Source organism: Homalodisca vitripennis, chromosome 2 (genome assembly GCF_021130785.1).
Source record: "Homalodisca vitripennis isolate AUS2020 chromosome 2, UT_GWSS_2.1, whole genome shotgun sequence".
NCBI classification, from domain to species: domain Eukaryota; kingdom Metazoa; phylum Arthropoda; class Insecta; order Hemiptera; family Cicadellidae; genus Homalodisca; species Homalodisca vitripennis.
In genome coordinates, this window is record NC_060208.1 from 12,885,625 (window position 1) to 12,957,713 (window position 72,089).

Genomic DNA, 72,089 nt, shown 5'->3' on the forward strand with positions numbered 1-72,089 from the left:
TTTCACTTCGCATTCACAACTTCTTTAAGGAATTCTATCTGTAATGCTCAAAGGTTATCAGTTTTAATAAATCTACATGTAAATGTTATTGGTTATAATTTTTATAATAAATTCTTATATATCAGTATTACGTTGTAATTGCGATCAATACACTGTAATCTATACTAGTTGATATATGCCTGAGGATAACTTTGAACAAACATAGTCTACATGACAATCCCAAGTCAAACCTCGATCTAGGTGTATTCCAAGGAATTTATGTTATTGAATATTATTTAGATACATAACAAGTATTCGAATACCAAAACCATATTACAAAAGCGAATATATAAAAGTAAAAATATACCACTACGAAAAAATACTATCTTTTTTACAAAAACAAATCTCAAAATCTTATCTCAAATCTCTTAATTTTAACTTTTTTTGCTAAATCTGGCCAAAATACAAGTATTTAATTAACCTAGAAATGTATTAATTACTTTATTTACATAATATTACTACTTAAGCATTTTGTACATAATAACTTAAACGTTAAACAATAATCGTTATTTCAAACTAGGGTTATTAGGTTTCAATAATGTGTGTGAATATCAAACTGATTATTTTTTATTAGTAAAGCACATTATTTTTAAAAGTTAATTAGTGAACGACTAAAAAAACCTAACTATGCATTTAACCTAACTATGATTGTAATCTAACTATCCATTTTGGCAGCAACAAACAATTTTTTGAGTACTCGTATACAGTGTATCTAAGTGAGGTTAAGTTTAATTATATTAAGGCATGTTTGCGTGATGACCTTGAGTGAAGTTTTTATCTCTACCTATTTGTCTGATAGGGTTACAACTCAGGGAAAAAACAAGGTACATAATATTGCACTTAAGCAATTTGTGAATAATAACTTAAACGTTAAACAATACTCGTTCATTTAAACAATAATCATTATTTAGAATAACGGTTATTAGCTTTCAATAATGTGTATGAATATAAAACTGATTACCTATTCCTTAGTTAAGCACATTTTAAAAGTATACAATTATTTAGTGAACTAAAGAAACCATTGTAATATAACTATAAATTTGTGTCAGCAATATTAATTTCTTAAGTAAAATATACCTAAGTAAGGTTTAAGTTTAATTATATTAAGGCATGTTTGCGTGATGACCTTGAGTGAAGTTTTTATCTCTACCTATTTGTCTGATAGGGTTACAACTCAGGGAAAAAACAAGGTACATAATATTGCACTTAAGCAATTTGTGAATAATAACTTAAACGTTAAACAATACTCGTTCATTTAAACAATAATCATTATTTAGAATAACGGTTATTAGCTTTCAATAATGTGTATGAATATAAAACTGATTACCTATTCCTTAGTTAAGCACATTTTAAAAGTATAAAATTATTTAGTGAACTAAAGAAACCATTGTAATATAACTATAAATTTGTGTCAGCAATATTAATTTCTTAAGTAAAATATACCTAAGTAAGGTTAAGTTTAATTATATTAAGGCATGTTTGCGTGATGACCTTGAGTGAAGTTTTTATCTCTACCTGTTTGTCTGATAGCGCTACAACTCAGGGAAACAACAAGAGGTCACGTGACGTTAATAAAACTTCCCCGAGCCCTCTGCGTCCTTCGAGTCCAACACAGAACCGAGGGATTCGAATATTGCATTGTAGTACTTTAGAGATGAACAGTTGGTTGATAATATAAACAAAAAGCTTTTGTTAGTAAATAAAAAAAAATTGTTTTCTTATTTCTTTGGTATAAAAGAACATTAAACGTATGAAGGAATTTATAAAGCTATCATAGTTCGCGTCTTACAAGGCTAGTTCTAATATGATCTGTTAGGAAAGTTATGCACCATTTAATGCATTTAATTGTTTCTAATGGCCACATGCCACATGACATAAATTCCAAAATTCTTTGTGCCAACTAGTTAAATATCCATGCTTTGTTACGTGATCAAAACAAAACTTGTTTCACTTAGCACTAAAACAACACATTTACAATATCATTTATTTTTAGGACGAGGCCATACAAAATCAAAGGTTTCATCGTCAGGTGACTCTAGAAACAAATACTTTCATTATTTTTATTTATTTCAATTAATACTACAATACCATAAAATGCAAATTTAAAGACTTAGAAATATTTTAGACAAGTATGACAAATTACATATGACTATAGTTTATTTTTTATTAAATTGGGATGAAAGAATAATGGAATTTTTAATAGGTCCTACTTCAGTATTTATAAGTTGTATTACTAGATGTAGTACATTAGTTTTGTTACTTTTTTTATTAATTTTAGATTTTTATGTAATACTAAATGTTCTGATTCAATGCAGTGCTTGGCTACAGAAGATTATTCAACTCTTCCGTATTTTATGTGTGATAAATTCTCTTTTAATATTTGTTTTATTGTTCTTCTTGTGTGTCCAGTTTAAATTTTGTCACAGTCATCGCATCTAATTTAATAAATTACTGATTTATTATTTTTTTTAATTTTGTGTTTGGGTTTCCTAAGATATTCTGTTTCTTGTTATGTGAGTAACGGTTTTAATTGTAAGTTTTTGAAAAGTTTGGTGTATTTGATTCGATAAAGTGTTGTACGTTGTGCAAATAAATTGTTGTTTGCCTTCTATTACTGTGTATTTAGTATTTGTAAGATTTTTGCCTTAAAACTTCCTGTAAGCGAATTTTTGTGCAAATATGGACGGTTAGGAGAGCTTACTCGAAAGTAGACCACTCACAGCATCCGTGGGGAAAACACGAGCTACTTAATACCACCCCAGTAACTGGACTTGTAGTCCGGACTATGGTATAGTTAAAGAGGGATGATGTTCTGTAGCAATATTATTATAAGTCAAGCGACAACCTTTCCCCCATAACTGACTTGCAGCTAAAGGTATTGGAGAAAGCTGTCCAAAGCTTAAAATACTCCCTCATCTGTCATACTGCACTAGTTCCAGACTTTCTTTCTATAACTTATTCTGATTGGGCTTGTTTTAAAATGTTACACATTAGAGTAACGGTAATTTACTTAACATATATAATGGTAACATATAAGTTAAGAGGTAACTTAATACCAAAAAGCACTCCTCTCCCCCACCCAAAGCTATTCCAGATGATGTGACTGCGATTAATAGTATTTTCTCTTTTTTCAGGTTTGAGTTTGAGTTATTAACTTTTATATATAAATATATGTATAATTATTAACAGGAACTCTTCTTTAAAACTAATTGTGAGTTTTAATAATTTTAGGTTAAAGTATGCTCTTACATTTACATCCAAATAAACATCTACCATTAGGTACCAGGAATCAAATCATATTGGGATATTTTGTTCCAATAAGCCCTAATACAGTCTTAGGCTTTTAGGGTAAATATATATTTTACCATCCCGTAAAATATCGGTATTTTGTTTTGTATGTTTAAATTTAAAAAAGATTTTTAAATCTATTAAAAGTGGTCATTTTGTTAATAGTTATTGATTTTGAAAATATAATCCTTAAATACTATATGTGAAAATTTTCAGTTTCCTAGTTAGTGCGTGGCTTAAGAAATATTGTGAAGAATAGTAGGTTACCTCTTTCGTCAAAATGCACATCGAATTAGTTTAATATTGTAAGTTTAACTTAGTGGCTGAACTTCCAAAAAGGATTTCATATTACAGATCTAGAGACTATAAAGAATGTTTACGCCAAGTTTCATGGTCCAAAATGTTATAGTTTTTTGTCAAATGAATCAGTCAGTCAGTGGTCTTACATATATCAATTACAAACCAGTTTTACTTCTATATCAACATTTTTGACTTAAGGATTTTTGTACGCACCACTTTTAATATGTTCACCAATAATTTACCAACATTACCTTTATCAACTAACTAAAATATTATGTGAATAAAATTAAAGTTCATTCAACATAATTTCATTATTGTTGTAAATTTTAGACTGCTGCTTCTTCCTCAAAAGTTTTAATATAACCAGAGAGTGTAAAACACCACTCAATTTTTATAAGACTGTATTTATTTTCCAAATTTTTTTCAAAGTAGCCTTAAAATTGTCATCCCTTGTCCCATTGTCTTACAGTAGATACCTTGAAGATATTTTCACAGAAATGTATGTATATAAATGAGGACGTTCTACAAACTCTATTTATCGTAATTGCTATGTCCTACCACCTTTATGAATGAGTTTATTCAAAAAGACTTTTTGTTATACATTATAGTCTTACAAATCAGTAAGAAGAGAGTTAGTAAATATAGACTATATATTACTGAGATATATGTACTAACTAAATTAATCATATTTATAAGATTAATAGACTTTAGTATCCACACAAAAGAAAATACTCCGTGTATTAAACGTGTTAGTTGGTTGGGGAACTTTAAGGTCTGAATTGTTCTTTTCTTCCACTCATTTATATAATATGTTGCAAATAATTATTTTTGTAAATCATTTACAAAATAAAAGTGTAAATAATAAATTGTGTTATTATTAATAAAGACGCTTCGTAAAATACTATTAAACTGTATAACTACCAATTGCAACAGACTAGTACACAGTATTTACTGCACTACTGAAGCTTTCTTTAGTATCCCACTGTAGCCTGTGCTAGTGTGATGTGTGATTGTGATCCTCGTACTTGTGATTTCTACTCGGGACTTGCATCCTGTGCAGTGGCAACGCCTGGACTGGACTCCAAGCAGCTTTTGGATGTGTTTGAACCCTTTTCTTCCCCTTATTTACTTCTGCTCTTTATTTTTGTATGTACTCGTATTTTTACATCCACAACCTGACGAAGAGGATAGCTTTCAACCCTCGAAACGTTGTGTCATACTTTTTATAACCTGTATTGACAAAAAATGTCCGAAATCCTATTATACTATCTTATGCTGTTAAGTATTAAATGGTTCGTACATATATTATTCAAAACAAAGCCACAACTCAATTTAACTCTCATTTAATTCTTGTATTTAAAACAAGAAATACATTTTTTATGATTTCCTATGTATGAATACTCACTGAGCAGAGTTGGAGGTTTTGTAAAAAAGTGTATTTCCATTAAAAAACCTGTCCCTCGGGTTTTTAAACCTGTGTTTGAAGAAGCTTTTGCTTGAAAGCTTAAACTAATTTAGAGACATCCTGTGTTCTGAAGCTAAATCTCACTTCAAAAGGATGTCACTTGAGGACGGAACTACATCTCTTTTGTTGCAACGGAAAAGTTATATTTTGTTTTCTCATTTTGACAGTTCCTTAAGCCAAAATAATACGCTAATAAAATTAAACACCTGCGGTATTGATTTGGATGAATTTCCTATACAAAAAAACTTTTGGTTCTTGGAAGTCCTTTAGGTTTTTCAAGATTTAAAAGTCAGTGATCGCAAATATTGATTGTGTTGAAAGATTCGCTTACCGTGTAATTTAGGAGATTGGGTGGACATACGATCGGTAGCAAAATAAAATTAGAGGTTTCATGATTCTGTAACTGAAACATGATATAATATTCCTAACTATGATCTGCAATAAAAAAGTCTGATTTTATAAACTCTGTAAAGAAATTATTTTATCAACGTTAAGAGCCGGCTGTAACGTAACAACGTTGCAACAAGTTAACCCTAGTTATTCTTAGAACACTTTGATTTTGCTGATGCCCATATAATAGTTTTACAGAATTGGTCTCAATGCGAATTAATTGTAATTAATATTAGTTAAAATATCCTTAGGAAGTACAATTCCAACCAATGATCCTCTCTACTGATTTCTTCCTCAGAATAGGCCAGTCAACCCTGGAACTAAGCACACCGTATGTGGGTCACCAGCTGCCGGTATACGAGCTCACTTTAAAGGGTTGTAAACGTCCCACATAACTCAAGGGATAACGGAAACCCTCTCAGAGTTACAAGTGTTTCCACATTTGCAGCTATTTTCTGAATAATTCATTTCCGCCTTTGAGTGGTAAGTGATACAAATTGTATTACTTCTACGTCGCGAGGAGGTATTTGTACATTTATCCGGTTTTAATAAATTCGCCAAATGTGTTACAAGATTATTTCAGAAAAATATTTTCTTATGTCGACCTATTTGTAAAATTTTATGCTCAGCTGTCATAATTTGCATGCAAAAATCCTTTTAGCAACATTAAAATTTAATTTAACTAGTTTAAGTATTGTGATATTTGTGAATCGTTATATGAATTGCTAAGACTTATGTACCTGAAAATGATAAATATTTTCATGGTATACGTTATATAGTGATGTAACAGTAACAGTATCATTGTAACAGTTAATAGCGTAAACTAATTTCAAAAAAACTTTATATATGGAAGCATTTCGCTCGGAAATTATATCACTCCACTGCTGACACCGAATTATTATACATATAAGAAGAGGGGAAGGGAATGAAAAAATTTACTGATGAAAATGTAGAAAAATGATGTATTTCACAGTTTAATTAAATCCTTTATTTAAAAAAGTTGTTATAGGAAAGAGAAGGAAGGATGTGTCGGTAATGTGTTGTCCAACTGCAGTGTATGTGATCATCTGTGTTCATGATTCAGATACTGCAAATAAAGCCGTAAAATAACGAAAAGTATTTCATTGTAAATGACGTGGAGGGGATTAATAGAGAACAATTAAAGGTGTAAAGAATATAGAAATATATTGTCGAGTCACAGCAGTGTTGGCTCTGCGTCCAGTCCAGCATTTGCGAAGGACTTTCTTGTAAAACTAATGACTGAAGCCTTTTTGTAGCAGAAAATCGTCAGGAACGTGTTAGTCGAGATTTCCAACTGAATGAGTCAAATAAGCTCGTGAAATAGACTCACGGAACAGATAACTGCGGCAAAGGACAGGCATGAAGCGTTACTTGAGGAAGGATACATCGAGATCGGCGGACTTACCGTTCCTCTTAATGAAGACGTCATTACTCTGGTAAAGGACATTGGTACTACCTCTGGAGTATCAGCGAGACAGACGTCTCTTCTGTCTATTCGGTGCCTTCATTCCAGAGCAACGGAACTCCATCACTGGTGGTAGAAGAATATCGACACGGTGCAATATCCTCAGGAAGTACGGGGAGAAGAAAGGACCTGTGACGTCAGTAAAAGCGTGTTGTCAGCAGCGGATGTTCATCTCCGGAAATTGAGGTATATTTGGCCAATTTAAAAATAACTAAGAAGATATTGGGTATTCTTACACCGGTTCCCAGAACAGGACGTCCTTTGTGCTAAGAAGCTAAGGGAAATTTATAAAACCCGTTATGATGACCTTATAATTCTCATAAGACTATCTCCTGTCTCCTAACAAGGGTTTAATTCAAGTTAGTTTAAGTTTAATTCGAATTAAAATTTATGACTTACAAGAATTGTGTGATTCTTTGTTCCTCTCTATATGCTTTTTATTTAAATTTATTAACTAGATTAACACGTCTCTGTACGCCTAATAATGAAGAGTAGGGTCATGTTTATTTGATAAAGATATAATATTAGACTACATGTTATTGGAGTGAAACAATAAGACATTTTGGTGGTACAAAAGGATTGAGCTTATCCCAGATTTCAGGTTACAACTTGTTTGTTCGTCATGGTCTATGACAAATTATTACAGAATTATTTCGAGAATTATATTATTGAATTAAATAATATAATAAATGTTATTAAAATAAGTATTATTATAATACTACAATATTTTTATCACATTTTAATTTTATAACTTTTCTGAACTAAGTGACAAATAAATATTGCTAACATTATTACAGTTCGCTGGATTGGTGGGTAATTTTATTCAAGAGGTTTTAAATTGAAACTGTTGAAGCAAAATATGTAACTCCAAAAAGTAATTGTAGGGCAATTCTGTATTCTTCTGGTTAAAGCTCATTTTTGTTTGTTGGACTTAGTAAGTTGTCTGAAATGTTTGTTACATTTATCACGATATCGTTTTACTATCCTTATTAGTTTTAAAATGCTAACTAAAATGTTTAATGCTTAATTTTTTCAATCAGCCGTTACTGAAATGAGTTTAAATGTTATTTAGTGAGCATATGGAATTAAAGTGAAATTCAATATACTTTAAATCAATTCTCAATAATTGTTTACAAGGACTAAATAAGTGAAAGAATTTACGAGACAATATTTAGTCATTCCTGTTAGAACGTTCAGATTCTTCCTGGAACTTTGCATAGGTCGGAATGTAAAAGGCGATTCCCAGAACCATTCACGGAAATATTTTAGAAATATTCCGAACGCCGAGATCTGGGCGCAGTCGCCCGCCGTGTGGGGTGGGATGTGATGGGCTGGGGAGGGTGGGGAGGGTGTGCGCCCTCAGTTAGGCGGAGTACAGCAGACTGAGTGGTGCCCGGACAACGGGGCGCGTGATATACCAGTATGTACCACATAAATAAGTGAAGTGCAACCGAGCATCATGTTCTGGGTATGGAAGAAGTCCCGCCTCACGGACACAGCTGTCGCCTTCTTCAACTCTATCAATAACAACCATACTGGAGCCTCCGCAGGTACGAACACAACGTTCTCATTAAAAATATCTTTTCCGTAATTGGTATAGGGGGTTTCTAATGAGATAATTGTTCAAACCTTTAAAAATGTCTCATTCAGTCAAATTTAGCAAAAATTAAATACCAGTTCATTATTTGCTGAAGAAACGTTAAAAAGATCATTGTATGATCTTGATAGTTTTATGTTAAATTAAATAGGTATCACGGTATGTAACTACAGCGAGTTTAATTTCCAAGGCATTATTCAAAAAACAGTCGGTAACCCCTGAGCGTAGATCGTCCTTCATTTCGCTTGCGGGTTCTAAGTAAAGTTGTATCGTTTTCACAACTATTATTCTGACAATTAGATTACTCATTTTGAAAATAATATAATTAATTGCATTAATCCACAAAAATAAATATGATCCATATAACCACGTCTATTTTACAGTATAAATTAACTTAAAAACATCGCTGACTAGTTTTATACACTAATAACATTTCTTAGGCTGAAATTTTTGTAATAAATTCTTCTACTTAAATCAAGCTGGTAATCACCTCGTGGCTAAGAGACACGAATACAATCTACTCTTGAAATATAGTATTTAAATGGGTAGTTCATTCTGTAAATTCCAGTAAATTCATTCTGGTGTCATTGGCATAAAGGCCACAGGATCTCATTAGTGTAATGATGCTGAAATCTGGTGTAATTATAGCATGATTACACTCAGTAATGGCTAATCATTATACTTTCATATCATTACCTTTCATTATCATTTCGGCTTGTTAGGTTTACAGCCTAATGACATCTGGGTATTGCACCATTAATTACGTTACGTATCAAACCTGTTGTGGCTTTTTCCCGCCCACAAACCATTTACACGTATAAATGTCACATAGACGAGCTCGTTATTTTTCTCTCTTGCTCTGGTTAAAACTCATTCCGTTTCAAACTGGAACTAGAAACCGTTTGAACCATCCAATAGACTTCTTCGTGCTGCTGAAAATTTGTATCGGTTAAAATGTGTTTAGGTAGTAGTTCGTGATGAATCATCTGGGCAAAGTTCATAGCAGTAAAATAACTTACACACTTCCAATTTCCGACCGTTCTACCTCTGGGAGGGGGAATAGGTTGACTTCTTGGTTGAACCTATTGATATATTACTATATTGTTTTACAATCTACACCACTCACTCCCCACAGAACTACTTTTTTCAAGTAAGGTACTTGACTTTGCGTGTAGGGTTAAATACGCAAACCAGAATTAATTGACTGTGAACATTGTTACGTAGGTCAAACCGGAAGAACGCTTAAACCCCGTTTTAAAGAGCACATTTTAGCCCTTATTAAAACTTACAGACAGTCTAAATTCACGGAGCATCTGAATAATTAAATAATTATTCTAAATAATTTCCAATGGCGCAGTGTAGCGGGCACAACGGTTAATACAAGATAACCGGATTCAGTCAACGCTTGGTTGGTGACCGCTGAGCGATCCTGTCCTTGCAAGCAGCCCGCCTGTCCGGCCATTAGTGGTGGTTCGGAAGTCACCTTTAAGCCGTTGGTCCTTAGGTTAAGTGTTAGAGAGGGCTTCTTAGCCCTGACTTGGCCTGGTAAAATAAGACATCTTTACTTAACTTTTACTTTAATTATAACCATTCTTATACAATAAAGCAGATAATATGAAAGTATTACATCATTGCCACAAAGGAAAAAGATTAAATACTTTACAGGACACACACACACACACACACACACACACACACACACACACACACATTATAAAGATCATTGCACAAGTAAGAACAGTATTTAAAATTAAAGAATTTGCGATAGGAACCATCCCATTTTTAAGAGAACCTCAATAATAGGAATACAAACAATGCGGTCGACTCGAGCGAGATATATCAGATAACGAAGAAATCGAATTGAACATGTACGAGAACAAACCAACCTGTCCGTGCACGACGCTCAACTCTGCCGTACAGTCAAGGATTTATCCATAGTTCAACCATTTTTATTTTGGCGACCCGCCCAGGCAAATTTTTTATTAATTGATTTTATATCATCAGTTTGCGCGTGTGTGTAGGCCCACGCAGTTTTTTTTACTTATTTGGATGGGCTTTTGAAAATGCCGTATAAGTATAAGTATAAATTGGATTTCTTAAGCTGTGAGTACACAATATAAGTAATATTTAGCGATATATGGATGTTCGCTAGGATGTAATAGATATAATGAGTTTTTATTCCCTGTGTACATTCTCAAAATAATATTTCTAATGAAAAGAAAACAGTAGATATTTATATAAATTATTTAGTAGTTTTATACAACATACATATATTCAACAAAGTGTTTGTTTTTAGTTTACCATTTAATGTTTTGTCATTGACTGCTTTAAATATTTTAATTTTACGTTTTTTCAACTTTATCCGTTTCTTTATTTATAGCTTTCCTTATTAATATACGTCACTGATAGTAAAGAAATAGCACTGAGTCGTCCCATACCAAAACTCGCCTTCTTCAAACCAACATATTTGTATATTAACACGTTTAATATTTTGTACAGTGAAAAGGTGAACCCAACTAACCTCTCAAAATTAAGTTTAAATACGCATTTATTTTATTCATACATGAAACTCCAATGTACTGATACTTCGTCCTTCAATGGTGATAGAAGTGAGGTCCTCGTCCTCAACAACCTCATCATTCTTCAAAGGTTCGCTTATCTTGTCTGGCAAAAACCTTATTAACATGTACGTTCTTTAACATTTCATCTCTCTTCATAACTGACCTAGGATCGTTCTTGACAGACTGGTACCATACTTTACCTCTGATCATATTATGATTAATTTATTCTTATCTAGATTTTGCGGGCTGCCTTCCTCTTCCAGCCTTTTCCATTTTCTGCAGAGGATACAATTATTCATCACAAAACGTCTATAAAATAAAGAAACACTATCTTTTGATAATTGAAATCTGAAGAGTAAAAAACGAATAGTTAATACTTGTACTGTGACTGTGACACTCGCAATGGCTGCCGGCAGGTTACACACATGACGTAGCTGCTGAGGTGTGCTTGGTTTTGCTTGATACTGGATTTTGTGTGCTCCTTTTAACAGGTAAAGGTCAGAGACAGCATGATAAATATGGGGGTTAACTCAAGAAGTCCAGTATTGGTCTACAGTTATCTCTGTTCAAGGAAATAATGCATAAGACGAGTTTTGTCATCGGGGATCTCATGTTTAAATACACCTGGAATCATTTTTCTCTGGGGATTTCCTGGAAATCCCTCACCGTAAATCTTGGTGAATTTTTAATGAGCCTTGCCCCGATACATTTACTGAATTTATATGGGTGGAAAATACATTTACGAATGGGTGACCCATTCGTAACAGCTTTCATAACCACTTCTCGTCCATGTAATTTACGTTTTATGGACATCCTTGACACAACTACGAGCTCTAATTTCGTACAGACATTCCCAAGTTTATCTGTATTTAGCCTAACTTCTTTCTTAATGGGTTCCTGAACCATTGCTCTATAAAACACAGCCACACACTGGTTTTACTACATAACCTCTAATCTCCCATTTTTCAATCAATTAGTGAAAGTTAGTTCCCTTCAGACATTGTTCATCTATTCGTTTTAATATTCCGTTTATCACTAATAGTGTATCATCCGGCGTTTCTCAGACAAACTTAAGAGGCACTAATAAAGAGAAATTGATGAAAAGCTTAGAACCACTAATATCAGTATGAGCTTCTACTATGACTCGGTTAAGTTTCGAAATTTGTGCAGTCTAATCTAAAGAATACGACATTAGAATTCAACTATTACAACGCATGTGCTCAAGAGTATTCTGAACAAAACCTTCAGTAGAATTGATAGTGCCTATATTATCACTCGGAATGTATGTTTATTTTTATGTTATAATATGTTTTTAAAAAGGTTAAACTTCTTTAGCTGATTTAATAATAAGGGTTTATTGTGGTATTTAGTTGGAACTCAATATATACTGACAAAGCGCTTCTGCGTAAGCTTCCTTTGTTCTTGTTCCTGGTATAAGTTCAATGCCTTACTGTTCTTAGATGCTCTTTCTAGTGGTTTTTACATGACGAGTTTGGCGGTATCTGTTTTACCAACACCAACAAACTGTAGGATACATGCTTTATTAAAAATATGTATTTTCTTTCTACATAATGTAGTTTTTTATCGCTTTATACAATAACTGCAATTATTAATCGTACTTAATATCTTGATGTGACATCCCGTATCTGCCATTTTTATAACTTTAATTACATAAAAATGTATAAAATATTAAGTTGCTTTAAATAAATACGGCTTTACATAATAATAGTTACGTGTTTCTTATGTTGAAGTCATTAACCACAAGTTTGGAGAACATTATTTAGAATCAAAGATGCCTAAAACATAGAAAAACATTATTTTGATTTTTAAAGGTTGGAATAACCACACAGGTATTTCAAATGTATGTATAAAACAAAACAGTGTTTAGAGTAATTCAATTAAATAAATAACACTGTTGGCGAAAATTTGCTGGGAAGGCCAATTAAAATGTAAAAAAGGTGGCAGCTCCTTGAAATAAATACATACAGTTATTATTGGTTTAATGATAGTAATTATTTTAGTACAATAAAGAATTAAATATTAATTTAAATTACTATTAATATCCACATGTACCTTTGTATATGTACATTTTGAAGCAGAATTAAAGGTAGTTAATTATTGCTTATTGTGTATAAAAATTAAATCTCTCTACCATAATTGTAAATTATTTTAAAATATCGATAGTAGTGTTGTTATAATTTACTTTGCAGTGTTTACATTTATAGTTATAATACACAGTCATAGCCATGTGGTTAAAACAAAATCTATCATAAATCTTTACGTCTGTGCTATTAAAGCCATACTTGAGTATGAATGCTGTACACAATGTAAAGCCCAATATTACTCTGACATTATTTAATTTTCCATGACATTACAACAGCTATTTGAGTAATTTGATCCTCTCAATATGTAACAGATTCCAGAAATACAAATAAATTACACTTTTACTAAAATATTGAGAAGAAAAATTGCTTACTATGGGTAAATTTTTATTAACAAATAAAATGTACATTTATACATTTTTTCTTTTTTGCTTAATATTTACAAAATATAAACTCAGGAGATTGTTTGCCACCTTCGGATATTAACGAAAATATGAATATACTGTTTAAGTAATTTTGATAATTCCACATAACAGGGCCTACACTCGTTATTCGATTGCTATTATCGAACAACTCGATATACTATCTAACTTCGATATGTGAAAATCGTACACAATAAGAGTTATAATAAATTACCGTAACAAGATGAATCTCGTACAATACAATTTAAAAGCATAAATTTAACAATAACGTCACAAAACAATAAAGCAAACTATGGCCAAGACTTAGATATCAAAGGAACCTTACAATATTTATAACTTGCTCAGCTTGAATGGTTTATGCTTGGTATGGTGAGTAACCGCTTTTGTAAAACGGAGGAAAAAATTCTCCCCATGTGTTACCAAGAGCCAAACTCACATTTTTGAAGCCACTTAAACAAATCTTGTCACTTGTGAGAAATATTTTCTTCATATTCATCGCCATTTTCAAAATATTACTTACTTATTGTTGTTTATTATTTACATAAAAATTACTATAACTCATAAGTTAAAATCATATGCTGAGTTAAATAAATTTTAATATCGAATTATACCTTCGGATAAAAAAATCTAAACTTTCGATAATAGCAATCGAGTAACGAGTGTAGGCCGCTTATTAAAGTCTACCCCACACGTTATTATCTTTTGTAAACATACATGAAACGTAATCGCCTAGTACAGTAGCTCTCGACATTAAGAGCAAGCTGGGAGGCGTCAATTTATTAGAGTAGTAAGAAAGTATTAGGAAACACGGATTGCAAGCGAAACGTGCAATGCTTATGTCTCAGTTTGTGCATTGTTTAATTCTTGGTGTTTGCTTGCTTTGTTAGTAGTGTGCTGCAGTTTGTTAGAAAAGTAAGCATAAAAAGTGAGACAGAAATGTGATATGATGTTTTAGTAGATTTAAAAATGACAAAATTACTACAAGACTGTATAATCATGATTATGTAAAATAAGGATTCATTTTCATTTACAAAAACTGTAGTTATTTACCTCAGTGCGTTATTTGCAATTTTGTTTTAAGTAATTCTGCCATTCGGCTTAGACGTTTGAAACCCTACCCTACTAGTTGTTTTCGAATGGAAAACGAGAAAGCTGTTGAAGATACGTCTACCGCTGAAACTCATCGACGAATTCAAAGACCCTGAATCGCGGCATTTGATATAACTAAAAAACTTCATTGGACAGTATTTAGAAGATGATTGGACAGAGAGTTGGCAATTTAAGTTGGCAAGAAATCAATTTACACTCGATATGGATGTACGTCCTGACCGCATTCAGGAATAGGCAATCGACATAAAAATGTGGTTTTCAAGCATTACTGGAATTTTATAATATGGATGTTGAAGATTTTTAGTTCAGTTATCTTCCTGCTTACTCTTACGTTGCTTTGCAATTTGTAAATTTGTTAGTGTAATTTTCATCCACACACACTCTGCGAGTCTGGATTTTTAACATTGGTTTATCTAAAGTCCAAATATCGAGTAAGACTGGGCCTCAACGTTACCTGTTTCCTTATTCACAGTACAACTAGATATTTACAAAAGTATAAAAAAAGGAGAGAGTATAAACTTTTAACTTCTCGTTAAGTTAAGTTTACAGCGTAATTAAATAAATTTGTAGATTTTATATATTAAAAAACAAACAAAAAACAGTTGTGTGGTTCACTGATTATTAACACCCTTGCTAGTGGTATTAAGTTTAGGTTATTGAAAAACATATATTTGAGGCAATATCACAGGTTTTGTCACATAAGTATCCAATGTTAAATTTTTATACGCCCAAGTCTAACCTATAGGCTACCCTAACTGCAAATTGAAAGTTTACTGATGTACTGACCACATGAGTTGATTATGGTAGAGGGGAGGCGTCAGTGTAGTAAGAGATGCAGAAAACCTAAAAGGTTGAGAACCTCTGACCAAAGTATAATTTTATTAAAACACTTTCAATAGAGAACACTGTTTGTTTTATGTAATGTTTTTAGCAAGATCTATAAAACACAGTGATAATGAAACAGTTTTAAATTTAAATTTACTCAAATTGTATCGAACTACAGCTTTGAACTGCTTCCACCAAACATAAATAGGTAGCCATTATCGCTAAAGTAGGACAGTTTGCGATATTTTGGAATTTACTTTGTGAGAAGTTACCAATGATGAGGTAATTAGTGAAAGTTAGGGAAATTACAGTTGTATTGATGTAACCCATACCTGCATCTACTTACTCATATACAATATTCTAACTGTAGTATTATTTAAGTTTAAAAAACAGTGTTCTTGGAGCATTGAAATCTATAATACGTAAATATATGATAAATAAACTTTTGTTTGCGCTAGCTATCACTACTTGATAAGATAGCTAGTATTATTCCATCATAATATTGTAAATACATTAACAGCATTCTTGGAATAAAAATTATTCTTATTCTTATTCTTATATGACAAAATTTATATACGAACTAAATAATAAATTTAACTTCTCTATAAAATTACATAAAATATATTTAATTAAATAACTCCAAACGAATTCAGTTTTAGACCAACGTTGAGGAACCATAAGTAGAAATCGCTAATTTTCGTATTAAACACATTTACGATGTAATACATTGGTGACCGCTGAGCGATCCTGCCCTTGCAACCAACTCGCCTGTCCTGCCATTGGTGGTGGTTCGGAAGTCACCTTTAAGCCGTTGGTCCCTATGTTGTGTAGGAGAGGGCTTCTTTAACTTTAACTTTGCCTGGTAAAGTACTTTAATTTGCTCGTTTAGTTACAGCAAATATATCATACCATATTGGTAAAGAAAATGAATTTCTAGTTCTTTAAATGTAGCCATTTAAAAATTTCTTCGTTTAGTAAAATTAACAAAAAAGGCAATCGGTTTCAATTCGTCACTGGTACCATCAATGTTACACGTTAGATAATAGTAATTTTTATAATTATATTTATCATAGTACGATGATCGACATTTATTCGTGTAAATACAAAGTACCGAGAACTGAGGGGCAAGTTGCGTATTTAACTTGCGTATAAACTTTCTTAAACTCTCCAACTGGCCGATTATATTAACTTCTGTAATACCGAGACCATACTGGACGATTTTAAAGAGGTTTTCAAAAATGTTATAACACGTACATGCTTTATGCAAAGCTAAATTTGAATATATATATAAATGTATTTACATATAAATATACATGTACAAGAAAGTAGCACATTAACTAACAATTCAATGGTTTTTTGTTAGGACAGTAGAAAATATTGCAGACGATCAAAAGTTTAATACATTTCGACTCGTTCTATTTTGCGTCTTGTTGCTTTAAAAAAATATGTACATATAAATATTGAAAACTTAATTTGACCCAAAAGTGTTAACTTCTGTCTGTTTAAATGCACTTTCTAAGATATTTCAAGTTTCATAATTATTATAGTTTTTACTTTTTCCCGAGGAAGAAAATATATCTTAAGACTGAAAAGTTACTGTGATGAAAAAGAGTAAGTCCCGGCAGTTTAAATGAACTTATTATCTATTTTACTAACGGTCCCATAGTTCACGTTCCCATCAAAACAATATAGCCTATATGTTGGTTTTTAAGATCTACAACTTTTTATCTACCTCCGGTATAAGATATTTCAAGAAACATACTTAGAGTTTGCTCTTTAGTCCAAATGAAGCAAATATATCGTACGAATAAAATGTTACTGCTGTCAGTTCCGGGCGATTAAATTCTCTCTCGTTTTCGTGTTTTAAGGAATTGCCTGAATTTATGTTGTTGCACTGACAAAAAATAAATAATAATTTTAGATTTGGGAACCAATTATAATAAAAAGAAGTTCTACTAAAAGAAGTTCTAGGTATAAAATCATCTACTTCCGTTACTTGTCTTCTGCTTCCGGTTTAAGGGGAAGAGAGTGCCATCCCTTAAGCTGCAGTAAAGTGCAATACACAATGCCAAGGGAGCCAACTATTTTCGTACCTCACATGCAAACATTCACAGCTTTGATCATTAAGGAGGGTTTATAACAGCGTTTAAACAGTACTTCTTACACATTAGCTGGTTCATTCGTCACTGATGCAATATAAAGTAAAAATTTGATAGAAACTCGGTCTTTACATTGTGCATTACTCTACGGATTAAGGACTGTATTTCTAATATTTTATTAAATTTAAATTTTAAAAATTTGCTATCCCTCTTTGATAAACTGTAGCTGAAAGTGTCAACAGCTGTTAAGTGTTCACTCAGGATTACGTTTCGTAAATATTTTAATTATTTTTTCCGAATTCTTAATTATTCTCGGGAAACATTCTCTCATTATAAACCTTTCCTCGGACTTTACCAAGAATTAGCCGAATTGGACCAGCCATTCCCGAGATTAGTGCTTAGCAACATATTTTGCGATTCAATTTTATATATTATATAAAAACGCAGTAATTCAACAAGGCTGTATAAAGTTAAAATAGAAAAAACATAAACAATAAATAGAGAGTTTCAGATTTAAATTGTTTTTACTCATGGAGGAGCACTCCTTGAACAGCATGGAAACCAGGAAAGTTGAATGAAAGATTAGTATAAAATCGCATAAGTTATTGAATTATTTTCTTATCTAAAAAATACATTATAGATTAATTAATTAGATATAATTTGACAAAAGGATTGAGTTTTTCATAAAAAATAAATAATCAAAATCAGTTGTAGATATTGTATTCAACTTAATAATTTATGTTTTATTCGTTTCTTACGGTGTAATTGTATTAATATATAGTTAACGTAATTACAAATTTAATTTTCTTCCTCTTACTACATAAACAGTTTATACATATTTTTTAGTAAGAGCAAAATTATGAAAAAGTAAACTGAAATGGATTCTTTGAATTCGAAATACATATTGTACAAATAAAATCTACAAAAGTGTTAAAAGGTGTATTACTGTTTACTTTTATCAAATCCTTTGCGAGGCTACATTTATAATTAGAGAATTAATTTTCTGCTTCCCCACATATAAGAAATTTATGAATAGATCAATGCTATTAAATTATAAATATCTGGAGCAATATGTAAAAGATGAATTACCAAACGAATAATTCTTAGACAAGAGATAGTAAAACTAAGAATTAATTATTTAAGTAGTATTTAACTTACATAATTTAAAGATTAATAGAATCAAAATTTTATATTTTCCGAACCACATCACTCTGAACTGCTTGGATCGTAGCGGCGACAGAGCCCCTTCGCATGCGACCTGCACTTTTAGAAGGAATCCCGATATCATGAAGATCTCCATCAACAAATATCTTCAGGTGTACGTCTACGTCACCAGAACCAACATTCTCTGATTGGTGTTTGTTATAACTCATCAATATGATTTCCGGTTGTTAAGGTATCCTTTAATCTTAATTTTTTGTAAGACCATGCACGTGGATGTTTACCAACAGGAAGATGATAGTCCAGGTTGAAGATATCCGATGATTATTGGAAGATCATGATCAGATTAGTAAGTGGAATATGAGATAGTGGATATTTATCCATAGACGGTCAAATCAGGAGTTCAAAAAAGGTGGTGAATTGAAGTAACAGAATGTCAAAATAATTGTAGATTCAAAATCGTATATAATTTAAAACAGTATTTCCAATATTTTGACATCAAATTGGGCTCCACCAGTAAAAACTCTTATCAGTGGGGTCACATTGTAACTAGTACGTATAACATTTCTTAAAGGTACTTTTGTTAGAAAAAGATAGCAGTTTCCATAGCAATTACAATAGTATTGGGTGCCACTATGTGGGCATTCACAAGAATGGGCTACCTCTGCATGAATAGGAACAAGTACAAGGAAACGCAAGACTTTATATATATATATATATATATATATATTATATATATATATATATATATATATGAAATTATTTGTACTATATTTTTAGTACACCTTTATACTACTCGAGGGTAGTGGAGAAGTTTCATTTCTGTCTATCTGTATGTCTGCACGAAATCTCGAAAACGAACTGATCTTCCCTACCTTGAATACACTTAAATTATGCGTGGATATTCATTTCTGGATGAGGAACACTGAATTCAATGATAGCGCATGGAACGTTCACATTGCAATTGTGGCAATCATGTGGCAAAGAAAGAAGAGCTGAAAAAATAAATGTGTAAAAAGACTTGGTACACTCCTAACATATTTTAACCCGTGATATATAACCCTATGTGGCCAGCATAGCAAGATTATTTTATGGTGACACGGTTTACAGAATTGTATCATTCAGATACTGATATGAAACCCGGGTTATAATGAAGAAATTCGTAAATATATATTATTCGTAAAAAATATTTGATCGGTACACTTAAACTTGCCATGAAACTTTATTTCTTTATAGTTTATATTCCGTGCAATTTTTTGTCGTTTTATATGTCAAATACAAATAGGCGATACATTTTATATTATGCCTTAAATGCATATGATGATTGTTACGTGACACATGTGTTGGTTTTAATTTTAAGCCATTTCTAAGCCACAGATCCCAAGTTGTCCAGATATCAAATAAATCATCCAAACCAATAGACCTTACATATGGAGTCCCCCAGGGGTCTATCCTCAGTCCTGTGCTTTTCCTGCTTTATGTCAACGAAATAGAATCATCGCTTCTGCATGGAAGAACAGTGCAGTTTGCAGATGATACGACTCTTTTTTCAATGCAAGATCAAGCGAAGTTTTGGAACAACAGGCTTTTGTTGATATCAACAACTGTGTCCAATACTTCAACAGCCTCAACCTCACAATATAATCTTCAAAAACCAACGTTTTAAATTTTTCTTTGCGCACTGCGGGCAACCAGTGCGGACCTGCCATCTTGATGGCTGACTCCGCACTGGACGAAGTCTACTCTTCAAAATTCCTTGGAATGTACCTTGATCGAGGACTGACATGGAATGTGCACATTGATCATGTTTGTGCCAAAATCTGCTCAGGCATCTTTGTTCTGAGGTCTTTAGCAAAATACTGCCCGAGTCAGGTACTGATTACGGCGTATTATGGCTTGATATACCCCCACCTGGCCTATGGAGTGATCCTTTGGGGAGCTTGCGCTAACACTCAATTCCAAAGAGTTTTCAGACTCCAAAAAAAAGCAATTCGAATCATCGCTAAAATCAAATTCAGAGAGTCGTGCAGGCAAGTTTTCAAGAAATTGCAGCTGTTGACTCTGCCATGTCTCTACATATTGGAAACAACTATGTTTTGTGTGAATAAATGTACCTTAACCAGAGGACAAGACATACACATGTATGAGACACGTGGCAGAGCAAACTACCGAACTGGTAGACACAGAACGGTGGTTTATGAACGCCTGCCTTCACAAGCGGGTGTTCAATTCCTCAACAGATTGCCCAATCCAATCAAAGATGCTCCAACGCCAAAGGCGTTTAAGACTCGCCTAAAACGCTTCTTGGTGTCTCAAGCATTTTATAATGCAGGTGAGTTTTTGGCTTTCAACTGGGAGGCCGCCCAATTTGAAGAATGACACCGCTGTTCGAAGTGGGTTGCATTGGCGATGAATGAAAGAGGTGTGACTTTAAACATTGTATGTCTGTATGTGTATTATAGTATGAATGACCGAAATTTTAGGATATTATTATTAATTGACGTTTGCCATACGATGTATTATTGTCTCAGCAATAAAACAGATTTGATTTGATTTGGTTTACTCCTACCTTGTAATAGTATACTAAATAAGGTAAAGCAATACATCGTAGAGTTATTCTATCAATAAATAATAGTATTGATGGTGTGCAGAGATTGATAAAATAATAATTTTTAGGAAATACTTTCTGAGTCGGATTCCATAAAACATTAAGTATTAAGAAAGTTATACAAAAAGGATGGGTGTGTAATGATATTTTGTAACAACATGGAAATGAGAAAGTATGCTATGTAAAGATAATGTTGTAATTGCCTGTCAGATAAGGTTGTAATGTTGTAAATTTATATTGTTCAAGTATTCTATTAATATATAATTGTTAAATATTGATATTAACAGAGCTTAATAGGCCTAATCTGATTTTTCTGAAGGAACACATAATCAGACGCGGATCTGTTAGATTTTAGCTAATTAACCTTGTACTACATACAACTCATGTCAGATGTTGATAGGTCTAATTTGAGTTGTCAGAACGAACACACGATCAGACGCGGATCTGTTAGCTTTCAACTAATTATCCTTGTATTACATACAACTTATGTCAGATGTTGATAGGTCTAATCTGAGTTGTCAGAATGAACACATAATCAGACGCGGATCGGTTAGCGTTCAACTAATTATCCTTGTACTACATACAACTCATGTCAGATGTTGATAGGTCTAATCTGAGTTGTCAGATCGAACACATAATCAGACGCGGATCCGTTAGCTTTCAACTAATTATCCTTGTACTACATACAACTCATGTCAGATGTTGATAGGTCTAATCTGAGTTGTCAGAAGGAAAACATAATCAGACGCGGATCTGTTAGCTTTCAACTAATTATCCTTGTACTACATACAACTCATGTCAGATGTTGATAGGTCTAATCTGAGTTGTCAGAAGGAACACATAATCAGACGCGGATCGGTTAGCGTTCAACTAATTATCCTTGTACTACATACAACTCATGTCAGATGTTGATAGGTCTAATCTGAGTTGTCAGAAGGAACACATAATCAGACGCGGATCTGTTAGCTTTTAGCTAATTAACCTGATAATACAACCGATGTCAGATTTTGTGAAGGTATGATTGAACACGGCAACGCAATGTGTTCGCTTTATTTATACATACATATTAAATTTATGTGTATTGTATAGTAAAGTGTTATCATTTCCTTAAACACATTAAACGTGTATTTGCTCAAATTAAAGTACATTTTATAAAACAGGACATTTAAAGTAGGAGTTTAATGTTCCGAATTATTTAATAACCGGTTCATAGTCAGTAAGGTGAGTGTATGTGCCAACGTAAAAAATATTTTTTTTATTTCTTTCGCTTCTTATTACTCTAATTTTATAGTAATTATAAATATTATATAATTTAGCTGTTAGAATATCTGTGTATATATACATTTACAAATCTATCATAAAGTAGCTATTTTTAGTGTGTATATTTAAAAAAAAATCCTGCATTAAAAATGAAAGTCCATTATAGAGGGCAATATATTTTATACAAATATAAATTTCACACTTACAGGAAATAAGAATGCATTAATGAACGCATTAATTCATGTGTTCAACTCCCAAATATACTAATACAAAATTAGTAAGATAAAATTTGGGATTGCCGGACGCCGAGCGGTCTAAACGTTGGACTTTGGGTCCGAGTTAGAGATAGCGCAGATTCGATTCTTCTCTATGACCGAAGCACTTTTTTTAGTACCATCGACCTTGTACTGTATCGACTCTCCACCTTATTCTGTTTGATAAGATCTTCGCGCAGCCAAATGGTCCATGAGGACGGACGGACAGAATAAGGCTTAAAATGGGATTGGCCTCTCCTTTTTATTAAAAAAAAAAATCACAATATAATCCATTATAATTTCCTTTAATACCTTCGGAAATGTAATATATTAATACATATACAACTATTTTCTCCAGTGTCATACTATCTCTACTTTACCCCAAACATTCCTTAAAACTATTGTTAAAATTGGAGTACTTTATAACAATAACTAAAAGTACGTGTTATACTAGCACTAAGCAGTTTTTCTATCACAACTTTTTTATATCTTCCTATAGGCTCCTATTTTAAAAATAACGAAATACAATGTATTTTTAAATACTTAATAAATAATATTTATAATAACTTGTTTTATGATTTTAAGTTGTAATCGACCTTGAAGTTGTAAGTCGAGTTAAATGTAATATTGATGAATTAACGTAAATTGCTTTATTGACTCAAATATTTCAGATGTTTGATTCTGTTAGCCTTTAATGTAGCATTCAGATATGTGCTTATGCAGAAATGTATCACCAACTCCTTCACCTCTATGACCTTGCCAATCTAGAGAGATTTCGTTTAATCTCATGGTTATTTTTACTTTACTGTTATACAGATTTGTAACGAATATAAAGAAAGGAAAATAAATAACCACAAGAATACCAACAGCCAAGGACTCAACAACAATTACAAAACCAAATTAATTAGTACTAAACCAAATCAAAGTACATAATTTGAAGAAACAATGCAATAAACAAATTTATTTCATTATTGACGAAGGATGTTTGAAGGAGTATCAGGTTTGCATCGTTAGTGGGACAGCAACAGAAGATGAAGATTGGAATCTGGCTTCCTCTTCAAGTGCCAATAAACCATAAAGGTAACGCAAGGAAGCGGAAGAATCCAAATCCAAATTATATTTGAAGATATTGTATCCAAACAGTGTACTGAAGCTACGAATAAACTAAAGAACAGGCTGCTCTACAAAAACTGAACCATTTATCCATGAACCATATAAGACCTCGGATTGATTGGATCAAATACCAACTCCCCAGCCACCCAATCGCACACAAAATACCGAAGGTAGAACTAAAAACTAAATTATATTGAAAGATAGTGTATCCAATCAGTGTAGTCAAGTGCGTGATAAAACAAAAGAGCAGACTACTCTACAAAAACTGAACCATATAACTGAGCTCAGATTGATTGGAGCAAACACCAACTCCCCAGCCACCCAGTCGCACACAACACACACGGTGGTGTTGGATATTGTGCTTTTGTCACAGCAACAGAAGACGAAGATTGGAATCAGTCTTCCACTTCGTGTGCTAATAAACAATAAAGGTAATGCAAGCAAACAGAAGAACCTAAAACCAAATTAAATTTTAAAATACTCTATCAAAACAGTGTAGTCAAGTTGCAATACACAATCTGAACCATACACATTAGAGCTCGGATTGATTGGAGCAAATACCAACTCCCAAGCCACCCAGTCGCACACAACACACACGGTGGTGTTGGGATGTTGCTATGCTATTGTCACTTCACAGAATGGTACATCCTCACACATCTGTAAAATGGAAATACTGAGGGAAAATCAATATGTACACGTCATCTGTAATGAGCAGAAGACAGAATGGGGATGATTTTACAGAATTGGATAAAGACATCTCTCTTTTCAGCCCACGTCTTTGTTCTGAATGTTTAAGTCGTAAATTATGTTGGAAATGTTTAGCATAAATTTCTTCCAATTATTAAATTTTTTAATTTAATAGTTTTCTTGTGACCTATCTTCTCCAAAGGGCTGATTTACCGGTTGATCAGCTGTTTTTGTGTTATTTTATGTATCTCTTTGTACACTACACAGTAATTTTGTTCATAATTTTAAATGTCTTTGCATCATAAGCATTATGGCGGATAAAGATATGTAATTGTCTCTATTTGTGTTAAAGTAGCGGGCTAAAATGTACAGAAAATAGCGATTTGTTGTGAACCCGTACCGAAATAAATTGTTTTCGATACAATGACTTAGGCTTTCAAATGATACCAATCAAATGGTTCTAATTTTCAAAAGCATTAATGCAATACAATTTCACCTTATCTTACTGTATTTAAAAAAATAATATGCTCTCCAAGGGAATATTTCCAAAATTCCTCAAGAAAATTGGGTGGTACCCATATTTAAGTCAGGTGATCTTGAGGAGGTAATGAACTATAGGCCAATAGCTATAAAGAACACTTTAGTAAAAGTGTTTGATTACATCATACTATATATTGTCTCTTTTACTTTAAAAATATTCGGTCTCAAAACCAACATTGTTTTTGTTCAGGACGATCATCAGCTACTGATTTACTAGTTTACCAGGGATATACTACATGTTTTTTTTTTGAATCCTTCGATAGGGTTGGCCATAATCAGTTCATAGCCAAACTTCTATCTAATGGAATCCTTGGGTCTCTCCTTCTTTGCTTTAAGAGTTATCTTTCCAACCGACAACTTCTTGATAAATTTGCTGCATCAATTTTTTTTAGCTATTAGTGTCACCTCAGGCGTACCTCAAGTCTCACATTTAGGACCCCTCCTTTTTTAAATATTTATTAATGATATTATTGTGGCCATATTAAATGCATGGGTATTCCTGTTGGCCGATGATATTAAGCTTTTCAATGAGATCTCTATACTCGGAACTGCAGTCGTCTTCAGCATAAAAGTTTCAGAGCTAAACAATGGCGTGAGGAAAACGCTATGTATGACCTTGAAGAGCAATAAATGTTGCCTTAGATCTCTCTATCATTTTTGATATTTTTTTGATTTTTTTCACCACGCACAAGGCTCTATGGCCCATGTGGGACTAATTTCATTTATATTATGTGTACTGTGCTTGTTTGCAAATTTTGAAATAAAATTGATTTTGATTTGATTTGATTTGATAGCCTATTTTCTATTTAATTTCCGTGGAGGGTAACCACATTATTCGATACTCTGAATTTCGTTATCTAGGTATTGTCTTTGATACCTCTCACAGTCCATAGAGGCACATTGAGGATGTTTATTCCAGAGCCAACGGGAAACTCAGCTTCCTTATTAGACTTCCTGTAAATGCATTCAACATACATACTGCTGGTCAATGGCTGGTCTCCTCACTGTAAATGTGTATGTGTTTTGTTGGAATGAGAATTGGTTTTCCCTATCTTGAAGTGACATTTGAAGACTCGTTAATTGACTTGGACTTAGGTCCTTATACAATAGAAGATGACCAGAACACCACATTTCTGTCCAAGCTTTTAAAACGTTTTATTGACTCTTCTCATCCCCTCAGTCGGATCGATTGAATCTAGAATCGTCTTTGGTCACAGGCAACGTAATAGAACCTATAAGTACTTTAGTTACTGTCGATTTCATCGCCTTAACAATGGCATTCCCTCCGAATTTGATTTTTTTGAAGAAATAAGTGTGGTCACTTTTAAGGGAAGGGCTCTCCAGTTTTTAGAATTTCACGTGAGTGAAGACTCCCCCATCATTTTAGTTTGAGATTTGTATGGTTAGCATACCTCTTGAACTTGTTGTATTCCACATTATTGTTGTATTAATATGTTCATTGTTTATTATATACTGTAGCAATTTGTTTGTACCGTTGATAAATTTGTGGATTTGCTCGACATGAAATTAATACGAAACTAAATAATCTTCACACCTAACTACTGCATATATCGCTAATTATTAAAAAGCTTCGGCAAATAAAGTGAACGTATGATTACCAACTTGGTTTTTGCATTTTTACAACAATTTAGGCAATAAGATGTAAAAATATAAAAGGTAATGTTAAAAAAGCTTTATTTACTACGCTAATAAATACCATTTCAACCACATCGATAATCCGATATGTTTTACGGTACTGTAAAAGAAAAGATACAAAGACGATAAGAAGAAAGGTTTTCTGGGAGGACAAGAGAAATGATAGGTATTAACAACGAAAAGCTTATATGATAACAAGGGCGCTGTAGCATGTTTGATCCCGTCCTAATGACCCTACTACAACACGTAGGGCAGAGAACACAATAGGCTCTCCTCCGCTGCTTACATTTATAACAGTAAAAGATAGCAATTATTCAATCTTATTATAAGTAAATTCTTAAAACTGAATATGAATTTTTGTTTTTGCGCCTAACCTGAAATAACCATTGGTACCAATTTATTATACTGATAATAGCTATCAGTAAATAGATTGTAATAAAAGTGTTATCTAATTCTAATAAAGTACTAAATCAAATATTAGTTAATTAATAACATTTCTAGAATTTCTTATTTTATAAACTTGTTATTTCCTGACGGCTCCCTGTTTACATTATATGATTTAGTAATTGCTCTCAGTATTTTCAATATTTGGAATTGGTGTTACTTCCAAGTGGATTATTTTTATAATAAAGATTTGAAAACTTTCAAGTACGAGTAGTAGTTAACTGCAGAAACCAAAAATGCTTGATTGAGAGGTCGCCGCATTCTTCAACCTCTTTTCTGTTTAATAATCTACTCTTCATAAATACAACTCATGTTGCCACTGCTGGTTACATATGCTGGAATTCTGTAGGATAAAGCTAATTTCCCCGTTCTCTCCCCACCCCCACTTCTGGCTAAATATTCTGGTACTATGTAGGATGAAGCTAATCCTACCATTCTCTCCCCACCCCTACTTCTGGCTGCACGTCTGGCAATTATGTAGGATAAAGCTAATCGCTTCATTTTCTCTCCACCTCTACTTCTGGCTACATATCCGGGTATTATCTAGGATAAAGCTATTCCCTCCATTCTAGTTCAAGTTTAAGTTCTTTATTAAGCATATTGACAAAGTTAACAGTGCATATGCCAAGTCAATACAATAAAACATTAAATCAAAACAATCATTCTAAACTTTATTGTATAAAGAATTGTAATTAAAAAATTATCTACATAATAATATGCCTTTTCAGCAAGAAACAGCCTCAACTTTCTCCTAAAACATTGTGACTCTGTACCAACTGTAAGCTTAATGGCAGTCTGTTAAAAAAATCACTGCAGAATATTTCAAATGTTTCTTATAAAACGAGGTGGAGTGTGGAGGGATGTTCATAATGCATCTGGGATTACTTCACGTACCGTGCAGTGTGATGGAAAAAACTGTTCAAAAAGGTGGAAATTTTTATGGAGATAGGAAATGATTTGAAAAATATAAATGGAAGGGAAGGTAAGAATTGTGTTTAAAGTAAAAAGGTCTGCACGTGAAGTTCGGGGTAAAACATGTGACATTATTCTCATGGCTCTCCTTTGAAGCCCGAAGACAGACTTGGTTTTGGTGCCTCCGAGCCCCAAATGCAAACTCCATAAGACAAAAATGGATAAATGATACCATAATACGCAGTAACAAGAACATCAATGAACGCAAAACGAGACAGCTTTCTGAGCACAAAAATACCTTGACTCACCTTCTTGCACACATACTCTAAGTGCATAGTGAAAGATAAGTTACAATCTAAAATGAGGCCAAGAAATTTAACGACACCTTCAGAGAAGATAGGTTCAGCGCCCAGGTGGATACTGAGTAAACTATTGTTTGGCGTGTTCCCTATACAAAATCCAAAGAGGGCTCGTTTTAGAGATGTTCACTTGCAATATGTTTAGTTCCACCAAATTCGGAAGCGCATTTCCTGCTAAGAATGTATTGAGCTTTAAGCAATCTTTGGAAGGGCTGGAAAATGTTAGGGATGTTTCATCTGCATAGAGGCACAGATTGGGCCCAGATAAACTCTGGTAAAGGTCATTGATGAAAATAAAAAAAGTACAGGGCCCGAAATAGAACCCTGTGGGACGCCCTTCCTGTACATTTCTTGCTTGGAAAATGCACTACAGATGGTTTTGGACGAATCGACAGAACTCACCTCAACACACTGGGTTCTTCCCACCAGATGAGATTGAAACCAACGATGAGCAATACCTCTAATTCCCATGTTAAAAATTTTATTCTGTATAAGGTTATGGTCAACAAGATCGAAGGCTTTGCTTAGATCAAAGAACAAGCCGCTAGAATGGTTTCCTGAGTCGATAGCGTCAACAATATTTTGGACAACCCAGAACATCGCATCATCAGTTCTTTTCCCTTGGGTGAACACGTACTGATGACTGAATAGCAACTTGTTACTCTTCAGAAAACTCCATAGCCTATTTAAACGACTTTTTCAATAACTTTTGAAAAAAGTTGAGATGATCGATACTGACCTATAGTTGGAACATTCCAGATTGCTGCCCTTCTTATAAAGAGGGTTTACCACAGAAAGTCTTACAGAATCTGGGAAGACACCTGTTGAAAATTAATGATTGATCAAATCACAAAGTGGCACAGCAAGTTCTGTAGCAACTGTTTTTAGCAAAGCTGATGACACTTCATCGTATCCAGCTGAATACTTTGTTGTCAAGCTGTGAATTGCTTCTACTGTTTCAATGGGATTAGAGGGTGATAAGAAAAACAAGTTTAAAGGAAATATATTAAATAATGAAGAGCTATCGCTGTTTGATGACTTAACACTCTCGTGACCAACATTAAGAAAGTAATCGTTGCAAACCTCCAAGGGATCGTCAACCACCTCTCCAGACTGACCTCTAATTACAGGACACTGATACCTTTTTTCATCCTGTTTTTTTAACCTCTACTTTGATTAACAAGGCCCCAAAAAGTTTTGGTCTTGTTGGATGACATATTAATTAAGCTGTTGTTGTACACTCTCTGATTTGAGTTTCAGAATGAGCTTACGATACAACTTTCTGAGGCCAAGATATCTCTGAGAAATAGGCAAATCTTTTGACTCCACATAACAGTTTCTTAACTCTTTTCTAAGCATTAATGCTTCACCTGCACTATTTAGTTTGATCTTAAACTTACCATTTTTCGTGAAGACTTTTCTCCTTACTAGAGGGAAGCAGGCGTTAAAATGAAATTTTATATCCCGAAAGAAGATATCAAACTTTCTGTTTACATCATTCATAGAATAAAAATCAACCCAGTTTTCTCTGCTCAGAAATTACTTGAAGAGCCTTATATTTTCCTCTGAAAAAAAAAAACACGTGTATTACAGGATAAAGCTGGAGTACTAAGTATAGCCGTATGTGCATGATGGTCAGTTAAATATGACACTAATACAGAGCTCCTTAAACAGGGTTCAGACACATCTGTATAAATATGGTCAATCAAGGTTCGAGACTCCTTAAACTCTTGGGTATACGAGTGAATAGTCTGACGTAGTCCAAAGGAAAACTTACAATTTATAAGGGTTTCAGAGTCGTTAGAAGAAACTAACAGATCAATATTGAAATCACCGAGGACAATAGTATTATCACAATCCTTCATGATGGGTGAAAGGCAACGATAGATATTTTCGTAAAAAACTTCTCTATATTTTGAGAGGGGTCTATAGACTCCGACCACCAGAAGTTTTATACTGTCCAACACAACCGAAATAGTCGCCAGCTCACAGACACATTCAACACAGTAGGCAGCGACATCAATGGGCAAAAATGTAATACTTTGCCTTACAAAGATCGCTCTCCTACACATCAGATTACATATTCTGTATGATAAAACTAAACTCTCCATTCTCTCTCCACCCCTACTTTTGGCTATATATTCTGGTATTATGTAGGATGAAGCTAATCCTACCATTCTCTCTCCACCCCTACTTTTGGCTATATATTCTGGTATTATGTAGGATGAAGCTAATCCTACCATTCTCTATCCACCCCTCTGGCTACACATCTCGGTATTATGTAGGATGAAGCTAATCCTACCATTCTCTCTCCACCCCTCTTTTGGCTACACATCTCGGTATTATGTAGCGATGAAGCTAATCCTACCATTCTCTCTCCACCCCTACTTTTGGCTATATATTCTGGTATTATGTAGGATGAAGCTAATCCTACCATTCTCTATCCACCCCTCTGGCTACACATCTGGGTATTATGTAGGATGAAGCTAATCCTACCACTCTCTATCCACCCCTCTGGCTACACATCTGGGTATTATGTAGGATAAAGCTAATCCCTAAATGTCATATCACAATATCAAGGAGGCATAGTTCCTAATATCTGATGTACATACAGTCACACATTCGTTTATTAAGGTGGGAATGACAGTGTCCAATACATTACATGGTGTTATTTTTCTCTGTCGTACCATGTCCTATAAGTAAAATATATACTTTGTCTTTGCTATTTGCATAACACTACACTTTTTATACATGTTACCAAAATTCAGGTGTAAGTGTTAGCAGCTTTTTTTTGTTAAATTTGAATTGTATTATCATTATTATTTTAACTCTGGTCTTAGAATTTTTATTTCATAGTCAATTTTTCCTTGTTTCCCGATCATGAAAAAATGCATACATGCACATGACAAGGAAGCTAATTCTGTCAAAAGAAAACTAAGATGAAATTTATAACAACCCTTTTTATTGTAAAATTTAGTAAAGTAATTAACTTTAGATTATAAGATGGGATTTTTGTAGCTTCTGAGACCAGTAGCTCTCAGTGAAATATTCAATTCTCACAATCGAAGGACGTAGGTTTTTTTAGCGAAAGCATTTAAGATCTAATATGATGGAGCCATATGAAATTTTATTTTTTTATGGATGATTGCTCGCAATTTAAGTTAGAACAAGTACTTTTTTTATTCATAGAGATGCAAAGTTCATACTAACTGCTCTTTAAAGCAAAGGTGTTAGAAGTTAAAAGAATAGAGAAAACAAGTATTGACCACTGGAAATCACCCCAAATAGAATGATAGTTCAAAATGAGTTCTAACACATAAATTGTCGTAAAATGTATGTAATGTGTTTGAGATTTTATTACATGTACTTTTAATTATGTATATATATATATATATATATATATATATTATATATGCATAAATATATATTATTATATATATATGTGTGTGTGTAATACTTGTTATTTGTGAACATAAAACATTTAGAATCACTTACGATAACTTCCTCATATTGTAGGACCGTAAAGATATAGCAATAGGATAATACGATGAATTTATCGAACGGATCAATATTTATTATTATATTATTTTGAGTCGAACTATTGCTAACCAGAAGCAGCAGTCATAAACGGAACTTCAGCTGAAGCTTAGTCTCCGTGATGCGGTTACAGTTATGGAAATATACTTGCACAATACCTTACTGGACTGACAATATTCACCCTCTCAACTTACCCTTTGATAGTTGGACCGAAATATAACATAGTTTGTACGAAACTTTCATGACTTTTACATTTAACTATGTTATAAAAATAGTACTCGTATGCATCAATCTCATCTCTTTTTTAATATAAAAAGGATATAAATATGTTTACGTCTGTCGATGGGACGATATCATAATTTCTACCCAACAAAGGATATTCGAGACAAAATTTATATCCGCCTTAGTTTACAACTTTGTGAGGTTTTGGCAATACTTTATAGACAAGGGTTTCTGAGAAATAATTAGCACAGTCATTCATCAGTGTTTGCTGCTTTTTTCTATGTAAACCATAATTGATGAGCGATGGGGAACGTTGATACAATTCGAATGTTGACTTCTACTTTTCATCTTCCGCTTAGTGCAGCGTCTGGAATCTGAAGTTCTCAAAATTGAGTTCTGGAATCTGGAAGGTGAAAAGTAGTTAAACTCAACTATCGCATTTAATCAACTCTTCCTATCGTACCTATGTCATGTGTACAAAACTTGGTTAGTCAGCCGTACTTAGGAATTATGTCTAAAATATCGTAGTGCACTCAATTATGCATCTGATAGATAATGAGAACATTCCTTCACATGGATTACACTTGATTTTTTAGTATAGTAGTATCTGATATAAATATTATGCAAAAGTTTCTTCTTGAGCTTCTTCGCCCACGAATTTATTGGGATCTCTTCTGATGAACGTGGACTCCAGATTGTGTATATGATGGTTTCAGGTTTCAGTGTACACATGAGGCACACAAAACGCCAGGGCAGGTAAAAATAGGCTATAGCTTATAAAACTATAAAACAAACGTGTAATTGCATTTCCAAAACAATAATACTTATATTTATTTTGTAATATTTTCCACGGATAGTGAGGGACACTTTCTTAAAAGCAAGACAGAAAATAACTTCAACATAAGAAATAACATAACATTTTTGAAAAACTGTCATCCTTAGATAATAAATTGATATGTATGACAGTTAAATGATATTGAAAACTAAATATTCCAGTAACAAAAGATTAAAGGAAGTTTCTAAGTATATGTTTCGATTAAATTCTGTTCTGGATCTGCACAGCAAGCACAAAATATTTCACTGTTTTACTATTGTTGCTGTTTGAACCATAACACAGACAATAGTCATGTACAGGAATTTTATTTATAGTAAAATAGACGATAGCATTGCCTAACCTCTCTTAGAAAACTAAGGTCTAACAGACCTTCATCTAGAAAAGAAGTATAGTCCTAGTCCGATGGCAAACCTTTAAACTATAGACCAGAATAGTGTTTCAGGAGGAAGTAAGAAGACAGGCTACAACAAACTGGCTGCGGGGGACGACAGCACTGCGGCTGACACCAATAATGCTAACCTGAACCAGACCAATATGACTACACCTTAGAATTACAAACCAGAATTGTGTTTCAGGAGGAAGTAAGAAGACAGGCTACAACAAACTGGCTGTGGGGGACGACAGCACTGCAGCCGACACCAATAATGCTAACCTGAACCAGACCAATATGACTACACCTTAGAATTACAAACCAGAATTGTGTTTCAGGAGGAAGTAAGAAGACAGGCTACAACAAACTGGCTGCGGGGGACGACAGCACTGCGGCTGACACCAATAATGCTAACCTGAACCAGACCAATATGACTACACCTTAGAATTACAAACCAGAATTGTGTTTCAGGAGGAAGTAAGAAGACAGGCTACAACAAACTGGCTGTGGGGGACGACAGCACTGCAGCCGACACCAATAATGCTAACCTGAACCAGACCAATATGACTACACCTTAGAATTACAAACCAGAATTGTGTTTCAGGAGGAAGTAAGAAGACAGGCTACAACAAACTGGCTGCGGGGGACGACAGCACTGCGGCTGACACCAATAATGCTAACCTGAACCAGACCAATATGACTACACCTTAGAATTACAAACCAGAATTGTGTTTCAGGAGGAAGTAAGAAGACAGGCTACAACAAACTGGCTGCGGGGGACGACAGCACTGCGGCTGACACCAATAATGCTAACCTAAACCAGACCAATATGACTACACCTTAGAATTACAAACCAGAATTGTGTTTCAGGAGGAAGTAAGAAGACAGGCTACAACAAACTGGCTGCGGGGGACGACAGCACTGCGGCTGACACCAATAATGCTAACCAAAACCAGACCAATATGACTACACCTTAGAATTACAAACCAGAATTGTGTTTCAGGAGGAAGTAAGAAGACAGGCTACAACAAACTGGCTGCGGGGGACGACAGCACTGCAGCCGACACCAATAATGCTAACCTGAACCAGACCAATATGACTACACCTTAGAATTACAAACCAGAATTGTGTTTCAGGAGGAAGTAAGAAGACAGGCTACAACAAACTGGCTGCGGGGGACGACAGCACTGCGGCTGACACCAATAATGCTAACCTGAACCAGACCAATATGACTACACCTTAGAATTACAAACCAGAATTGTGTTTCAGGAGGAAGTAAGAAGACAGGCTACAACAAACTGGCTGCGGGGGACGACAGCACTGCGGCTGACACCAATAATGCTAACCTGAACCAGACCAATATGACTACACCTTAGAATTACAAACCAGAATTGTGTTTCAGGAGGAAGTAAGAAGACAGGCTACAACAAACTGGCTGTGGGGGACGACAGCACTGCAGCCGACACCAATAATGCTAACCTGAACCAGACCAATATGACTACACCTTAGAATTACAAACCAGAATTGTGTTTCAGGAGGAAGTAAGAAGACAGGCTACAACAAACTGGCTGCGGGGGACGACAGCACTGCGGCTGACACCAATAATGCTAACCTGAACCAGACCAATATGACTACACCTTAGAATTACAAACCAGAATTGTGTTTCAGGAGGAAGTAAGAAGACAGGCTACAACAAACTGGCTGCGGGGGACGACAGCACTGCGGCTGACACCAATAATGCTAACCTAAACCAGACCAATATGACTACACCTTAGAATTACAAACCAGAATTGTGTTTCAGGAGGAAGTAAGAAGACAGGCTACAACAAACTGGCTGCGGGGGACGACAGCACTGCGGCTGACACCAATAATGCTAACCAAAACCAGACCAATATGACTACACCTTAGAATTACAAACCAGAATTGTGTTTCAGGAGGAAGTAAGAAGACAGGCTACAACAAACTGGCTGCGGGGGACGACAGCACTGCAGCCGACACCAATAATGCCAACCTGAACCAGACCAATATGACTACACCTTTGACCTCGGAGACCGGGGAGACCTCCGAGTCCAGTAGTGCCTCTGACTTTGAGCTGGAGGACGACGAGTTTTCTGATGACACCGACTGTGGTAATCTTTTTCTAGACTAATTTTTATTGATTTACATATACGTAGTTTGGATCAAGTTCGAATTGAAATAAAATATTCTTTTATTTTTGAGGTGGAGTTGGGGCTGTTTAGCCGTCTTTCCACTTAACCTCAAGATAATATGAAACATTCATAAAGTACGTGTTACATTCTTTTCAAAATATACTAGAAAGATGTAAAAATCGTAATAAACTAACCTGTACGTACTGGAATAACATTGATTCAACAAATTAAAATATTAATTTAAATAAAATTATCTTATTAAATTTTAAATCCTTGTACTATTAATTTAAAACCTCATTCGATCAACCATTCGTTCCACTCGCCCACACGCACCTCACAGGTACCACAAACCTTCTCCCCTATTTGACCCACAACCAGTACTCGACCATCACCCTGAAGTTAGCACGGCTCTTGATATTTCTGATATTGTCAGGGAGTGAGTTCCATAAACATCAAGCTTGAACATTGAATAACCTATTAAAAACTGATGAAAGGTGGATAGGAATAGCGAGTAGAGAAGCTCACCGACTTAAGGGTCGTCCACTGATATCAGATATGAAACTAAAATTATCGGACAGGTAACTAGGAGACTTTAACTTGATGATCGAGTGTAAAAAAGTGTGGATATGTAACTACCAAAGGTGTACAAGCTTCAGGAAAGATAATTGTTGGAAATAAAGAGAAACGCACTCAGAACGTGAAAGATTGAAAATAAATCTTGTACAGTAGTTTTAGACACGCTGAAGCCTGTCCAACAGCTCAACAGTTATGTCGTTTGTCACTATATGTAAATGAGGAAACACAAGAGTCTTAACCAATATTACTTTGAGGGGCGAGTACAGAGCAAATAGTTTTAAACAATGAGTTCTGTCAAATACCCTGTTATAAGGTGCATTTACTTGATCACCCCATTTAATATCTGTGTTCATAATTAGGCCTAGTCCAAATTGTTTTTGTATGACATGGCTTCAATAAAATTTGTGTAAGAAATGCAAAACCGATTTATTTAGTTAGCAATGAATAGTTTTTAGACCATCTAACGGACTATATATATATTTAACAATTTCACTAAAAATGTTTTTATATTTTAACTAATTTTTGACGCAAATTGAGGTCTGGTTTGATGCCGTAAACGCGAAGTAAATAATTAAATAATACATTATTACAAGGCCTGTTCGAAATATAAAATCTAATATATTACCTGGAGTAGGCAGAGACAATTATTCATATTATATATATATATATATATATATATATATATATATATATATATATATATATATATATATATATATATATAAATACGAAGTCAATTTCTATTTACGTATCAAACTGATTTAGATTATCGTATTTAGCATACCGATAGACTAACTTAGAAATTTTGTCAACTGGTGATTGTATTTGAGAATGCTCTTCGGTAATTTCTGTTACCCATTAGTTATTAACCTGAGGAAGAGATCAGATTGCAGATCCCGAAACGTTGTGTTACAGTTCTAGGTAAAGTGAATGGTAACAAAAACACTTATCGTCGTTGTACTAAAATGTTCATTACTGCAGTGCAACAAATATCCGAATAAATATTGTTCCACTCACAAATATTCTTAAATCACCAAACTTTAGATAAAGAATTTAAAATTTAATGAATTCAATTAAAGTTTTGATATTTCTATTCGTGTAAAATTATTTATGAAATCCTATTAAATTTGAGATATGTATTTAAGAATGTTAGCCGTTTAAAAAAAACTAAATTTATCTTTATAAGATTGTAAAGGCTATAAAATTTCAAGTTACTCTTTCAAAAGAATGTTATGTGATTTATTTTGTTGCGTAAACTCTAAAAGTTTACCAATAATGTCCAAGAACAGTCTTAGAGAGAACATTTGTCAGAAAAATATGATTTATATGTACAAAGTCGAATGTTTGAAATATAAGCAAAATAATATGAGCTGAGATACCATTATGTTACACAAATATGGCAGATTAAACAAACGTGGTAGACTAAAAAAACATGATATAGTTCAACAAAATCTTACTAGTTATCAAACCTCTAGGTGTACGTACTCAGAAATACGTCTTATATATTTTGTCGTACTAGAGGAACACTTAGTAAATGTTTAACACAACTTGTCTTCCTGCGCTTGAAAATAGTACACTTTCCTCTCCAACAAATACAGCACTTTGTGAAAAGAAAGCTTTCTACTCGCGTGAATTGCATTGACCACAACCAATATGTTTGTAACAGTTCAGATCATTGTAACAATGTGAGGTCAGATAGAGATTGTATTCCGTATTACATAGATTTTCATGTTTCTCCATCCAGGAGATGACTTATTTAATGGCTGTATACAAGTTCTTGTTGCAGCAAGACTTATTATATTAACATTACTGGATCCGTGCTGGGTGTACATAACAGATCCGGACTACCACTTTCCACCACTTTCATGAAACCTGGATTGTTTACAGAGTATCTAGTGAAAAGACATCCAGTTACCATGAATATTAAATACATTTTGGTATATTTATGCTTCTTATTTTAAAAACATTAGACTTTATACGGTTTATACTCGTAAACTAAAAATCCGGACAACAATACGCCATATCTCTAGAAAAAATAAAGTGAATAAAAACGTATTTTCGAGAACATTTTACACGTTACACCTTTTACATAAACAATATTGTTGTTTTGTTTTCTTGTTTCTCAATTCATTTTTGAGTAATCTATAAACGTGTTGATTGCATAGTAGAAAACATTACAGTTACTGATTTATTAAAAATTGTTTTTCATGTTGAATCTTGTATTCTGAACTATATAAATTTTAACTCTAAGTAAGAATGTAAAACATTGGATTTAATGAATCCTGTTGGTCAGAGATGAATTATATGATTCATTACAGACCTACATATATTTTATTTTATATTAGATGTGCAAAAAATACTATATTAGGTATTAATAGCTGTTCATATTTCAGACAGCATTTTTCTAACGTCTTTTGAAAAGCCTTTGCCTTCGTAAATTTAGTTTCTGTAATGGACCTCTTATAAGCATTTACCGTTATCAATAAATTCTTGGAAATTGTTATTATCAGGCAATAAGTTACATTAAAAATCCAATGTTGATAAAGCAACGTTTATTATTTAGAAAAGTAATAAAAAGTCCTGAAACTTGAACTGAAATATTAAGGTTTGAAATAGGTAATTGCTTATTAATTTACAGAAAGCAAGTATTTCCCTCATTAAAAAAAAAATTATGGTTGCCTGTAAAGTCGGTTTTACGGGCGAAGATTTTACGTGACAACGTCTTTTTCTCGGTAGAATATTTATTGATATGAATATTATTAAATTGCACAATAGGAACAAGGAATTGAATGAAGAATTGCACAAATTTTAACTATAGAAATATATTTTGTTCACTAAAACATTGTACATAATTTGAAACTCGTAATTAAAATTTGTTATTGTAAATGGTAAAGTTGAATAAAACATTTACTAAAATTGGAATTTGAAATTCTTGCTAAACACAAACTCCGCGCGTGGTGATTGGTCGGTTTAGTTCGTTTGTTTGGTCGCACTGTTATGACAGGTTAGAGGTTATAATTTGTTATTTTAAATGTTTTACTAGCAATACGCGCTGTTTCTTCTCAATCGACTGAATTACGATTGATTGCAGAGTGATTTAAACTAATAATTTACTTAACACTATCAACATTTGTCAATAGTATGACATAACCTATAAACTCAGTTTCTCAACTTTTGTGTCAATCTAACAATTAATCAATCAATCATAGTTTACGATAATGAAATATCAGTGTACAATTATTTACCTTTATTGTTGTAGTTGTTGTAAATGACGAATCTAAGCACTCCACATTTTCACGAATAAACATAGTTATCTGCTTTATCCCGTGCGGCGGACCCACAGTTATCTGCTTTATCCCGTGCGGATCCCGTGCGGCGGACCCACTGGACGGGCATCGTAACGTTACCGGGCGTTACACTTTTTCATGAGTGACTCCGAGCCGCAACCTAATTTAAGACGTTGTCACGTCAAAAGTAGAAAAAGATCAGAAATAATGCTAATGAATTACTATAAATTAAAAAATAGTAGTTGTATATACCATACAATGTTTTGTTAATATTTTATATAATTATTAGCTCTGTTTTACCATGTTTTATAGATTTTTAGTGTGATGATTACTTGCGTTGTTTCTAGCCATCAGAGATTTCTTGGTTGCATAAATAGGATACGTAATTATAATCAAAAATACCGTAAATCTAATATTCTTATTGTATGTTATAAACTTTATTCAACTTGATAGGGGTGTATTCTGTTATGTTTTTGTAAATAAAGGTGAGAAATGGGAAAAAATACTATTAACATACAACTTGCTCTCGTATATTGTATAAAACATCACTAAAACTTCTAACTTAACTCAATGGTTAGAGGTTTTAGAAAATGTATAGACATAAGGACCTTATCCTAATCCCTTGCCTCATTGATTGAAGGATGTACTATATTAATCCTGACCAACATTATAGCAAAACTGCTTTAAAACATTTACATATATGTACCCATTACGTTACGTATATAATATAGACCTGAAAACTTACAAAAGTGAATAACAAAGGACAATTACTCACGCATGACTTTATAGTTTATTTTACATCCCTAAGATTGGTTATGATAAAACAAACTGATTCGAGGGAGAAATGAAATTTCCCACAGCCAGTCACAACATTTTCAGAGTGACAGCAACACATAGTTCTTGAACGGGGTCTGCAATTCACAGTTTGAAACAGCGGAACAAGTAGACATTTCTATTGATCGGTAACATTATAGTCACAAGTGTTACTGAATGTACCTCAGTAAGCCACCCCTTTCCATTCACCATTGTCCTGAAAAGTATTACATGGAGACAAAGGTAAAATCTTCAGTTACTGTGATTTTTTTCAGCCAGAGGTGAAATTTTTACATCCAAACCTCATAGTCCTTTTTAAAAGACTGTATTTTTTAGATTTTCAATATCATTTCCCCCTCTAATTTGAGTTAAAATACAATACATTCAAAAACAATATAATTCTTTTAAATCTACTAAATAGATATTTTATATGATCCGCAAATAAAAATATAGTTTATTGATTATTATTCCCATAAATCGTTAGCTCTCCATATAAATTTAACTAGTCTACTAATTGTGGCTCTGTCTATGAAAATTGTTAAGTGTTAAAACATATATTCGCTATTAGTTAGAGTTGATAGAAAATAGTTTCATATAATAGAGTATTTTACAGTTTATTAGAGTAAACGTGACGAAGATTTGTTATGACTGTTATAGATGAGGCCCTGACCTGTAATGTGTGTGACCGAAGCTTCAGCACGTCTCGCCTACTCTCTCAACACCAGCAGAAAAAACGACATTTTGGGTAACAATTCTGAAACATAAATGATGTACCAGTATCCTCATAAAAGTAATTTAATCAGCTTCAATTAACAAACTGTTTCAAGTTGACAGCCACAAACATTAATACAGAGTTTATGTTTTCTAAAGCACAGATTAGACAATAGAGAATTGTTTTCTAAGAACAGTAAGATACTTTAAGATTTTAAGATGCCTCGCTCACTCTCTCCTCACCTGCAGAACAATGGCATTTTAGATCAGATTTCTGAATCATAAATAGTATAACATTATCCTTGAATAGTCATAAAAGGAAAATAATCAGACATTAATAATAAATTAATACGTGTGAACACGTCGAAATACGCGTAAACACGTGGCAATACGTGTAAACACGTGGCAATACGTGTAAAGACGTGGCAATACGTGTAAACACGTGGCAATACGTGTAAACACGTGGCAATTCGTGTGAACACGTTACAATACGTGTAAACCCGTGGCAATACGTGTAAAAACATGTCAATACGTGTGTACACGTGGCAATACGTGTAAACACGTAGAAATACGTGTAAACACGTAGAAATACGTGTAAACACGTAGAAATACGTGTAAACACGTAGAAATACGTGTAAAATGCCGCAACCGTCATTTTTGCAATTGCTAGAAGCAAAACTCGCACTAATGAATTTAATATGCTCTCTAAGATGGTGAGTTACATCCATGCAAATTAAATAAACAATACGTATGTTTATTTATTATGTAAAACATAAGAAATAAAGATTTTGTTACTGACAAAGAAAGAAAACCTGCCTCACACTTAAAATTAAATACAAAGTGCTGAAAAGTTTTATTGAGCTACTTTTCAAGCAATCGTGACAGGTTCATTTACAAATAGTTACAAATAAACTAGTTTTACTGCTATTTTACGGTTTTCTTTATACGGCTTCTATCCAAATACCTTATTCTTATCAGTAAAAGCACTAAAAGAACAAAATATCTTAAAATAACTACAACTAATAAACTACAGATAATAAAACGAACTTTTACTGGTTTACGCCTAATATTTGATATATAACAATTCCTTTTTGAAAAATAAAAACTAACGCTCACCATATTCTAAACTGTCTAGAACTAAAATTTGTTTTAAATGCCTAACTGTTTTAAAAACATTTTTTTGGAATGCATTGTGTGATATTCGTAACATATTTTCCCAAATGCCAATGTTTACAAAGTCGATTTTTGAAACATTTTATTGAATGATATTGGCTAACTAACCAATTAAATCATTATTAAATTCCATTTCTATAACAATCCAGGCTGTATTCTTCAAATGTGATGGAAATCAAGCGATTAGACACTGAAAACTTTAAACACTAACATATTTTTAAAGTGTTACTTACGGTCCGAAGGGTGTTACTCTGTGAATAAACATTTTGAGTTGCACAATCCGCTATTATAGAGGCTTATACATCTATAATGTCCACATATAGGCTTATTTTATCCTTTCTAATGTACATGATTGGAGTTTATTGGTTTGTTATACTAATGTATATTTTTATATTGTTCTACTGTTTAATGACACCACTATCTTGTTCATGTATGTAATGTTACTAATTTTATGTAACATGTAATGTCACTATCTGTTCAATCCATGTATGGTTGGTATTTTTTCATTACTAAATAAAATTAATTTCCAAGGAATGAAAGCATTAGTTTTAACATTTTATTTTGAGATAAGAATTAGTATTAGACATTATTGACAGATTAAAACATTTTTTTAATTTTTAACAACGTTTATTGTTGCAGTTATCGATTCATCATCACTATCTTCACAAATCGGTTCACAGACTGAGAAATCGCACACTCAAATTATTTTTAATGTCTTCAAACGTGTTTACTTGTTTAACAAGAATAAAATAAATAAATATGTAGGCTATATATGTATTTATATACAAAATCGAGTTGTAAAAGATTATTGCTTCCTTCAGTATACTCATACAAAGCGGTTTGTGTCAACGTTGTGGTCATACTCATGTAATAACTTTAATGAATAAAATTTATAATTAAAATATATAAAATTCATCAAAGTCAATGGGCTGCCAATTTTGAGTAGTAAATAGACTTGCTGTTCCGTCTTTAGTGTGATAAAAGTATTGTAACAGAGGTAAAACGTCCCTAGCTTTTGTGCATGTTTGTATATTTGTATGTTTGTATATATATTATATGCAATATTTAAGTGCTAATTAAACCTCTGTGTATGTCAGGTTACGTATACGCATTTATAAAGTATACTTCTATTACTTTCAATTATTTAGACCGGCCGGGCGGGTGATTGGGCTTGAACGGCATAAATGGGTGAGAATGATGACAACTCTTTGTTTTTCCACAACGAATTGTTTAGAACTGGAATCATATTTTGAATACAAAGATTTTTTTTTAGTAGTAATTCTGTTGATAAACTTAAATATTCCATTGCAATATCAGAAGTATTTCAAAAAACTTTGACGAACTTTTGATTTATTTAAATGATCTTCCTTCGATAGATATAATAATATTGACAGAGTGTTTGGTTGAGGGGGGGTAAAGGAGGGTGGACCATTGACGGGTTTGACTTTTGTACTTACTGATAAGCAGCGTAACAAGGCTGATGGTGTAGTTGTGTACTACAATAACCGATTGTCAGTTACTGCATCACAGATTTCTATAGGTGACACGTACGGCATAAAACTCTACTTTAATTTTTGTCATAAAACTTTTTGTCTCGTGGCTCTCTACCGTACTTTTGACTGCGACATTCAACTTTTTTTGGATTCTTTAGAACATTATCTTGACAGTTTGAATAAGGACGAAATAATTTATCTTAGCTGGAGATTTCAACTTTGACTTGCTTGAAACAAACTCCCCTTATACTGACAGATACTTGAACTGTATAGTAGGTGCTGGTCTCATTCATTGTATAGATAAACCAACAAGGGTAACAAAAACTAGAAAGTCATGCCTGGATCACTTTATTATACGATATAACGACATGAACAACGTACAGGCAGCTGTGTTACAGACTGAGATTACTGATCACTATAGCACTGGTCTTACCATTACTTTTTCCCGTTACAGCACCATCGGTTATGACAAATACAGCTTCACAGACGATTATAGACTCTGCACTCTTGTCCCGTAATCTTGCTCATATTGACTGGAAGACGATTTTTCAGAACGAAAATGTAAACGGTGCTGCATACGAATTTTGTAAAATGGTAGGCCAAGCGATCGATAATTCTAGGAAACCAATTAAAAAGTCATCTAGATTCAAGAGGCTAAAGCCTTGGATTACAAATGATCTAATTAAATTAATTCGCGATAGAGATAAATTGAGCAAAAAAATTCAAAAACAGCCTTTTAATATAATTCTTAAAAATAATTATCGAACGATAAGGCAATTTATTGCCAATTCTATCAAAACGCCTAAGCGTATTTACTACAGGGCTAAATTAAACGAATATCAAAATAATCCTAAATTGTTTTTGACTGTAATTAACGAATTGGCAGGTAAAAAGAATAATAAGGGTTTAATTTCCGGTTGAAAGGTATCTGCCTAATGTACCAAGTGTTACTCACGGTGTATGTAAAGAAGTCGCTAACGATTTCAACATGTTTTTTGCTAGCGTTGGACATAACTTGGCAAGTTCAATTAACACCGGGGGTGCATTAATTATCGATGATGCAGATTACGGGCGAGACTTCACTGTTCACGCTTCGGACTGTCACTGAACTGGACCTATTCAGACACATTACTGCACTACGTGGCGGGTCCCGCTCCTGGTTATGACGGCGTCACAGCTTCTGCACTCAAAGATAATATTCATATTTTCTCTAAACCTTTTTCTACATATTTTAAATCTTAGCTTGGCGTACGGTATATTTCCTGATAGTTTTAAGTTAGCTAAAGTAATCCCACTTCACAAGGCTAGCACATTTACGGAGAAAATAATTATCGTCCTATTTCTTTGTTAAGTGTGTTCTCTAAGGTGCTGGAGAGAATCGTCAAAGAGCAGTTTGTAAATTACCTTCAACACAACCATATTTTAGCGGAGTGTCAATACGGGTTTAGGGCTGATAAAAACATTTCAGACGTTCTCTTTGATGTAAACAAAGAAATCTATCATACTTTGTCAGATGGTAATGAGGAGCTTTTTAATTTTCCTTGACCTAAAGAAAGCATTTGATAGTGTAGATAGAAACAAATTAATTTACAAATTATCAGCTATAGGTGTAACGGGTAATGCTCTCGCATGGTTTAGGAGCTACCTTGCGGACAGACGGCAGTTTGTGTCTGTCTGCGGTGTGAATGGCGTTGAGCTTCCTGTGGATTATGTGTAGTTCAAGGAAGCACTCTGGGCCCTGTATTATTTTTGATATACATTAACAACATTTCAAAACTGCAGATTCATGGTAAACTATTTCTTTTTGCTGACGACACGCTAATATTATCAAAGGTAAATCTTGGCAGGATGTTCAAAATAAATCTTTAAATGACCTCATGACAATTAAAAAATGGATGGACCAAAATGTGTTTATCACTTAACGTCTCAAAAACTAAATTTATGCCCCTTTCTCTTACATCAAATTCAGATTACAACTTACACGATTTAATTATTCATAATTGTAACAATCACTATAACAATGCCTGTGGATGTAATAAAATCGAGAAAGTGTCGTCATACAAATATTTGGGTGTGTTGTTTGATTCTCGAATGAAATGGATAGATCATATTAATTTCTTAAAAAATAAAGCAAGAAAGTATATATTTGCTTTTAGGCAGTTAAATAGCATTTTGAGTTTTGATGAAGCTAAAATCGTTTATTTTGCTTATGTGCAATCCCTTTTTTCTTATGGCATTCTAGCTTGGGGAGGTGCTTTTCCTTCACATATTGAAAGTTTAGATATACTTCAGAAATCTATTCTGAAAGCCGGTTTTTGGGAAGTGTAGACGATATCCCTCTGATTTATTGTTTCGAGAAACAGGAATTCTGCCAATTAAAAAAATTTTTATTAAAGTCTTATTTATTCATATTTACAAACATTTCGGCTCAATTTTTTCTACAATCCCACATTTTTATAACACAAGATATGCAAATATAGTCGGAATTAACACTATTCACCAACACAAATCATTTGCGACAACAAACAGTTTTTATCTAGCACACATTTTATTATCGAAATTATTCTAATAGTTTTAGAAATTTCAAGCTGTTTGACTCTCCCTCTCTTGAGGTTTTTAAGAAACATGTCAAGGAGTTTTTGATTCTCATAAGCAGTGAGAGGCCCAGTTACTTATCTCTGTTGACTACAGACGGACCTAGAATGTCTGACAACTGACTGACGGCATTGTCCCCTCTCCTCTCCTCTTCAAACTATAGATAATAAAATCCATTCACTTAAGTAATTAGCCTATTTTTTGTAACTTTTGTTCACTCAATATTTTCATTTGTTTTTGTCTACTTTCTCCTCAATATTGCTGATTATCGGAATTCGAGGTCATATCCGTCGTTTATTCTGCTTTTAGATGTCTTCTTTTAATTATCAAAATTTTATAAAATTAATCTACACTCTGCTCGAGATAAAATTCGAATCTTAACAATTTCAACTCGAGTCTACGCACAGGCCATTAAGGCCCATGTAGGGCTCTTTTTCCCATTATTTGAATTTATCTAGAAATTATGTAGCAAATTTAATGCTGTTTTTACTAGGTATGCGTCTATGGATGTGGATATGTATGTGTATGTATATACATGTATATGTATATATATATATATATATATATATATATTATATATATATATGTTTCATCTATTAATTCATTATATTGATTTATTTATGTAACATAAGTCTTTTTTATATTATTTCATGTTTAAATTATTTAATTTTAGATTTTGAATTGTATTACTAGAATACTATTGTATGTTCATATGAGTTAGAATAATATACAAATGCTACATTTGTTATCATTTCAATGTAAAGATTTTATTAATTTTGTATTTCATTTCTTTGTGTGTGGAAATAAAGTGATTTGATTTGATTTGATTTTGTGCTTGTTTGAGTAGTAGTATTCAACTAAATGGATAGATATTATACACCCTGCTTCACCCCTTTTCTCATCAGCTTTATCTTAACCGTTTATTGGGCCATTTTTATCTCAGCTGTACAAATATGAGCGTTTTTACAGAAAACTATAAGACGGAAGCATACAGAATCCTAATAACTTTTATATGTTTTTAATAGTTGATTTTAATAATGATTTTGTATAGGTTATGTTAAGTTTTATATTTACATTGTTAAAGCTTATATGTACATTATGTATCTGAAATTCGTTATGTTAGGTCCTACATTTGTCAAAAGTTCAGTTTTGGTAAAATTTTATAATTTAGTAGTTTTGTTTAATTATTTTGCTTCCTTGTAATTTCAAAAGACGTTTTAAAATACATCTGGCATATTTAGAAGTCATACTTGATTTTGAGGTTGTAAAAGTGAGTATTTTAGATTTACTTTTGCGATGAACTTTTTCCTATTACTGGTAACTTTTGAATCATAATAAATGCTCCAAAATTACGCATTACTCTGTTATAGTTGTTCCGCGTGTGACAGCCTGTTCCAAACACTGATGGCTCTGGAACACCACAAAGAAGAGTTCGAACACTGGTCCGGGGACGAGACAATGCTGGTGCACCACAAAAACTCTGAGGACTCCAGCGAAGAAACGAGCGAGGAGATGGAGAGGCTTCTGTGAATGAATGTTTTCATTTCTAGTAATTGCGCTTGTTTTAAGAGCTCTACGTTGCAAATGTGTATTTCAATATATTCTATTACTGTCTAGAAGAAGTGGTCCAATAACAATAACACTAGATAATATTACATAATGGTCAAACATATCTCTTTTATTTTTACCGTTTCTAAATTTATTTAAATTTTAACCAAAAAATCCTGTATTGCTGTTTTTTTTAAATGCTCTAAAATTAGCATATAACACAATGCAGCAATCTATATATTATGATTGATTCAATCAAATTTGTTTTTTATATCCAACTTGACGGAAGTTTAGGAGATCCAGTCCACTCTAAAAAACATGGAATCAAAGTTTATTTATAATCGTTATTATTGTTTTGAACTTTAATATTCTTATGTGAGTCGTAGCAAGAAATAAGAACAACATTTGCTTTAAGTATAGTGGAAACAAAAGAGTGATATATTGTAGTTTTAATAAACAAAAATATTGGAGCTTTCAACTCAAAGGAATATGATATTTTAGTAATGTAGATTGGATATATTTTGTACGTGCGTAGATTAGGCAGCGGCAATGCATGTCGTGAGTGTTATTTTGTGTATTAATTTGTCAAATCAATGGTAGGTCAGTTTTTACCTTGTTTTTGCCGTTTTCAACATGATCATATTAAGTGCGTCATGTATATTCTGGAAACTATGCAATCTTGTACATATTGTTCTTAATCTGTCGTCTATACAATCAAGTTATGTATATTCGTTATTAAAATAGCGTGTTCATGTATAGATGTATAAGTTATCTTTATAAGTCGTAGGAGCGTTTTAACATGCAGTTTCAAGACATGAAAGGCCACTAGCATTGCTTTTTTATAATTCTTTATAAATCATAACATGTTCATCGTCCAACCTAGAACAACGTTTCATTACAAAAATTCAAAATCATTTGTTCAAATAATACATTTTCAAATTACCAATGTGGTTGAACTAATCATATTTATTACAAAAATGGTTCATTTAAAGTGTAGTCATAAACATCTATTGAAAACCTATCTTTATCAAAAGCGTATATAGAAACAGCAACTAATACTTTGAAAAATTGCAGGCATCTATCATTAAACGTTGTTTTTTTTTCTTACGATACAATGTATGTAAGTATTTTACTTAGTATATGTTTTGTATACTCTAGTAATTTACACTTTTATGTTCGAAAAACTATCTTAAAACAGGTTTTGTTAAAATGTTATAAACTTCTGTAATAAACATTTAAGTTATTAAAAATACACTTGGAAAAAGCACGCTTTGCTACTGTTACGAAATAACGTTGACACTAAATAAAAGTCAATATATTCATCTTTAGTACTGGGTACAAATATTTTTCACCGAATAAAAATCAGTATAAAACCGAACATTTTTCAACTACTTTTTTGTGACATATCAAATGTATATACTTAGTCTTACTATTTTAATCAGTATCTTACAATTATATTAAATTAATTTAAGTTTATAATAAGTTGGAAGACTACTTGTGGTAGTGTGTTTCATGTATTAAATTATTAGTCATGGAACAGACTATAATTGATCATATGTGATCTAAGTAAGACCCGTTAACAACTGTTTACTGGAAAATGACTTCTCATAATAAGGTCGACATATTTCATTAGTTTAATAATATGAAGGTTTAGACACGGTGTGGACGAGATAACGTGCATGATAGCGGTGACGTACACGATAGCAACAACGTATTTTACAGTCGTAACACGAACTGCTGTAACAAAGAACCAATATTACAATATCAGGTACATTTTTATAACATGAATGTCACACGTACCAATTACAAAAATTGAAAATCTAAAAACCAATTTTTATTCATTATTAATAATTATCCATATAGTATATTTTACAGTATGGTTGTATTGATTTATTGTGAAACATAAATTATGTATTAATTTTATTACAGAATCAGTTTGTTTGTTAATAAACTCGTACCTACATTCATATATACAATTTGAGTGTTTCTAATTAAAATTATAAACCAAAATGTAGGCTAACATTTAAAAATACATCTCTTCCCTCTCATGTAATATATTTTAAAATGTATAGTATGATGTTAGAATTTTAAGTTTTTAACATAACAAATGCTATATTAATGTTTTACAATGGATCGTAAACGTAAGTGAAACCGTATAATTTTTAAGTTGCGTTTAAGTTACATACTTATTCCACTCTGTATAATTGTCTCGAGTTTGACTTATCTAGGGTAATTCGTATTTGATGTTACCGTTACTTTACTAATGATATAGGTGCTGTATTTAATACTCATACTTCATGATAAATCCATTCCTAAACTCATTGGAACCAATTTCCCCTAGTAACATCCCATATCAAGTTGTATAAAGAACAATTGTACTAGTATCGTCTTAAGTGTCCTTAGATGTGTTATTATCTACATTACACAAGAACCATCCACAATGTAACCATCACTTATTCCTTATACGGCCTAAGATACCCTAATATACCCCCTTAAATCTTTTACTTTTACTATATATCAACTGATCTCACGGTAATTGATCTGGTGATCATTAATGAAGAGCTGATCACGTTACGTAGCTGGCAGCAAAAACATGGGTTTGAACAAAATTCCAAAAATTCTTAACCTGGGGATCAACGGCTTAAAGTGACTTCCGAACCACCACCAATGGCCGGGCAGGCGGACTGCTTGCAAGGACAGGATCGCTCAGCGGCCACCCATCCAAGCAGCAGCCACGCTCGACGTTGTTCAATTCAGTTATCTTGTGATAGCCGCCGTACCCGCCTACGCTGCGCCATTGGTAACAGTTTAGGATTTAGTACGGTCAATTAGTTCCATAGCAGGAAAATTCAGCTGAGATAATGAGGCTTGCTAAATTCTGCATAAACAACGCTAATAGAATTCCTCGGTAAAATATTTTTTTCGCATATACATATAGTCAGCTCTCTCTAAAACGTATTAGAAGAAATAGTTTTAACTGGACCGAAACAACTGTAAGTGTCTCGTTTCAGATACTTTAACTAAAAATAATTGTCTTTTTTTTACTTAAATTTGTTTTCAAGTCAGTATTAACTAACTGCTTTTGGCTGTAGTACTTCCCCTACACAAATTACCACATACTATGCAGTACACATAGACAAATACATTTTAGTGAAGTTATTTTTGAAATAAACATAGTTTGTCAGAATAAAATCAACAGTCATAAAATAATATATCAGTGCATTTTAGTAGGTGACAATTATAGGTAAACTAATGACAAAAAATTGTAGACGTGTCAGTACAGGTTGGGAAAAAAATATAATGTTAATGTACCACATTCTTTTGTATGTATTGTACGTGAAAGTTAAGGAATGTTAAAAAACATAATAGTCATTTTTAAAATTTTAATACGTCTCAAACACAGTTTTAAAATTAAAAACTACACTCTAATAAAAACAAAAAATCTTATCGCTTCAAAAAAGGCACTGAAATAAGGTGTCCTTTACGATGAGGCTCTCCCACCTTTCTTCTACGATAAAATTCCACGTGATGTTTCCATCTCGTTCACTTTCTCAGTTCTGGGCTAATCAGAAGATAAATTAAATTGACACTCCATACATCTTGAACGATATTATATGTTAATTGTTGTCTAGCTTATGCATGCATTAATAATATTTTATAAAATGTTATATCATGTATTGCAGTTCAAACTGTGGATTTTACACTATTTCCATTCCATTCAGACAATGGTCTGTTTTTAAACTGATGCTTTAACAAAAGCACTTATTTTTATACGGTGTTATGAGCCAAATTGCTAAATTAGGCACAGGCTTTGGTTGTATAAGCCATATATTAGGCCAGTTTTTATATCAGATTTTCTAGACAATGTCAAAACTACAATCTAAATACTTTTTTTGAGTATAAGATTCTTACGCCATTATTTACCAGCACTAACAATGAATAATGTTTAGTAAGTTGGGAATATACGTTATTATCAAACAATTGATAGTTTTTTTCTAAACTTTGTTTCCATTACCGAAAACCAATTTTTCAAACTAAAGATTCAGACCCTCCAGGAGGGTTCACTTCTTGCTGGATTCTACCGTCTAGTTGACCCACTGGACACAGCAAAAACCGATGTTTCACTTAAATATGTGCAACCTTATTGATGTCCAAGAGCGGCACTTCACTAACAGCAAATGTCGAGATTATGAAGTGCAAGGGTATTTCGAAATGTCTAGTCTGCTGCGGGAGATGACTGTTGGAGTTGGTGGGATTCGTTCCCTAAGAGTCAAAAGTTCTTGCTAGCCTATACATAAGGTCGTGCCATTCCCTGCCTGCTTTGACTAGAAAGGCTGATTCAGAGCATTATAATTCTGTCTTCCCGTTCTTCTGAGTGGGAGATAAGTGGCCTAAATTCTTCCTCATGGATCTCGAAAGGAGGGAGCCCCTACCTATCCAGAATATCCTGTCACCCCGAAAGTAGCGCAAAAATCCTTATAGGAGTACGTACAATTTTCTATAGCTTGTTGTCCTAAGAGAAGAATTATAAATCTTCAAAAATTATTTTTTTGGGTTTTTTTCAGTTTTAGGCAAGGCAAACATTTTGAAGGTCTGCAAGCATTTCAAAATTGAAAGCCAATAAACAGTAAAAATTTTAGCACTCAATTTGCTAATGCACACACAAAAATGAAATGTTTGGGCGACAAATCTACAAGGGAACTCAAAACCAATTCTTGACATAACTCATACAGCTATTATGTTATTTTCTCCCCCATGTACCTTTTAATTAGACTAAGTAAAACAATTTTACGATGGTTTAATTCCATAAATATAAGTTTACTTAGGAGTCTCAAAATTTATAAATCCTGCACCATCCAAAAAGAGTAATGAACCGTTAATACATACTTTGTCTTAATGATGATACTCGAAGTCTGTGAACAGACAGATGGTTGGATGTAGACCGATTGTTTTACCACTGATTGCAAAGCCTGGAACTCAGGAGGCCTTGCTTCGTTAATGCAAATACAAGAATAAAAATTATAGTGACCCTTTATTTTCCTTTAACATAGTGAAATAAACAAAAATACAGTTATAAGCTTCTAGTAATAATATCAATTACTATCATACAATATAGTAAATCTTAAAAAATAATAAAATTCTATGAAGACTGTAAAGTTTCTTTAATATTTAAGGATATATGGTATGATAAAGGTGTGTGATTATGATACGCTACTCTTCTATATTATATTCAAAACCATAACGAGTTTGTTCTTTAACTGTTTTACAAATTAAGTAAATTTGTTCCAATAACCCCCCCCCCCCCAGTTCCAAACATATCACCCGTCCTGCCGGTTGTTTACAGACAATATTTACATAATTTATCTGCATTTCCATTGTTTATAAAATCAGAAGTGTTTCCTATATTGATGTAAATATATATACGTTAATAAAAAAGTTTGAAAATCCAATGATGCGTATGATTTTTAGACTAAAATTTCCAGTTGACTTAGTTCGTAAGATGTATATGAACATTGATTTTACTGCGTTTTCCATGCCTTAAATTAAACTTTTTTAAGCGATATACTCGTATATTGTTCATCTTAAGTTTCGTTTATCGTAACGTATGTTTGAAAAAGTAGCACTATACGCAAAAACAAGTATTTTTTACTGTGAGTGTGGTTATTTAAGGATTTTACAGATGGGGATGGAATATAATTTTACCTAATCCTCTCCTTAATCTGAATATTTTGTGTTCTGCTCAACACAAAAGAGTTTTAAAAAAATTTGATTTAAGTAGCAAACGTATATTTATTCAAATCAATAATATTTTTATCATGTCAACCATCCAGTCTAGAGAAATGGCAAAATGAGGGCAGGATACGTATTTAAATTACATCATTAATCGATACAGGTAAAGAAGTTGAATTCAGTCCTTAACTTAAAGTTAGAACTAATAAAATTGAATTAAAGAAAATACTCTCGTCTATTTGTGTGAAGTGAGTGCAACTTAACAAAGAAAACAACATTTGTTGTGAAGACGACTACTTTATTGGAAGTAAAATGAGATTTATATTTAACTGTATTAGCAATATTGTTGTACGTTTAAAATCATTAGGTCTGTGTAAAACTCTGTTTTAAATTGTGTGCTATTTTAAACTCTATTAAGTATATTACAATGCTAGTAGAAAGAATGTTACCTTTGTTTTACATTTCTGTTTAGTTAGAGATGTGCGTATTTGTGAAGCTAATTTATATGGTCATATAAACCTAATCTATCTTATTTCATATAACAAAAAATACCATACAAATGTAAAAACTGAGAATATAAGAACAAGTTTAGTAACTATAAGTACGAAACTGGTGTGAAGCGCAGGATAAAGAACACATAATGGGCTAAGGTGCGACTGTAACAGTAGATTGCGATGAGACGGGACATAAACAGAAAAGTTATTTCCTCAGAGATTTCTCAATCAGTTCCTGGATTGTTTACAGGAACACTGGATTTCGGTTCAAACAATATTTTTTGACACCTCTTCCTATGCGGTTACTCATGAAATGGCAATGTGGCAGCTATATCGACGATTTCGACAGTAGATTGTGATGCGAAGGGGCATAAACATGAAGGTGATTTCCCCAGAGACTTCTTAATCGTCTCCAAGATTGTTTACTGTAAATGGAAATGTGGCAGTTACATCTACGACTGTTACAGTAGATTGTGATGCTAAGGGGCATAAACATGAAGGTGATTTCCCCAGGACTTCTCAATTATCTCCAAGATTGTTTACTGTAAATGGAAATGTGGCAGTTACATATACGACTGTTACAGTGGATTGTGATGCTAAGGGGCATAAACATGAAGGTGATTTCCCCAGAGACTTCTCAATTATCTCCAAGATTGTTTACTGTAAATGGAAATGTGGCAGTTACATCTACGACTGTTACAGTGGATTGTGATGCTAAGGGGCATAAACATGAAGGTGATTTCTCCAGAGACCAAGAATCGTCTCCAAGATTGTTTACTGTAAATGGAAATGTGGCAGTTACATCTACGACTGTTACAGTGGATTGTGATGCTAAGGGGCATAAACATGAAGGTGATTTCTCCAGAGACCAAGAATCGTCTCCAAGATTGTTTACTGTAAATGGAAATGTGGCAGTTACATCTACGACTGTTACAGTGGATTGTGATGCTAAGGGGCATAAACATGAAGGTGATTTCTCCAGAGACCAAGAATCGTCTCCAAGATTGTTTACTGTAAATGGAAATGTGGCAGTTACATCTACGACTGTTACAGTGGATTGTGATGCTAAGGGGCATAAACATGAAGGTGATTTCTCCAGAGACCAAGAATCGTCTCCAAGATTGTTTACTGTAAATGGAAATGTGGCAGTTACATCTACGACTGTTACAGTGGATTGTGATGCTAAGGGGCATAAACATGAAGGTGATTTCTCCAGAGACTTCTCAATTATCGTCTCCAAGATTGTTTACTGTAAATGGAAATGTGGCAGTTACATCTACGACTGTTACAGTGGATTGTGATGCTAAGGGGCATAAACATGAAGGTGATTTCTCCAGAGACCAAGAATCGTCTCCAAGATTGTTTACTGTAAATGGAAATGTGGCAGTTACATCTACGACTGTTACAGTGGATTGTGATGCTAAGGGGCATAAACATGAAGGTGATTTCTCCAGAGACCAATAATCGTCTCCAAGATTGTTTACTGTAAATGGAAATGTGGCAGTTACATCTACGACTGTTACAGTGGATTGTGATGCTAAGGGGCATAAACATGAAGGTGATTTCTCCAGAGACCAAGAATCGTCTCCAAGATTGTTTACTGTAAATGGCAATGTAGCATTTATATCTACGACGCTACAGCAGATTGTGATGAGAAAGGGCATAACATAAAGGTGATTTTACCACAGACCTCTTATCACCTTCTGGATTTTTTACTAGATATAGCAAGGTGGCACCCGTATCTACTCCTGTTACAGTAGACCATTTTGAGAAAAGGCATAAACATAAATGTGATTTCCCCAGAGACTTCTAAATTATCTTCGAGATTTTTTACTAAACATGGCAATGTGGCAACCATATCTAAGCCTGGAACAGTAGATTGCTACAAGAAGGGACAAACATAAAGGTGATTTCCCTGAAGAATTCTCAATCATCTTCTTGATGTTTACTATAAATGGCAATGTGGCAACCACACTTACGACTGTAACGGTAGAATGCAGTTATAACGACCGTAATGGAAGAGTGATATTCCTATAAATCTCTCAATTAGCTCCCGGATTGTCAATTGGAACATTGGATTCCACCTCAGACAATATGTTTCAATAATTGTTCCTTTACAGTTACTTCTGAAAAAGCAATGCGGAAAATATAACTACAACTGTAAAAGGAGGAATACAAACAGAAGAGTGATTTTCCCAGAAACCTCAATAAACACCAGAAGTTTCAACAGGATAATTGGATTCCGGCTCAAAAAATAACTTCTGAGGCTTACTCCTATGCAGTTACTTCTGGAATGGCAATACTGGCAATCATATCTACATCAAGTCCTGGTATTCAATCAAATAATGGGCTAAGGTGCAACTGTAACTGTATATCTCGATTAAAAAGGGTGTATCAGAAAAGTGATTTCTCCAGAGACTTCTCAATCAGCTCGCGGATTGTCAACCGAACAATACATTCCGGCTCTCTAAATATGTTCTGTCACCTCTTCCTATACAGATAATTCAGGAATGGAAAAACATCAACTATCTCTATGACTGTTACAGTAGATTTTGATTATAAGGGGCCTTAACAGGACTTTCTCAGAGACCTCAATAAGCTCCAGGATCTTCAATAGGATCATTGAATTCCGGCTCAATAAATATTTTCCGAGGCCTACTCCTGAGCAAATATTTCTGAAATGTCAATCCTGAAATCATATCTACATAAAATCCTGGTATTCAATCACATCGTGGGCTGAGGTGTGACTGTAACAGTAGATAGCGATGAGAAGGGGCATAAACATAAAAGTGATTTCCCCAGAGACTTCTCAATCAGCTCGCGGATTGTCAACAGAACATTGGATTCTAGCTCAGGCAATACATTCTGACACCTGTTTCTGTGTAGTTACTTGTGAAATGCCAATACAGCAACCGTATCAACATAAACTCGTGATGTTAAATCACTGTTAACATTACTTTTGTTTTAATTTTCATGTAATTTAGAAATTTGGCATTTAAAATATATTTGAGGTGGTTGTATTTGGTTATATTTCATTTAATAGGTTTACTGCATACCAAATGAATCACTAGTATCAGGGGATATTGACAGTCACAACTTGTTATAGTTACGAATTGTTAAAGCTTGGTAAAGGATTACGAGATTGAAAACAATGCTTTCCCTAAACACTAAGATTTATTGCCTCTAAATTAATAAAAGTTATTGTGTAATGACTAATAATCTACAAATTCTGCTACAAATTTGCGAGACCTCAAAGGTATAAACCAGTTAATTAAAATTATGATAAAATTTTAAAGTGAGTTGTAAATTTCATATTTCAAAATTATTTTAAAACCGATTTATAAAACAACTGAAGATAGCCCTCACTAAATATAACATTTTTGTGCACAGTTTATAGGGCTACATAGTTACTATTGTAGCTTAGATGTTTAGTGACGTTTTGTGCCTTGTATATGGTTAATAATGTTTGAATTTACTTTTGATACTGCGAATATTTTTGTATTATACACCTTTTTCCATATCATTATACCTATGTTTTTCAGTTCCTCCTCAACATTTCTTAATCTTCCCACCACTTTAAGCACACAGCGAGTAAATTATTTAAAAAAAATTATCTTATATGTTTGTGAATCATTGTAAAAAGGCCAATGTGACTAATAATCTTAAATAAAACCAGGCTAAATACAAAATGTTTTGTTGATCTTGTTATTGGTTCGACTCTTAAGTACAGTAAATACAAAAATTAATTATTTGAATATATTTAATAATAAATAATTGTATTCATTATGTATAGCTTATATCTATTTCATAGCAATAGGTTACAATAATATAAGTGTTTATTAAATATTGCAGTGATTTAAAAGACAAACATATGACACACAATTCCTCTCGATACAAATATATTTAAAACATATTTTAACCCAAAAAAGGAAATTATACCGTTCCTAATTTAATGAAATGGTCAAGTTAAAACTCACCAGGACATGAATTGCTACGCATACATTGCAGATATGTGCGATATTAGAACGTAATTTAAGAGTAAAGTGACAGGGCCTTGCACTAACAAGCATCAACTAGCAATGGGAGGCGGACGTCAGGTGTCACATCCTTAAAGTTCAGCCAACTGTGCATCTTATATATACACTTACCCTGTGCAACGCTATATTGTAGGGATATGCCATATTAGAACGTCATCTGCCACGTCCTTGTAGTGCATCCGACTGTGCTGTACATCGCTATATTGTAGGGATATGCCATATTAGAACGTCATCTGCCACGTCCTTGTAGTGCCCCCGACTGTGCTATATTTATCCTGTGCATCGCTATATTGTAGGGATGTGCCATATTAGAACGTCATCTTTCACGTCCTTGCCGTGCAGCCAACTGTGCTATATACATTTATCCTGTGCATCGCTATATTGTAGGGATGTGCCATATTAGAACGTCATCTGCCACGTCATTGCAGTGCATCCGACTGTGCTATATTTATCCTGTGCATCGCTATATTGTAAGGATGTGCCATATTAGAACGTCATCTTTCACGTCCTTGCAGTGCAGCCAACTGTGCTATATACATTTATCCTGTGCATCGCTATATTGTAGGGATGTGCCATATTAGAACGTCATCTGTCACGTCCTTGCAGTGCAGCCAACTGTGCTATATACACTTACCCTGAGAATCGTTACGTTAAGGGATATGCCATATTAGAACGTCATCTGTCACATCCTTGCAGTGCAGCCAACTGTGCTATATACACTTACACTGAGAATCGTTACGTTAAGGGATGTGCCATATTAGAACGTCATGTGTCACGTTCTTGCAGTGCAGCCAACTGTGCTATATACATTTATCCTGTGCATCGCTATATTGTAGGGATGTGCCATATTAGAACGTCATCTGCCACGTCATTGCAGTGCATCCGACTGTGCTATATTTATCCTGTGCATCGCTATATTGTAAGGATGTGCCATATTAGAACATCATCTTTCACGTCCTTGTAGTGCATCCGACTGTGCTATATACACTTATACTGTGCATCGCTATATTGTAGGGATGTGCCATATTAGAACGTCATGTGTCACGTCCTTGCAGTGCAGCCAACTGTGCTATATACACTTAACCTGTGCATCGCTATATTGTAGGGATGTGCCATATTGGAACGTCATCTGTCACATCCTTGCAGTGAAGCCAACTGTGCTATGTACACTTAACCTGTGCATCGCTATATTGTAGGGATGTGCTATATTAGAACGTCATCTGTCACATCCTTGCAGTGCAGCCAACTGTGCTATATACACTTACCCTGAGAATCGTTACGTTAAGGGATGTGCCATATTAGAACGTCATGTGTCACGTTCTTGCAGTGTAGCCAACTGTGCTATATACATTTATCCTGTGCATCGCTATATTGTAGGGATGTGCCATATTAGAACGTCATCTGCCACGTCCTTGTAGTGCATCCGACTGTGCTATATTTATCCTGTGCATCGCTATATTGTAGGGATGTGCCATATTAGAACATCATCTTTCACGTCCTTGTAGTGCATCCGACTGTGCTATATACAATTACCCTGAGAATCGTTACGTTAAGGGATATGCCATATTAGAACGTCATCTGTTACATCCTTGCAGTGCAGCCAACTGTGCTATACACACTTAACCTGAGAATCGTTACGTTAAGAGATATGCCATATCTGAACGTCATCTGTCACATCCTTGCAGTGCAGCCAACTGTGCTATACACACTTACCCTGAGAATCGTTACGTTAAGGATATGCCATATTAGAACGTCATCTGTCACATCCTTGCAGTGCAGCCAACTGTGCTATATACACTTACCCTGAGAATCGTTACGTTAAGGGATGTGCCATATTAGAACGTCATGTGTCACGTTCTTGCAGTGCAGCCAACTGTGCTATATACACTTACCCTGTGCATCGCTATATTGTAGGGATGTGCCATATTAGAACGTCATCTGTCACATCCTTGCAGTGCAGCCAACTGTGCTATATACACTTACCCTGAGAATCGTTACGTTAAGGGATATGCCATATTACGGTAGAACGTCATCTGTCACGTCCTTGCAGTGCAGCCAACTGTGCTATATACATTTATCCTGTGCATCGCTATATTATAGGGATGTGCCATATTAGAACGTCATCTTTCACGTTCTTGTAGTGCATCCGACTGTGCTATATACACTTATCCTGTGCATCGCTATATTGTAGGGATGTGCCATATTAGAACGTCATGTGTCACGTCCTTGCAGTGCAGCCAACTGTGCTATGTACACTTACCCTGAGAATCGTTACGTTAAGGGATGTGCCATATTAGAACGTCATCTGTCACGTCCTTGTAGCGCAGCCAACTGTGCTATATACAATTACCCTGAGAATCGTTACGTTAAGGGATATGCCATATTAGAACGTCATCTGTCACATCCTTGCAGTGCAGTCAACTGTGCTATATACACTTACCCTGAAGTTCGTTACGTTAAGGGAAATTCCATATAAGAAAGTCATCTGTCACGTCCTTGTAGTGCATCAAACTGTGCTATATACACTTACCCTGAAGTTCGTTACGTTAAGGGAAATTCCATATAAGAAAGTCATGTGTCACGTCCTTGCAGTGCAGTCAACTGTGCTATATACACTTACCCTGTGCATCGCTATATTGTAGGGATGTGCCATATTAGAACGTCATCTTTCACGTCCTTGTAGTACATCCGACTGTGCTATATTTATCCCGTGCATCGCTATATTGTAGGGATGTGCCATATTAGAACGTCATCTGTCACGTCCTTGCAGTGCAGTCAACTGTGCTATATACACTTACCCTGTGCATCGCTATATTGTAGGGATGTGCCATATTAGAACGTCATCTTTCACGTCCTTGTAGTACATCCGACTGTGCTATATTTATCCCGTGCATCGCTATATTGTAGGGATGTGCCATATTAGAACGTCATGTGTCACGTACTTGCAGTGCAGCAAACTGTGCTATATACACTTACCCTGAAGATTGTTACGTTAAGGGAAGTGCCATATAAGAAAGTCATCTGTCACGTCCTTTTAGTGCAGCCAACTGTGGTATATACTGAGGTTCGCTTCATTGTAGGGATGTGTACACAAAGTGTCAGAGCCGTGCACGAACAAGCATCAGCTTGAAGCGGGAGGCGCACGCCAAGGGTCACGTCCTTGCAGTGTAGCCAACTGCGCCTAATACATTTACCTTGAGACTTGCTACGTTGTAAGGATGTGTCATGTTATATCTTTCTTAATACAAGAGTCTACTATATTATATGCGGAAAATATTATTGTGGAATATTTAACACCAGATATTAGGTTATACCAATATGATAGTCGCTTTGCTGCAGTGTTGAATCTTAAATTTGTTGAGTAAACAATCGTTGTGTTGAGTACTTAAGAGAGTTGTACGGTTCTGTATTCTAATTGTTAGAACTGATAATTTTTAATACAGTATTTAGAAGCTTAATAGTACATGATATAAAACATTGTAGAGAAGGAGATAACACGGACATATATCAAAACACACGATATAATTAAATTCCCAAATCTTAATAATACATACTAAAATTCTGAATATACTTAGAAACCTTCATGTTAAAATAGCCCAGTATGTTTATTAATGCTTTATTAATATTGGACAAACCGTAATTTTGTCCTAGACGAATTCCATCCTACTTTATGTCATTTTATAAACATTCTTAATAACGTGTTTTTCCTTCTAACTATTGTAAATGTAAAGTGTAGTTCACAAGTGAAGAATGTAAATTGTGAGGTCTAAGTAAATAGCAAATTGTACCAGGAGTAACGATAAGGTTGAGATATAATATTCACCTGTTGCCAAGACGAGCGCCATCTTATACAATATATCTCCCAATATTGACACTGGATGAAAATTGAATATCGACCAGCTTGTGGTTGGTTAAGCGACTTCCTTCCAACCCTTATATTCACTTTTTCGTAAATATATCGACATTTTCAATTGAATTGGGATTGATATGATTGAAGCTATGAACACATATTTGAGGTTTCTCGGCAGTTTCTGATGGCAGTTAAACTTCCCTCAATTTCAGTAGAGACAAACCGGTTTATAATATATATATATATATATATATATATATATATATATATATATATGTATATATAAACTGCATTACTGCATGGGCCTATAACATTAAACTAATGTAATTTAAAAAAAATTTATTGATAAGAAATTTAAAAATCTTAATTGAAATATAATGTGTTGGAAAATGTTTGTATTAATAGGAAACTATTTTAATGCCAGCTTTTTATTGTCAGTTAATATTTATTTATATCTTCTAATAGTCCTTCCGGGCAGTCGGGAAAATATATACCTAATAGTACCTAAAAACTTTTCAAGGTACAAAAATAAATATAAGATATATTTTTGGAACATTTAATTTGTTTCAGTATTCTTATCACCAGTTCTTGAAGAAAACTAATGGAATATACATATATTCTAAATCTTAAAAACAATTAGAGGTATTAAAAAAATCTGAATAATAAATTTCTTTGGTAATGTATAAGTATATCAGAACACTTTCTTTTTTTGTCAGTGGTTCATAAATGACATATTTCTGTATATTTTTAAAGTTTGAACAGCCGCCATGTTGATACCAAATGGCATACCAAGCTGGCCAACGAACTTAGTCAAAGTATTTAGTAGATTAATTTTGTACGAAGTTTCAACTTCTTTTGGCTTTTTGAGACAGTTATTGTTTTCACAAACCGCGTTACATAGCATATATTAAAGATATATAAAGGACGGTGGCTCCCGATGAATTGCTGATGAAAAATTGCAGAATTTTAAAAAAATCACACAATGTCTTAAGTAACTGATTGGTTTTAAGACACTTTCGAAGTCATTTAATTCTTTTTGCTTTAAAGTTTTTGCAAACTGTACTCATAAATTGTAAGTCTTTTGGATTTGTAACCTATTTAGTTTTCTTGAATTTTGAATAAATTATTTAACATTTTTATATTTTATTATTTCTTGCAAATTTTCACAAGTAATTTTTAATATAAAGTAAAGTAAAGTAATCTATTTAAGTAATTATAATCTTTAACCAACATTTATAAACCCGATTGAGAAATATTTTTGAAGATTTTTAGATTTAATTCTTATTAAAATAAGAGATTTTATTTTGGAACATACCAGACTCTTTAGTTAGTTTTTTGTATATGAATTAATTACATACTCAAAATAAAAAAATGGGTAATTTTGTAAATTTGGAAGAAATATTCGGAATTTCAAATGAATCTTTGAATGTTTAAATGTTGAATTCGCTCCAGTTCAAATTCCTTTTATTGCGGTGGCTGGTATTTGACGCTGTCTCAGACTTGACTCTTGGAATCTGCTGGGGTCATGTTTGTCTGAAAATATCCAAAAAAATTCGCAGTCTCATCTAAACATCATTTGGGCGCACGATTCAACTTTTTCAATGCGCTACCTTTATAATTTGTTACTGTTTCAATTGAAGTACATGCAATAACAGCAATTTTATATATTCAAACTTTACCTTATTACTAAGTTAAATTTCAATTTTGTTTTCCACATGATTAAAAACAGTTTTTAGCGCATAGAAAAAAGTGTCTTGAGCACTTAATCGTATTTACGAAGATAAATAATCTAGAGATTAACCGGACAATCACAATGACCATTTATCATCCGGAGGAGAAACATTGCAATGCTTGCTTTTTGTGTGGTGATAACGTAGAAAGAAGAAGTTCAAGTTCAGATTCAAGTCATTCAATAGGAACATTAAAGTAACGTTGGTTACCTTTAACTCTTTCATTCAGGATCCATTCTTGAGGCTATAAAAATGATATAAGTTGGAAATTCTAATTGCCGTATTCACTTCTTTATACTTTATCCTAAAAAGTTTTAGTTGTGAGTGGAACTAAAATGCTAGTGTGGTATTGTCAGCAAGCTTAGTATTTAATAATTTCTGCTATTGTGATTGATACTAACGGTACAGAAAATTATATAAATGATATAATATTTCTGTATCCGTATCGTTGATATGTCTGCGTCAATAATACATCTACTCCATGGTGACTTGCACATGAATGAGTTATATGTTCCAATAGCCAAATTTTAGTACAAAATGCAGTCTTTAGTTTTCCAAACTTTCAAATTACAAAATGTACTAAAAAGCAAAACATAAATCTGTAATTATGTTGTTAGCAGTTTTTAAAGGTAGTGATATTCTTAATCATAATGATTTAGAGTAGATTTTAAAAAGATGTTAAATTGGAACTGGATGTATTCTGGTTTTAAGCTTTTTTTACGGCGGAATTTCGAAGAACCGGAATTTTCCGGACTTTTGTGATTGTTCAGTCCTACAAAAAACCAATACCACTAGATCTGCAATGTGATGTATTCCTCAGGTATTTAACTAACTTTACAGATAACAAACAAAGGGCACAACCCCGTTTCCTGTTTTTACCATCTTGTTTGTCCAGTGACGATCGCCAGTTGCCACTAGCCTCTGGTTAGTTTTCAACGGTTGGTTGGTCAGTATATACCTGACCGATTATGATCATATTCCCAGATCGGCTGAGCCCTGACACATAGAAATATGAAAAATTGAAATAAACTATTCATACTAACTTGTTGTCACATGCAGGAACCACCAGAGTTAGGAATACAATAAATACATTGTGATAAAGATTTACAACAAATACTATGGTGACATGAGTAATTAAATCAACAAAAAATGAAACAAAAGCACAAACACAGATAATATAGTAAACATAAATAATTGTGAGCTCCCATGAAACCAATCAATAAGACTATACTGAAGGATGGACCGTTGGGTATAGAAAATATGGGTGAACAGTAATGGATTGGGAACACACCCTAAGTCCGTCTTTTCTCAAACGCTTTAAGCAACTTTGTATCAGTTTTATTAGAATTGTACAAATGTTTTAATCCTAATTATTTGAACTTTCTTATGTTTTATTCTTACTGTAAAACTCTTTTTAACAAATCCAGGTAACAGTGCTATGGTGGAACATGTTGATTCAATGTGAATGTTGAGTTTAGCTCCAGTTCACCTTTCTCTTAGTGTAGCGTCTGTAATCTAACGCTGTTACAGACTCGACTCCTGGAATCTGGATTTAGAAGAGATCCAAAAAGGTCGGTGAGGAAGAAGGTTAAAATTAACTTTTTACATCGTTTTGACATCAACAACATCTAGACAAAGACATTTTCCTGGGCGACATTTCTTATTTATTCAGATGAACACAAATCCAGATTCCAGGAGTGACAACGTCAGATTCCAGGAGTGACAACGTCAAATTCCAGATGCTGCACTAAGAGAAAGGCGAACTCTAGCTTATTAATTCATCAAAGGACGTTAAACAGTAGTGTAGCTTCGCTAAGAGGATGCTCTTAACATTTATTACTTAATATAACGATTGAAAAAATGTTCACGTAATTAACATCCAAGTGCTTATTCGGCTACAATAAATTTAAAAACAATATTCGCATATTTTTTGTTTTACTAGGGTTGTCTGTATGATTAGCTTCAGAATAGTATTGCTTAATTCAAAATCCAATGTTCCACCCTCAATGACGACTGACCTGAGCCGATTGAGCAACCGCTGGGGAAATCATTCTCCCTCTTTCTCTCCACTTTATACATCTTTTCATCACAATTGTGTTACCAATCTACTTCTCTCAATATGTACCTTAAATCTAAGACAAGGCGTACATAGGATTTAAAATTTTACTGTTTATATTGAGCTTATTTAAAGTTGGACTATTTTGAATGAAGTACACATTGAATAAGTTAAGATATTTTATTGTTACAGCCTACGTAACTTTTTTTTCTACAAGAAATATCAGCTTTACTCAGTTTTTCATAGCATCTCGTACATTAATAACGACTGGAAATAACGATGGTAAATTCAGCAGAAATTCTGTACGTTATCGTACTAAAAAAGATGCCATCTTCCTAGCTTCGGGAACGGAGAACATTTGCACATTTGGAGTCGCTGGCCTTAGATAAAACTGCTGTCAACATATATATATATATATATATATATATATATATATATATATATAAAACACTCAATTTGGTACGTATCATCTCCAGCTGCGAGTGAAAGTTCGTTAATATCTCAGAAAGAATTCATTCGTCACAAATTTTCAGTTTTGGAACGTATCCTGTCCAGATTCATGTAACACACCTTTTGTCGATAGTCTTTGTTTTATTTGCCTTCATATTAGACTGTACCGTTTATGCATCCACTTACAAACTTGAATAAACATGAAAAAACATGAATGTAAACATGGGTTACCTATTCAATTACAACATAAAGTTTAAGTTCTGTAAAATTAATATTATAAGATTACAGTTAATTATTGCTGTAGTGTTATAAATAATATAATGTATAAATTTAACGAGATCGGCAAAGAAATATTTTCTGCAAATCAGACTCACTCTTGAGACTCTTCCATCACTATGCACTCATTTTTGATTATAACAAACAGCAGAACCCAAACCTTCAAAGTGATCCAATAATATCAAAGCCATATCACAACAATCCCATTTTATTATACCGGGATACAAGTTGAAACACTTGTAACGCGTATAATGTCACAGGTATATAACGCGGTTCTGTAACATATCGTGTGGTGAGTGTTTCCTGGAACTGAGACAAATGGCATGTCCGCCTGTTGTCAACTCTAGATTACACTGAACGTGTCCGATACATCTTCTGCCCTTTGCTATTTCTATCTCAAATTCCAATTTTCATCTCAACAATTTATTACACAGTTGTCACATTTTATCTGAACTGAAAAGTGGAACTATTCCACCCTCCCGCGTGACGTAGGAACTCTACGTTGCATTACTTGTTACCGAACAGATATATCGAAAAATGTGTAAGTATGTTGTTTGACACAATAAAAAAAATCAGTGAATCATTCTAGTAATATTTTGTAATATAATCAGTTTAAATTTTAACTTAAATTCGAAGGCCGCTATGAGAAGTTGGAAATCTATTAGTTGGGACTTACTAACAAACTTATCTAATGCATAACTGAAGCAAGTTTAGTCTGAATCAACTTAATATTATATATTGAAGTTTGAAATAATAATGTATTCAATACAATGCATGTCGAAAATTCACAATTTGTAATAGATGTCAAAATTAATAAAATAATCTTGAATATAGACTTTACAAATATTTATAGTTCATTAAATTTATCACTCGCCGCGTGTGTTAGGATTTTTATTTTTCTATAGTTTATTTTGGGATTAGGAAACAACAAAATTATAAAATTGTACCGTGTTACTATTTTATGTGTGTTAATATATACACACACACACACATATATATATATATATATATATATATATATATATATATATATATATATATATATTATTACGATTTTACTGAATTCGTATTTCTCATACCATTCTTATTTCTAATTAGAATAGTGCAGAGACTTAACTTCAACTTTACAAACAAAAAGTTATTATGGGCTCAGACTGCACAATAAAAGTACTTCTCCCTCGTCTCTTGTTTCTGCTCACTTCCTGGCTCGCTTTGCACAGAATCGTATTTCCCCGCTCTCCTGAAGCGGAAATTAAAGCTTTAGTGACACTTTTGGTAAAAAAAGAATAACGGCAAAACGATTCCGTAGACACACCATTTGGATATTATATTTATTTCAGCATGTTCGTACTATCCATGACACTTTCAGGAACCAGCTGATACAAATGTAAATCACATGTAATTTTTAACCAAGGAAATGGCTACGATATTATATAGTTATGTTTAGGGTGTAACAAAACTATCTACACAAAACTCTACAATATTTCTGCTTGGGTGACGGAAGCAAAGAATGAAACGCAAACAACGGTCTATCTCTTTCGGTTTTCTTTATGCCTGTCCTTATGGGGTTTTCACTAAAACATTTATGTTTTGAAACTAATGTACTGATTACAGCCAAATTTTAATCAATGACTTACATCTATATTAGCTACCTAACGCATTAAAAAACATATCTCAATCCCGTTATAAAATGGCGACTAAAGCCATGTTACAAGAAAATCAATGGTTTGAGAGAGAACTAAAAGGGACAACAGTTTATTGTTTTTACTTATAATGCTTAGTGTTTTTGCAGCCTACCCTTAAAAATTTGTTACGAGCAGCGTTTGTAATAAAAGTGAAGTAATTAAAAAAACTTTTTGAGCAGGCATATACGTAAATACATACGTAAATGGCTGATTAAAATTTGATTGTATCACTTTGCGTGAGTGGTTCTTTTGCCATTACCGCTTTTGTGAAATCTACCTATTGAGAGATGTAACGTAGAACAAGAAGAGATAAATCATAGTTAATAGCATAAATCATAGCACCTGATTTTTACAAGAACGATTTTAAAAGAAAAAATTGTGCAGTGCTTTGTTACTGTATGCAATCATGATGAGAACCCTTACTTTTTTGTAATGGTGTTTTGTGCAATACTAGTAAACAATATTTTTAAATGGTGCAGCTAATTTGGAAATTGAATGTATTAATGTATTTAATGTAGGTTTTATTTAAATAGAGATCAATGTACAAGTAAGTTAAGCTTATTTCTGCCATCCTCGTGAGCCACTGGTCTGTGCGAGGATCTTGTCAAACAGGATAAGGTAAATACTCGATACAGTATAAGATCGATGGTACTGATAAAGCAATAGTCACAGACAGGATTTGAACCTGCACTGTCTCTAACTCAGAACCAAAGTCCAACATCTTAGACCGCTCGGTAACCTGCACTCCCAAATAACCCTAGATGACTGTGAAACAGTATGCTCAACAATCCAAGCATTCATGCAAGGCTATGTACGAGTATTTCTTACAATATTAAAAATATATATACTACATATAAAATCCACATGTACTATCAATAATTATCCTATGTGAATACGCATTTGTACCCCTCGTTTGAATTTCAAAACAGAAATTTGTTTAGAAGAGGTCTATTATTTCACCATATGACAAGTATTGGGGTTACACAGGTTAAAATTTAAATTTTGGTGATTATTTTAAAAGTATATATTTTAAATAACAATAGTGAATATACCTTTTTCTTGAGCATTTTCTTTCTTAAAAACGTAACTTTCACCTCAAGTCAGTATCTTATCTTATCTGGTGTGGGCAACATGTGTTGTTTTATGTGGAACTCTTTCATTTTCGAACTCTGACATTTTCGAATTATCACCAAACTTGCGTACATGTATATTCTTGGTTTTAGTGGCGTACACCTTGTTGTACTTTCACGTTAGACTATAGGTAGTCTATTACTACACATGTTAGTCTGTAATTTTTTGAATACATAACTTATGTATTAACATTTTTGACACTTGAAAAAAGAGAATAAATCCAACACCGAAAACGTGGTGTTTCACACCCGTTTCAAATTGTTCATGTTTCACTGTTCAAAACAAGTATGAAAAAAATCAAATACTACAGATTGAAAAATATTTCCTTAGACTTCAACATGCCAAAAATATCTTTGTTTATTTTCTATTTGTATTACTAGTAAACACTCTAACTACCGTAATTATTTGGACATGAGGCCAATTTAACTGTTTTATTCGGTTCTGATAAACTTGTATGTATTCGCAGGCTGTTGATAGCAGCGAAGTCAGGATTGTAATGTATAGAGGTGTTAGCTGATACCACGTTCCCACCTCCACCCCCGGCAAAAGTTGGGGACTTGGTCGTCAGGCTTCTTTCCATGTGTTATTGTTTGTTCCGTACATTTTTTTTATTATCTTCTATCTTAGGACATCCCTGCACCTCCTACAGACGACACTAACCATTCATTCTATGAGGACCGCTCCAAGCGAACAGCTCCTGTTTGTGCTGTTTCAATGTTCTTCACCACGTCCGAATCTTTGTCAGAGTTGTAGCAACGCACCAGATCTTTGTAATTCTGTAGTGTACAACTGTGACATATTCAAGGTATCAATTCTTTTAAACACGTTACCTACGCTGACTGTGTTTCACTTTTATGCCTCCTGTAATTTTTTCCTCTCTAATATCCTAAGAAAGGAGGTTGTTTTATTTCAAACTCTTTACCAAATCGGTTTAACGTTATATTCACACCATAAACTTTTGCTTTCTTTTTCCATCCATGAGTACATTCTCGCACAGATCGTGATGGTTGGCTTCTTCCTCAGTGGTAGTGTTACTCACTTCCTTGGTTCTTTTTACGTTTTGTTACAGCGCATGGAAAGAGAACTGGAAGACCTCTCTGGCTAGTAATGGGAGCCATGGAATTTGCCGATGTTGTAACAAAGAGAACTTCAGATAATCGTAACAGTTCGAACATGAGATAGCTGTAACAAAGAGAACTTCAGATAATCGTAACAGTTCGAACATGAGATAGCTGTAACAAAGAGAACTTCAGATAATCGTAACAGTTCGAACATGAGATAGCTGTAACAAAGAGAACTTCAGATAATCGTAACAGTTCGAACATGAGATAGCTGTAACAAAGAGAACTTCAGATAATCGTAACAGTTCGAACATGAGATAGCTGTAACAAAGAGAACTTCAGATAATCGTAACAGTTCGAACATGAGATAGCTGTAACAAAGAGAACTTCAGATAATCGTAACAGTTCGAACATGAGATAGCTGTAACAAAGAGAACTTCAGATAATCGTAACAGTTCGAACATGAGATAGTTGTTACAAAGAGAACACGAGAAAATTGTTAATATATCAAAATTTAGTAAGAAAGCCGAGAATCTATTGAAAAAGGACCCATTGAACTTATGTATTTGTTTAATTTTTTTACTAGTATATGTTAAACCTTGCTGGCAATAACGTAAAATAAAACCATATGAATTACCACATGCACGGTTTAATGAAATTGAGTTGAAATGTGTTGATTCATTTTCATAATAACCTCACGTTTTCACAGGATTAAAGTTTTACATTGTTGGAGAGAATTTAATATGCGGCACAACGGTTGGTATTTGAAGTGTTAATAGCATTCCTACATTCGTTAAATCCATAGCCAATATTTCTTCCTCATTTTCAATAACAGTCTCACTAATCGTTCAATAATGAAATGATGTTTTCGTACAGTGTATTGTAGAAGACTGCCATCTCCGTCTAGTACAAAAGGCATACTATCCTATTGTATGGAGAAGTTAAATGTGCTATTCATGTCTTTGAAATATTAAATGGCATAGCCACTTTCGCATCTTTGTAAAATTAAGATAAAACGTATTTTATTAACCTAACACTGTGCAATCATTGCAATTTAATACTGAAGATTATTTATTTCGATAATATTTTAACGATGTTTTTTTATAGGCAATAACCTATAAGAACATAATGTATTTCTTTTTATATTTATGATTATCGTATTAGCTTCATAATTTATAAGAAATATATAATATTGCGTATACTTCTAATACAATACGATAATTCTCCAAACTTTATTCTATACATATTTAGTACAGTACATATATATATATAGTTAGTCTTTTTATTTTTGGTTTTTCAGATAGTGTTAATAGCATTCCTACATTCGTTAAATCCATAGCCAATATTTCTTCCTCATTTTCAATAACAATCTCAATAATCGTTTAATAATGAAATAATGTTTTCGTTCAGTGTACATATTTAATACATGTATATAGTTAGTCTTTTTATTTTTTGTTTTTCAGATATAATTAATACCATCCTTATGTTTTAAAATAAAATGTAATGTAAGATACATAATATGTATTATTATGAAATAAATATTAATTAAATCATTCATTCGTTTATTCATTCTATTTGGAATATGATTTTAAAGTACGTCA

General features: G+C 33.4%; 1 protein-coding gene across 1 annotated transcript; it reads left to right on the plus strand.

The window, feature by feature from the left end:
* The first annotated feature begins 8,349 nt into the window (after positions 1–8,349).
* LOC124355540 lies at positions 8,350–53,432 on the plus strand. The gene is made up of 6 exons (XM_046806704.1): positions 8,350–8,518; positions 33,715–33,816; positions 33,981–33,986; positions 35,577–35,771; positions 41,126–41,213; positions 47,811–53,432. Exons 1-6 carry the CDS (start codon positions 8,428–8,430, stop codon positions 47,968–47,970), a joined length of 642 nt encoding a protein of 213 aa, XP_046662660.1. The 5' UTR covers positions 8,350–8,427; the 3' UTR covers positions 47,971–53,432.
* Positions 53,433–72,089: the final 18,657 nt, after the last annotated feature.

What these genes read in the sequence shown, in the direction of transcription:
- LOC124355540 (XM_046806704.1), top strand. Translation starts at nt 8,428, where the DNA reads ATGTTCTGGGTATGGAAGAAGTCCCGCCTCACGGACACAGCTGTCGCC. An exon ending in CCATACTGGAGCCTCCGCAG is followed by an intron (nt 8,519 to 33,714) that starts GTACGAACACAA and finishes ATAGTGTTTCAG; the next exon opens with GAGGAAGTAAGAAGACAGGC. An exon ending in CAGAAAAAACGACATTTTGG is followed by an intron (nt 41,214 to 47,810) that starts GTAACAATTCTG and finishes ACTCTGTTATAG; the next exon opens with TTGTTCCGCGTGTGACAGCC.